General features: G+C 40.0%; 1 protein-coding gene across 6 annotated transcripts; it reads right to left on the reverse strand.

Moving 5' to 3' along the window:
* Positions 1 to 7,565: 7,565 nt before the first annotated feature.
* On the reverse strand, positions 7,566 to 52,035 carry LOC137008359 (galactose-specific lectin nattectin-like). Of its 6 annotated transcripts, none has more exons than XM_067370349.1 (7): positions 14,767 to 15,019; positions 12,115 to 12,196; positions 11,772 to 11,795; positions 9,815 to 9,894; positions 8,578 to 8,706; positions 8,005 to 8,113; positions 7,566 to 7,718 (listed from the first exon to the last, which is right to left on the reverse strand). In XM_067370349.1, exons 2-7 carry the CDS (start codon positions 12,170 to 12,172, stop codon positions 7,660 to 7,662), a joined length of 459 nt encoding a protein of 152 aa, XP_067226450.1. In that variant the 5' UTR covers positions 12,173 to 12,196; positions 14,767 to 15,019; the 3' UTR covers positions 7,566 to 7,659. The 6 variants fall into 6 exon arrangements, with proteins under 6 accessions (XP_067226450.1, XP_067226444.1, XP_067226451.1 ...); XM_067370343.1 differs by lacking the exon at positions 14,767 to 15,019 and adding an exon at positions 14,110 to 14,236; XM_067370350.1 differs by lacking the exon at positions 14,767 to 15,019 and adding an exon at positions 13,154 to 13,459.
* Positions 52,036 to 72,089: the final 20,054 nt, after the last annotated feature.

Genomic DNA, 72,089 nt, shown 5'->3' on the forward strand with positions numbered 1-72,089 from the left:
TATTCACCTGAACAAAACTTTGGCGCGTAACTCGTCTCGCAGTTTTTGACGTAGATCCACGAATGAGGTGTCAAATCGACCGGCTTATTGAGGAGAGGTGTGCTATGACTTTTCTAAGCAATCAGGTGTACGATGTTCGCACAGCGTACGAAAAAATGGCTGAAAAAACTCCCATAGACTTAACATGGGGGCCAAATCTGTGAGATCATATCTTTGGTTTATAAGGTCATAGAGACCTGGTGCTGGGCTCTTTTGACTCGGCCTATCAAGCCGCCAATAAGTAGTGACTTCATGGCCACGCCCTATCAACCAATTACAGCACCCTAGCAACCGAGTGCCGAATTTTGCCACTGCAAGCACCATTCACATTTTCTTCAGGAAATGTACATTCTAGTATTGTAATTACTATTCACCTAGACAAAACTTTGGCGTGTAACTCGTCCCGTGCCATTTGTCGTAGACCCACGAATGAGGTGTCAAATCGACCGGCTTAGTGAGGAGAGGTGTGCTATGACTTTTCTAAGCGATCGCTTGTACGATGTTCGCACAGCGTACGAAAAAACGGCTGAAAAAACTCCCATAGACTTAACATGGGGGCCAAATCTGTGAGATCATATCTTTGGATCAAAAGGTCATAGAGACTTGGGGCTGGGCTCTTTTGATTCGGCCAGCCAATAAGTAGTGACACAGCAACTTCATAGCCACGCCCTAGCAACCAATTACAGCACCCTAGCAACCTAGTCCGGTGTTTTGCCACTGCAAGCACCATTCACATTTTCTTTAGGAAATGTACATTCTAGTATTGTAATTACTATTCACCTGAACAAAACTTTGGCGCGTAACTCGTCCCGCACCGTTTGTCGTAGACCCACGAATGAGGTGTCAAATCGACCGGCTTATTGAGGAGAGGTGTGCTATGACTTTTCTAAGCGATCGGGTGTACGATGTTCGCACAGCGTACGAAAAATCGGCTGAAAAAACTCCCATAGACTTAACATGGGGGCCAAATCTGTGAGATCATATCTTTGGTTTAGATGGTCATAGAGACTTGGGGCTGGGCTCTTTTGATTCGGCCAGCCAATAAGTAGTGACACAGCAACTTCATAGCCACGCCCTAGCAACCAATTACAGCACCCTAGCAACCGGGTTCCGAATTTTGCCACTGCAAGCACCATTCACATTTTCTTCAGGAAATGTACATTCTAGTATTGTAATTACTATTCACCTGAACAAAACTTTGGCGCGTAACTCGTCCGGCACCGTTTGTAGTAGACCCACGAATGAGGTGTCAAATCGACCGGCTTATTGAGGAGAGGTGTGCTATGACTTTTCTAAGCGATCGGGTGTACGATGTTCGCACAGCGTACAAAAAAAACGGCTGAAAAAACTCCCATAGACTTAACATGGGGTCCAAATCTGTGAGATCATATCTTTGGATCAGAAGTTCGTAGAGACTTGGGGCTGGGCTCTTTTGATTCGGCCAGCCAATAAGTAGTGACACAGCAGCTTCATAGCCACGCCCTAGCAATCAATTACAGCACCCTAGCAACCGAGTCCGGTGTTTTGCCACTGCAAGCACCATTCACATTTTCTTCAGGAAATGTACATTCTAGTTATTATTCTTCTTCTTCCACTTTTTTTTCTGCGCGCTACTCCTCCCGCAGTTTTTGTCCTAGACCCATGAATGAGGTGTCAAATCGACCGGCTCATTGAGGAGAGGTGTGCTATGACTTTTATAAGCGATCGGGTGTACGATGTTCGTCCGGCGGGCGAAAAAGTAGCGAAAAAAATCCCATAGACTTAACATTGGAACGAACTTTGACAAGTCATAACTCTGGATCACAATGTCATAGAGACAAGGGGGTGGTCTCATTTTACTCAGGCAACCAATCAGTCTCTCAGGATAACTTTGAAGATATCAAGCCACGCCCTAGCAACCATATAGAGCACCTTAGTAACAAGCTTCATAGACTTCCATTGAAAAAGATCAAATGAATATCTTTGGATAGAAGTGTCGTACAAACAAGAGGGTGGGCTCATTTGACTCGAGGCAGCAAACCGCCAATCACAAATCACCTTAAAGACATCATAACCACGCCTTAGCAACCATTTAGAGCACCCTAGCAACCCAAAGCATAGGCAGATATCTTCAAATCTGAATATCATAGAGGCATGGGGGTTGGTTTATATCATTCATACTGGCAAGCAGCCTTTGGTTTATCATTACTGGCAGCTGCCAAGCCACTCCCTAGCAACCAAACAGAGTACCCTAGCAACCATTTTGCAAGATCTATATCTCTGCATCAGAACATCATAAAGACATGGGGGTTGGTTTATATTGTCAAGCAGCCTTTGGAGTATCATCATTGGTAGCTGCCAAGCCACTCCTTAGCAACCAAACAGAGTACCCTAGCAACCGTTTAGCAAGATCTATATCTCTGCATCAGAGCATCATAGAGACATGGCGGTTGGCTATTTTGACTCATGCTAGCAAACTGGACTTCCAACATGTTACACATGCTAGCAGTGAATAGCTACATGCTAATAGTGATTAGCTTAGGGTTTAAACATGACACAAACTAGTAAAAATGTGTTAGCATCATGCTGGTAACATGCTAATTGTGTTAACATCATGCTAGTAGCATGCTAATCATGTTAGCATCATGCTAGCAAACATGCTAATTATGTTAGCATCTTGTTAAAAACATGCTAGCAACATGGTAATCATGCTAGCATCATGCTAGCATAATGCTAGCATCATGCTAGCATAATGCTAATCATGTTAGCATGTTGCTAGCATTATGCTAACATGATTAGCATCTTTCTAAAAACATGCTAGCAGCATGCTAAGGGTGTTAGCATCATGCTAGCAACATGCTAATCATGTTAGCATGTTGCTAGCATTATGCTAACATGATTAGCATCTTTCTAAAAACATGCTAGCAGCATGCTAAGGGTGTTAGCATAATGCTAACAACATGCTAATCATGTTAGCATCTTGATAAAAACATCCTAGCAGGACGGTAATTATGTTAGCATCATGCTAATCAAGAGTGCCGAGTTTTGCCACTGCAAGCACCATTCACATTTTCTTCAGGAAATGTACATTCTAGTATTGTAATTACTATTCACCTGAACAAAACTTTGGCGCGTAACTCGTCCTGCACCGTTTGTCATAGACCCACAAATGAGGTGTCAAATCGACCGGCTTATTGAGGAGAGGTGTGCTATGACTTTTCTAAGCGATCGGGTGTACGATGTTCGAACAGCGTACAAAAAAATCAGCTGAAAAAACTCCCATAGACTTAACATGGGGGCCAAATCTGTGAGATCATATCTTTGGATCAGAAGGTCATAGAGACTTGGGGCTGGGTTCTTTTGACTCGGCCTATCAAGCTGCCAATAAGTAGTGACTTCATGGCCACACCCTAGCAAACAATTACAGCACCCTAGCAACCGGGTGCCGAATTTTGCCACTGCAAGCACCATTCACATTTTCTTCAGGAAATGTACATTCTAGTTATTATTATTCTTCTGAGACTAAAATTTCTGACTGCTACTCCTCCTAGAGCTTTAACTCCACAAACTCCAAACTCGGGTCAGACTTTCAGATTGTTCTGACTCGAGTTGCTATATCTTTTCAGACTGATCCGACTTACGGTTTTCCTAAAAATGACGATTGAAACTCGGAAAAATCCCATTGACTTTCATTGACGGAATGTTCAAATGAGCCAAGACTTTCAAACTCCAACTGCCAAAATTCAAATTTAAACTACGGAAGCCCATTAGACTCAAAAACTCAATTAGACTCAACTGCCATTCTATGTACTATTTCTAATACATTCAAACTCATTCAAACTCATCTATCTATCTATCTATCTATCTATCTAATAACTATCTAAAATCTATCTATCTATCTATCTATCTATCTATCTATCTATCTATCAAACTAAATCTATCTATCTATCTATCTATCTATCTATCTATCTATCTATCTATCTGTCAAACTAAATCTATCTATCTATCTATCTATCTATCTATCTAATAACTATCTAACTAAAATCTATCTATCTGTCAAACTAAATCTATCTATCTAATAACTATCTAACTAAAATCTATCTATCTGTCAAACTAAATCTATCTATCTATCTATCTATCTATCTATCTATCTATCTATCTATCTATCTAATAACTATCTAACTAAAATCTATCTATCTGTCAAACTAAATCTATCTATCTATCTATCTAATAACTATCTAACTGAAATCTATCTATCTGTCAAACTAAATCTATCTATCTATCTAATAACTATCTAACTAAAATCTATCTATCTATCTATCTATCTATCTATCTATCTATCTATCTATCTATCTATCTATCTATCTATCTATCTATCCACTCCCTAGCAACCGTTTTGCAAAATCTATATCTCGGCATCAGAACATCGTACAGACATGGGGGTTGGTTTATATTGTCAAGCAGCCTTTGGAGTATCATCAATGGTAGCTACTAAGCCACTCCCTAGCAACCAAACAAGTACCCTAGCAACCGTTTTGCAAAATCTATATCTCGGCATCAGAACATCGTAAAGACATGGGGGTTGGTTTATATTGTCAAGGAGCCTTTGGAGTATCATCATTGGTAGCTGCCAAGTCACTCCCTAGCAACCAAACAGTACCCTAGCAACCGTTTTGCAAGATCTATATCTCTGCATCAGAAAATCGTACAGACATGGGGGTTGGTTTATATTGTCAAACAGCCTTTGGAGTATCATCACTGGTAGCTGACAAGCCACTCCCTAACAACCAAACAGATTACCCTAGCAAGATCTATATCTCTGCATCAGAACATCGTAGAGACATGGCGGTTGGCTCTTTTGACTCATGTTAGCAATCTGGACTTCCAACATGCTAGCAGTGAATAGCTACATGCTAATAGTGATTAGCTAAGTGATAAAGTGGGCTAAGAACATGCTAATAACTCTATAAAAACTCCATAGTATCCATCTGTGACAACTAAACTATCTATCTATCTACTAAACTGAAACTTTCAAACTGGAAACTTTCAAACTGAAAACTTTTAAAACTACTTCAAACTCTCTGGACCGGCTTTTTCAAGCCAACTTAAAGTTTGTCTCGACGAACTTTCGCATCTAGTTATTATTATTATTATTCTTAGACTAAATTTCTAAATGCATCTCCTCCTAGACTGTTCAAGCTACAACCACCAAACTCGGACTAGGCCTTCAGACTATTCTGTCTTAGTGTGCTATATCTTTTCAGACTGATCAGACTTACGGTTTTCCTAAAAAAGCTGATTAAAACTTGGAAAAATCCCATTGACTTTCATTGACGGAATGTTCAAATGAGCCAAGACTATTCAAACTCCAACTGTCAAAATTCTAATTTTGACAGTTGGAGAGGCTCATCAGACTCCATTAGCTGCATTAGCTGCCATTCTATGTACTATTTCTAAACCATTGAGACTCATTCAAACTTCCATTCTATCTAATATTTCCTATCCATCTATCTATCTATCTATCTATCTATCTATCTATCTATCTATCTATCTATCTATCTATCTATCAAACTAAATCTATCTATTTCTCTTTCTAATCTATCAAACTAAATCTAGCTATTTCTCTTTCTAATCTATTTCTCTTTCTAATCTATCTATCAAACTAAATCTATCTATCTATTTCTCTTTCTAATCCATCTATCAAACTAAATCTATCTATTTCTTTTTGTAATCTATCATCTATCTATCTATCTATCTATCTATCTATCTATCTATCAAACTAAATCTATCTATCTATCTATCTATCTATCTATCTATCTATCTATCTATCTATCTATCTATCTATCTATCCATCCATCAAACTGAATCTATCTATCTATCTATCTATCTATCTATCTATCTATCTATCTATCTATCTATCTATCTAATATAGAATATCCTAGCAACCTCATAGCAATACCCTAGCAACCCGAAGCATAGAGGGTTATCTTCAAATCTGAATCTCATACAGACATGGGGGTTGGTTTATATTGTCAAGCAGCCTTTGAAGATTCATCACTAGTAGCTGCCAGGCCACTCCCAAGCAACCAAACAGAGTACCCTAGCAACCGTTTTGCAAAATCTATATCTCTGCATCAGAACATTGTACCGACATGGGGGTTGGTTTATATTGTCAAGCAACCTTTGGAGTATCATCACTGGTAGCTGCCAAGCCACTCCCTAGCAACCAAACAGAGTACCCTAGCAACCGTTTTGCAAAATCTATATCTCTGCATCAGAACATTGTAGAGAGATGGTGGTTGGTTCTTTTGACTCATGCTAGCAGTCTGGACTTCCAACATGCTACACATGCTAGCAGTGAATAGCTACATGCTAATAGTGATTAGCTAAGTGCTAAACAGGGCTAAGAACATGCTAACAACTCTATAAAAACTTGATAGTAACCATCTGTGACAACTACTAACCACTTAGCAACATCATAGCAACCAACCAGGTTACCATAGCAACCGCCTAGCAACCACCCAGAACACCCTAGCAACCGCCTAGCAACCACCCCGAGTAGCCTAGCAACCGCATAGCAACATCTTTGCAACATCTTAGCAAACACCCCGAGTACCCTAGCAACTGCATAGCAACACCCTAGCAACCACCCCATGTACCCTAGCAACCGCATAGCAACACCATAGCAACCACCCCGAGTAGCCTAGCAACCGCATAGCAACATCTTAGCAACCACCCAGAGTACCCTAGCAACCGCATAGCAACACCCTAGCAACCACCCCAAGTACCCTAGCAACCGCATAGCAACACCTTAGCAACCACCCTGAATACCCTAGCAACTGCATAGCAACACCCTAGCAACCATGCAGATTACCCTAGCAACCACATAGCAACACCCTAGCAACCACTCAGAACACCCTAGCAACTGCATAGCAACCACTCTGAGAACCCTAGCAACCACATAGCAACACCCTAGCAACCACCCTGAGTACCCTAGCAACCGCATAGCAACACCATAACAACCACCCTGAGTACCCTAGCAACCACATAGCAACACCCTAGCAACCACCCCCAAATACCCTAGCAACCCCATAGCAACACCTTAGCAACCACCTGAGTACCTTAGCAACCGCATAGCAACACCTTAGCAACCACCCCGAGTACCCTAGCAACCCCATAGCAACACCTTAGCAACCACCCGAGTACCTTAGCAACCGCATAGCAACACCCTTGCAACCACCCTGAGTACCCTTGCAACCACTTAACACCCTAGCAACCGCCTTAAGTACCCTGACTCTATCTATCTATCAAACTAAATATATCAAACTAAGTCTATCTATTGAACTAAATCTATCTAATAAAACTTAAACTTTCAAACTTCAAACTTTTAAAACTACTTCAAACTTTCTGGACCGGCTTTTTCAAGCCAACTTAAAGTTTGCCTTCAAACTTTTTTATCTAGTTATAAAATGATGTTTCACAGGTGTAACTGAGTAATTAACTTATTTGCAAACAAATAAAAATCAAACAAACAAAATGAACCCTTTTAACATATTTATTAGCCTCCATTGAACATTTCTAATGGAAAGTAAATGGATCAAAGTAGCTTGTTTCTTCTACATTGATTCTTCACATGCTGGTTCATTTCACACACACATAGGGCAGAACTTCTCTACAGTTCACATCATTCCAGTTGCCATCTGTTGAAAGACAGTTTGTGCAATTGTTCATTTGTGCATTATGAAAAAAAACTAAATAATGTTTTAGTATGGTAGACACAGAAATAATAGTATTTGATGTCTAGAAAACAATGTTTCTGTGATGAATGTTCACAAAACATTTCTAACTGTGATGAAAAAGTTATTTTCTAGTTTCTGGATATACAGTATGACATGAAGCAATATCTGCTAATCTTCTGATGGTCTAACACAATTCAGATTGATCATTTATCATGTTATTTCATGAGCATTAACAGAAGTTACTTACCGTCAGAGTTCATCTCAACGCAGAGCTCATATGTACCGTTACTGGGTTGAACAGGAGACCATATTTCATAGTCCATTTTGGTTCCATCACTCCAGAACCAACGATAATACTGTGAACAGAAGAGAAAAAACAGCATTGTGTTTATGTCCACAGCTTTACATGGCTTTATTTTATCTTTATTTATCTAAAAGATGATTTCTCATGAACCCTAACCCCACTTTAAACATGTCAGAAATCTAAACAGAAATGAACAGAAATTGTTTCACAGAAAGGGTATCAGTAAAGAATATGTAAAACTATGTAAGAAAGTGTTAAATCACTCAGTTATCTTCATCAGCCTCACTATTTCACATCGAGTTTCACGATACAAACACTGGAGTATAACATCATCATGGTGAGCGGTGCCTCTCATGGCTGCCAATGCACTAAACTAACTGTTCTGAGGACCAGAAATACATGATAAAAACACATCTATGTTCATGTGTTTTGAAAAATGTATTAAATGAGTTTTAATGTAAATGTAATGGTAAATGCCCAGTTCGCACAAAGTATGATTGAAAAATGATTGCATACACCCTTATGTCCTCCGATCCAGGTACGTGTTGATTGCTGAGTTGTTTGTGTAATCAGGTTCTGTATGAACACGTACTCATCATGGTTGTGTACAGAAGCAAGGTTCCCTTTATTGGACAAACACCCAAACTGTAAAGATGGAGACATGAGCAAACACAAATAAATTAATATTCCAAAATCTGTGACATCCCTTCATTTATCATCAAAATAATGTTTACTCACTGTGCTGTTTATTTTTTGTTTATTATTTTACCCGTGAAATATAAAATATGCCATTTTAGGAGGAACTACTTTTCTAGAAAAGGTTCTGGTTAAACTGTATATAGATTAGATATAACTTCACATAGATAAAGTTTTTAAGTGATCCTCTCATGATAACATGAAATGTGTTGTGTCTGTATTTTCAGATCATTATAATGTATAATGTTTCAGTATTATCACAGTGATGTTTGTTCACATCCTGGAGCTCCACTGTCATTTCGGTAACACTTTAGAATACTGATCCTTCATTAATGAATAACTACACGGGAACAAATGAATAATGCATTATTAACACTGTAGTAACTACTATTAACTAACAATAAACTCTGATGAATGAATTAGTAAGTAATAGTGCTCAGTTGAAGGGGGTAGTTCACTATTAACTAACCAGTAACTACTGTGTTTTTCATTCCTCCCAGAGAACTACTAAGAACTACTATAGACATGTTCATAATTAATGTGAATAATGCATAATGTATAATTAATTCTAAAGTAAAGGCCTTGGTAACCCACTAGTAATGACTGAAGTATTACTAAATCCTTAAGAAGGAATTACTAATTATTTGGATCAGTATTATAAAGTGAGAAACATGATAACTCTCTAGTAACTACTGAAGTCTTGTAAACTTTTGAGGTTTTTGTAAAGTATTGGATAGTAATAACTCAAGAGTTACTATATAACTCTAAAGTAACTACTTCTTTTTTGGATCAGTATTCTAAAGTGAAGATCATAGTAACCCACTAGCAATTAATCAAGTGTTATCAAATATATCAGAAGGAATTACTGTACAAAAACATGAAGTTTACAAAGACTTCAGTAGTTACTAGAGAGTTATCATGTTTCTCACTTTAGATTACTGATCCAAATAATTAGTGATTTTCCTATGATAACTGACAGGTGTCACAGATGTTTCCAGAGTTAATCCGAAAATATTCTTATGATTTTATGTTATATCAGAATCTGAATGTATCATACCTCGGCTCCATCCCACGAGGAATTGATATTGAAAAACTTGAAGCATCTGCATTCAAAGTAAGCCCATCCTTCCTCACAGGCTGTTAAATGGAAGTTTTGTTTGTTATTATGTTGTTACCTTTAATGACCTTTCATGTAATGAATTGAATAACTTTCATTTAAAGGTACACTATGTAACTTTTGGACCTTTATCGGTTAAAAAACAAAATGGCATGTAGCATTGTTTCAGTTGTGCTTTGGCTTCGCATGACTGTGGAGATGGAGACGCTTCACAAAAGATGCTGTACAGTGAACTCTGTTAGAGAGCTACATATGACAGTCTATCTGGTCCTGAAATACCTCAAAAATTCCTTAATCACCGCATCGCTTTTACAACATTTAAAATCCCTCAGTTTTCGTCATCTCCTAAAGCCGAGTTAATGTTGATTCTTGTTTTATTACGAGCTCTGTGGCTTTCTCTTTTCTCTAACAGACTCTCCTCTGTTCAGTGTTTGTTTAAAATGGGCGACTCTCCTGAGGTTGGAGATTCAGCTGCTCCATCTCTTCCTTTCTTGCTCTTGTGACAGCAAACCTGTGCCGCTCCCACACCAGACACACACTCAAAAAAATAACTTGTTGGTCTAACTTAATTCAATTATGACACCTATTTCCACACAGTTGAACTGATTTATTTGAACTTAAGCTAGGTTAATTGTACTAATGAGTGAAATTCATCCTAATTGAATGAGATCACACCAGTTTCATTTGACGTATTCTGTGTATGTTTCCTGAACATAATTCATTCTTGTTGATCCAACCAGTGCTTTTTTTTTTTTTTTTTGTTACCATCATGGTGAAGATGTGCGCTTGTGCTTAGGTTTTGAGTAGCTGTTGTACACAGACATACATGTTTCATTACCATTGAGAGGGGAAAAGCTGATGACCTTATGTAGACTGTGTAAAATTTGTGCTGGCCCTCCAAGTAATTTATTTATATTTCTATAAAAACTAAACTAAAATAACACTTATTCATATGCTAAGTAACATTTATAGCATGCAAGTAATGATCAGATAAAGAACTTCTCATTACTGGCTTGAGCACAGTTAATGCTCGTTGAAAACAATATAAATTTATTTTACATAGCCACCTAGAGCCTAACCACAAGGTCTACACTTCAGCATAATGGTAACCTCAAAAAATCGACATAACATAAACTCTTTTAAATGTCAAATATAACTGAACTTCAAACTTTAAAAGGTATTTCCCTTTACTAAAAAACACATTAAACAGCACTTAAGTTCAACATTTACTGTCCCAATCTTTCCCTATGCAAAGCATGCTGGGAACTAGAAATCCACTGCCCAGGTTCAATCAATGCAACATAAATGATTCATGTAGTCCCAACACAAATGGTTTAGGTTGACCTAACATTTTGCAAATTTAATTTCATTTAACATAATACAATTGAGTGCGAATGCCAATTAAGTAAAAAACTAAAGATTTGTGTTGGTTCAGCTTATTTTATTTAAATAAACTGAACAAGCAGCTAGAATCATTTTTTTGAGTGCACGTCAAAGCAGCCGGAGCAACTTTTCTCTATTTACGGATGTGACGAGACACGCATGGGCGAGTGATGTATGTCGGAAAACTGTTCTGACAGGTCTAAAATATAAACACTTCTAATAGACTTACCATAGTGAATCAGTGAATCATGTTTTCTTAAGAGGGACTGATGATGTATTGACTCATTATTTACATTTTATTTTGAACAAAAAAAGCTACATAGTGCACCTTAAATAAACAAAGGATTTAAAATAGTTTCCAATATGCTCTTTACATCATTTTTAAAGAATGATAGAGAACATGATCATCAGGTGTTACACACACTTGTTAAGGTGGAGAAATGCACAGGTTTTGAACGTTTGTACTGTACTAGACATACACACTGACAAGAGAAGAAGACAAGAGAAGACTTACAAGGTACAACAGGACGCGTTTCCACTTAAAAAGAAAGAAATACACATTTTTAAAACAGAACTGCTAGCAGTAGTGCTACTACAACTACTGATAAATATATACTGCAAATTAACAGGCATATTTTATTGTCAAAATTAATTATATAAAAAACATAAAAATCAACAACTTTAGCTAAAATAATGATATAATTATTGTTGTGTTATTTTCTTAATATTATCATAATAATTCAGAGACAAACTCAGGTGCACATACTGTATTAGATCAGTCATTACAGAGTCCCAGATGTGCTTCAATTCATGTTAAAATAACAGTTCTGATGTGAGACGTGAAATAATAGTTTTACCTGAAGCATTCAAAGCGACCAGAAGACCGAGAGACAGATAGACAGTCCACAACGCCATCGTTTCTCAGAGAACACTGGAACTCTGCATAGATTTAAAACACAATTATACATTAATGATTATTAAAAAGATTTGTATTTTTGTGACATGAAGTAGATCAATGTGTACAAACAATGTTTTTACATAGTTTGTATTTGGAGGATCACAGAGCCAGTGCAAGACGAGTATTTGTGGTTAAAGAGCAGATTTGTTTTATTTTTTTAGGAAATGACCAATCGTTTCTCTAGATAAGACCCTTATTCCTCATCTGGGATCATGTAGAGCTCTTTGAAACTGCATTTAAACTGCTGTTTGGACCTTTAAGTCCACTATATGGAGAAAAATCCTGGAATGTTTTCCTCAAAAACTATAATTTCTTTTCAACTGAAGAAAGAAGGACATGAACATCTTGGATGACATGGGGTGAGTAAATTATCAGGACATTTTAATTCTGAAGTGAACTAATCCTTTTCACACACTTTGTAAGAAATAAAAAAAAAAGATTTTAGGTTGTACATACTTTCATAATGCAATAATCTGAGAAGCTTTTGAACAAGTGCACTACCTCCAGGTGATTTTGTTCATGTAAAAATATACCTGCAACCTTTCAGGGAACTAAATCCAGCACTGACTGACAAGATCTGTGAGAAACACAATGAACTCAACAAACCAGCAAAGACATGAGGGAAGGAAGCACGATATAAAGGGAGCAGAGCACATGAGGAACAGCTGAACACAATCAGGCCAACGAGAACTCGAACCTTGCGGTAATTTTGAGTGGCTCAATAGCGTGATATGCTGTATTATCTGCATTTATTATTTATTACTATATAATAAGTGTTACGATGTGGTCAGCGGGCATGAAAACAAAACTAAACAGAGCATTGAAACAGGAAATGAAGTAAACAGAAAAGAGTGTCAAAATAAGGTTCCACATAACAGAACATAAACCTGACAATAAGCTCATTAGGCTATTGTTATGAATAACAGTTAGTTCCTAACCTTAAATCTCACTTGACGAGAGGCTTTCTGCTGATATTTCTCCAGTATCAGCAATGCTTGCCTTTGTGTGTTCAAGAGAGACTGTCACTCAGTGCAGTTACATTGGGACTGTCTTTGAGCAAATCCTCAAACCGTTCATTCAGTTAACGCCAATTCATTCAAAGATAGATGTAATGAAACAAGGTGTTGATTATTTTAACTTTCATCTCCACTTTACAAGGATCAGCTGAGCTGTATTATTACCAGTTTCAATGACATTGATTCACTGCACTGACCAACACTGATGACATTCATGCAATAACATTGAATACATTCACACAGGCAATAACGTATGGAGCCCCACACATGATCATTTGCTAAATCGTGTGCATGATGTTCCCTCGTCTGAATGATTAACAGATTTAAAACACGCATACTGTAGAACATTGTAATGTTTCATAACAAATTGAAAAAATTAAATTATGCATTGAAGAAAAGTAGATTTATGTTATGCTGTCAATAATAGTTCTTAGAGAGAAAATCAGAATTGGCAAAAATCAGCACTGGCAGGTCACAAATACGACTCAACACACACTTCTACGTGCAACAGCTTCAACACCCGTCAAAAATAAAAGTTTTCCAAAAATAATCACTTTTCAAAATGACTTAATCATGTTCTGCTTCATCGATGAGGTGTATCCTCCAACATTAGCTACTGTTGAATGCATTAAACACGTTAAGCGCTTCTGCATTAAGCATTTTAGCATCATTAATTCACTGAACAACATAAAATATAGGCTGCGTTCTGAATAACCAAATAAAAATAAATAAAAACTAAAAACTATAAAAACAATAAAAAATGTTCTGGGAATGTTCCAACAAAACTAATATTCCCAGAATGCCCCATGAATCAAAAATGACTAAATGGGTTTTAGTCGGCTAAAAGTGAAATAAATGTAAATGTAGAAAAGTCAAACCTCAGGAAATGTGCTCTGAACAGGAAACTGAGTGTTTCTGCTGGATAGTTAGAGTAGATGTGTCTTGTTTTCTTGATCTCTTGATCTCTTTTGATGTATATTTTTTGATGTAGAGTACTCATGTTACGTAAGATGCGTGTCAGTTAATCAGAAAGTATCTGCATGTTACTGAGCTGTCTGATCTCTCTAAATCACATGACTCTCAGAAAAAAACACCACAGAAGTAATTACCACAATTGTTCGAAGTCTTGCATTCCATCTTTCAGTTTTCTACTTTAATCATTTTCTAATGATTTCCAAAAGTATCATTGTATAATGATTTTACTTGTTGAGGCATATGACTATTAACTAATTGTTAAGTCATAAGTAATATTAGTAGGGTTGTCAACCATAATCATAACCACAATGATAAATTATTTAATAATGAGCTGGAAGCTGAAATACATGTATTTGACCCATTAACACATTAATGTCCACTATTAGTACATGTTGTTAAGGAATTCATACCTGATGACACTTTTAATAATTAGAAATTCACATTATACTTAATTCTTTAATCAGCAGATATACTAAACAGGGTAAATTAGCATGAGAATGCAATTCTAAAAAAATGAAATTTTTGCGCTGGTGAAAGCTGTTAGTAAACGTGTTACAGACCACGGATCATACTCCCACCCACGCCGGTCCCGTTTGGGATGTTGATTCTCAGTTGATATCAGCAGAAAACAAGTTAGAAAGCTGATTCTGATCATGCAAGTGTGAATCTTTTACTCCAGATTCATGCATTAAACACAAAGACATCATTCAGTTATTTCTCATTTTGAGTCACACTAAACAAGCCATTGATCAGGACATGGACAGTCTCTTTAACAAGTCTGAATCTCCAACCGTCTTCTTCTAGCACTCTTGCTCTTCTTCACTGTAGTCTTCGTCTATCTCATCTGCGCTGGTGATTTCAACACGTTTTCTTCACCCCGTGTATCCTCTCGATAAGCTCTGTTGTTGGTTACAAAACATTAAATTCAGGAACCTAACTTTCACAACTTTTGCTCATCTCATGCTGAGTCAAGTCATCTACTGGTCATAATGATTTCAGGAGAGTCCAGAATATTTATGTATTTTCGAAATGTAACATTTATTTGTCAGGTTAAAATGTATCAAGGCAATTACACAAATAAACAATTAGAAGCCAATTCAGAAATCATACATAACATCAGTTGCTCAAAGATGGCTCTAAGAGTAAGAAGTGCATATAGACTCAGTGCTGGATTAGTGTTTTTAAGACATTCACCCATCACTGCATGGGGGTTTCTGGCTACAGAAGATCCCACAAGACCCACTTTCCCTTAAATACCCAGACCAGAACAAAAAGAAAAAAAAAAAACTATAGATACACAAGATACATAAAATATTTGGAGAACTTTCAGTGACTTAATTCAGGGGGAAAGGAAGGTGTGTGTGTGTGTGTGTGTGTGTGTGTGTGTGTGTGTGTGTGTGTGTGTGTGTGTGCGTGTGAGTGTGTGTGTTGGGTTGGGTTGCATACTGTAGATGTGTGAGGAGAGTTTTAGGCAAGGTGTTGTCCTGACATTTCTTTGAGATCTTCTCTCCAGATGAGTTTTGCTTTATTTCAGGGCACTTGATCTCAGCTTTTGTCTTAGCAGGAAAATCAAGTCTTACAACATATGAATTTAAATATAGTTTGATTTTCTAATGACTTCATTTGCTGTGATAAAGTAATTTTATCATTAAAGGTGCCCTAGAATTAAAAATTGAGTTTACCTTGGCACAGTTGAATAACAAGAGTTCAGTACATGGAAATGACATACAGTGAGTCTCAAACACAAGCTTCCTCCTCCTTATGTAAATCTCATTTGTTTAAAAGATCTCTGAAGAACAGGTGAATCTCAACATAACACAGACTGTTACGTAACAGTCGGGATCATTAATATGTACGCTAGGGTGACCATATTTTGATTACCGAAAACCAGGACACTCGGCCCGGCAATGAGATACTCAAATGATACTCGAAGTTTACTCAAAGATGCCTTATAATTCCAATACATTTAAAGTATGCCTCCTCTGTATGGATATAAAATTGTTATATTACAAAATACTATCTATAACCAAAGACACAAATTCAGATAGGCTTCTCAAAGGTTACTCAACATGTTTCATTATGACAAGTTTCAAAAATAACGAATTAAATAATAATAGAAATAATGTTTCTTCTGTAGTAGAATAAATAATACCTAATATTTAATTTTTTTAATAAATACCTAATATACCTCTGCTCTATTAGCAATCCAACTTTAACAAAAATAGCTCTCACAAACTAACAAATAAAAAAACAAACATATATATCTTTAGTTTTCTTCTTCATCCTTGCTTCATCCTGTTTTTCTTCCTCATTGTTTGCCCATTAATAGTTTTTTGTTGCTTAACAAATAAGCACGAAAGTTATAAAGAAATGTATATAGGCCTATCAGCTGTTACATCGCAAGGTACAAAGGAAGAGCACAACGAGCTAAAATCATTGTAGATGATAGCTGAAGGTTGCTCTGCTGTTACACAAATCTGTTATTCAATTACAGACAACTGCACAAATCGTGCATACTAATGTGTAGGGTCTGCACAGTCTCAAGGATGAGCAGGTCCCACCATAATCTGTGTTTAAGCCTCAATTCACGGAACTTTGGTTTGTAAATCTTACATCGATTCCGGCCCGGCAGACACTAATGGATCACGAGACTCTTTTTTATGACTATTTCGATAAGTCCCAAAACTCTCCTCTGTGACTTCAAAGGAGATGCGAACCCCACGGATCAGGTTTCTAGGAGACAGGACCGAATTCCAAACGGTCATAAAAAGGAAAATACACGCACGCACCCACAGACACACACACACACACATACAAAGCCCTACATAAAGACTGTATACACAAATATTATACCTGCGAATATGAATGTATCTGCCACTATGGTGCTTGTTGCATGTATGTGTTACTAATGTAGAATCGTAGAATTGACTGTAGTAGATTAGTTTTCATGTTAAACGATAGTATTAGAGTAGAAAGTGTATCTTCTTTATGGGATGAGAGACACCTGTCAAGTTTGATCTCTCCGTAAAGCTGTGAGTCCGAGCTATTCACTCATGTACGTTACATTTCTGTCAAATGCATCGTTCAATGTTTAATAATACTATGAAGAAAATGCACTGATTCAACATACCATAAATTAACTCATTGGACAGGACAAAGAGATGTGGAAAACTGCCAAATTGCAACGCTATCGTTGGAGGACGTTATCAAGAAGGCGTCCTGGCCTGTTGTCCTTAAAATACCAGGACACATGTCTGTTCGATGCACAAGTTTTCTGCCCAAGTTTTCTGCACGAGTTCCTGCCGTCAAGACGGACTCTCTTCTTTATTTTCCGGTCATATTACAACAGTTAAACCTTCGTTTGAAACATCGCCGAAACAACCTCCGGAAGAAGAAACAACTATCAAATCGAGCGCCGAAACTCTAAGCACCCCAATGAACCTATGCAAGTATAACGTTTTACAATCTTAAATGCTGAGTTTCCTTGCTGGCTCTTAAAGGTGACTGTTGCAATTTGCCATGCTTTGATCATCTCTTTCGTTTCTGCCTTTACTTTCACCCATATGTACTTGTATCTACTTGTGTCCATTTATCCGTATAACCTTTGTATTACCCGTTCCGTGTATTAAATTCATCATATCCCCGCTTATGTTGTTCACTTGCTCATTCAGCCACCACCCAGTCACTTTAACGTTCTGATTCTAATATCCTGGCTTTACATTTGGATGCTACCATAGAAATTTATCTTCGCGGCCAGAGGGTAATATTTCTGTCGTAAGAGTCTGTGGAACTTACCGGTTTGCTGGACGGACCGATAGTTCTCTACATAATTATTAAAACAGAGCTAATCATATATGTGATTGATTATAATTCGTTGTAGTTAATTCACCATATATGGTTAATTTCCCCCTTGGGTCGGTATGTGCATGATAATTCATAAAACCTTATGAATTATCATATTCATATTCCAGCCATAAATTGATTAATAACTGTGCAAATCGTCACATATATTTGGTGGAGAATGCGGGCACGTTTTAAACTTGGTTTTGGTGTATGAGCGATTTAGAATAAATAATTGTGCGATTTGATGTGTAACGCGCGCTATATCAGTGAGTTGACACACGTCCCTCACTTTGAAGATACGTTAACAAACTGCTTTGTGTCTAAAAACACGGTAGTAAATTGTTGAACGTGAAATACACTGCAGTCCATTAATTTCAAGCTCTTATCTGTGAAGGACGACAATCTTTGCAGTAAGTTAACAGTTTTGAATATTAATTTCCGCTTGAATAAACGAATTGAGTCGTATTCAGCGCTTTGAAAGATTTGTGGGACGAGTTCTCCCATCTGTGAAAAAGGCCTTGTTATATTTGCCACTATTTATCTGAATTATTTGTGTCGTCCAAAAATTCATAGTATAGCTGGCGCTCCTGGGTTACGCCGTTTGGCCTAGCTACCCAAACCACGTGATCCCCCTTACAAATCTAATCGGAGAGCAGTTCACCTGGTTTATCAATTGATGTGTAAGATTTGGAGCTATATCAACATTCTGATCCAATGTTGATTTGTAACCCGCGGCGAAGGAATCCCGCAAGCGTTACATGTTCGTGTGCACTAGTCTGCACAAAACTTTGGGACTGAATGCCAAAGTTGTGTACTCGCGATTTGCATGTGTAGTGTCCAGTGAATTGGCACCAAAGAATCCGCCGAGATTCTAAAAAGTTTGTATTTGTGATATGTGCAGTTAGATCAGCTGAAACGCTAATTTAAAAATATCACGGAGGTGGATGCAGTAACGCTGACCAGATGCCAGAGGGCAGTCTGTCCAGGTGGGGCACCCCTCCCTACTTCATTGTTGTGTGGACTCAGTAACGCCACCGTGTGGACGTTCTGAGTTAAAGCTGCTCTCCGTACTTTGAACCGAATTGTCTCCAAATTCCCCCGTGACTACTTCAACATTGCTGTTTGTTGATGGTTATGCTTTTCAATCGTTTTTGGAAGGTGGTCTACTTATTTAAATTTGGTTTAAACACGTTTTAAGTCTTTAATTTAGATTAAGTTGCCCTTCCAACCAGAGAATTCACTTCCTGGAAGTGCTCCCCCTTGTGGACGGATCCGGAAGTCAATTCCCTGCCATCTGTGTGTCCTTTCCTCTCCTCGGTTCCTTTGGTCACAGATTTATTCTATTCTATTCTATTCTATTCTATTCTATTCTATTCTATTTTTTATTTTATGTTACTCCATTGTACTCCTTTGGTTTAACTCAGTTTTGTTTGTTCTTCTCCCTCTCTTTCTCTTCAGTTATTATTTTATTTTATTTTATTAGTAATTGTTTTTTTTTGTTTTGTTTTGTTTTGTTTTGTTATTTGGCTTTATTTACTTCGGAAATTCTTTCCCTTGTATTACTTAATGCTGTATTCCATTCACTCTTAGTCCTGTGTCCTGTATGTTATTGGCTGGCAATAACATACACATACACACACACACACACACACACACACACACACACCCAAGCCTCCCTTATTTCATACACTTATTTTTAAATTTAATTGAACAACATTCAATTGTAATTTACGATTAAGGAGTGTCAATCAGTTGGCATTCTGCTTACCAAGAAGCACTCCCCTTTAGGGAATTCACAAATAGGGAAGGCTTTCTGCTCTCTTTGCCCCATGCTGTTCTTCTGTGCATTTATTTCAATTTAATTGAACAAGAGTTCAATTCAAGTTTGAATCAAGTGCCTCTGAATTGTGTTTTTCTTTTCTCTCTCCTCTCCCATTCTATTTCTATGCACTGGTTTAAATGTAATTGAACAGGCTTTAATTCAAATTTGAATCAAGTGTATCTGAATTGTTTTGTTTTATTTCGCCTTTTGTCCGGCTTCCAGCTCATTTAAGACCCCTATTCTGTTATCCTACACACTTGATTATTTAAATTTAGTTTAAACAAGATTTAAATTGAGATTTGAATGAACAATTAAGTTGTGTTTACTTGACTGTTTGTGTACTTGCAGACAAGGCCCTCTAGCACCCTGTGGTGAGTTGACGGTTGTTCCAGTGGGTTCCAGTGAAGTGGAGTTGCCTGGCCTGGCGAATCTGACACGTGCCTGTGCGTGAATCGCAGGACGTTCCTGGCCTCACACCACGGGCAGCACGCAGAGACATTAGCAGGTTGGGTGTGTCAGGTGCAGGGAGGCGACGAGTCCAGTTGGAACCCAAGGCAATTTTGTTTAATTTCCCTGTTTCTGCTCGACAGAACCGCCCTTTGAGTAACTGCCTGCGGGGTCAGACTCAGGGGTTGGGAAAAATTCAATTTTGACCTGCCAACCTGGCCGTCGGCGTTAATACCTCGTCTGAAAACGCAATTGTGCTGAAGGTCACTGTTTGAGAGGCTGCGTCGTGGTGCAAGGAGGGCAGGACGTCCACGGACACCGCAGTCGGGTGTGGGAACGTCTAGGAGAGGCTGCCCCGTCACTGAGTTCTCATCTGGGCACTTGCAATTCACCCCAGTAACAACGTACAGTCCCTTCCCTTAGTGAAAACTACAAAATATTACATATCTTTCATTCCTTTAGGCTCTGGCCAATGCGTTTACTCTTAAGCCATACCCTCCCTCTCAGTTTTATGACGCAACAGCGCCCTCGCCTGGCCCCGTCATAATCCCAGAGGCGATATGAAGTTTAAGCTGGATTTCTCCCCTTTAGCCCTTCACGTTTTTATTTTATTGCTATTCTACGGCTATTCCTTTCTATTTGTTGTCTGCTTTATTTTCTCATTTAATTGCATCTATCCCATTCTGTTCTGTTTGCCTTTCTGCTGTGTTTGTTTTTTTCAGTTCACGTAGAAGCAGATCCTGTGAGAGCCACCAGGGAAGCTGAATACTAGATAAGACGGCCGAGCAGCCAGAGTCATTAGAAGACTTGCAAAGCCCCGCCTGTCAAAATTTATATTTCAATCCGGCACTCACTCACACGAATTGACCTACGGGGTCATCCTTGGTTCGACAATTAAGTGTCTAACCTACCTTCCATTAACTATCTGCACCAGTTAACTGGAACCACATGAAATAATTATCTAATTACGTATTACGTAACCGTTAGCCCCTGCGCAAGCTTGCATTGGTTCTTGTCTTTGTTGTGCTGTCTTTCTCTCGTCAACAGTAGAAGCCACTATGTCACGAGCATCCAGCCCTGACACCCACTGGGACCATCTCGAGACCTGGCTGGGCGTCATGACCAACCCGTTCCTGCCCAATGCCGCCGGCGACCTCCAGCACCTGAGCCGCGAGCAGCTGGACGGGGATTTGAATCGACTGATGGCCCACGATCCGATGCAGAGCCACAGTCACAAGGAATGGGCAAGACTCATCGGAGGCCTCGCCCACAACCTCATCACCCAGGCAAGGCTCAACGAAAGGAGCAACGCACTTCTGGAGCAGGAAGTCGCAGCGCTCAAGCTCCAGGCTGAGGAAGCCCGGAGGAACCAGGCTCAGACCCAACATTGTCTTGATCAGCTACTCCTCGAGACCCCGGGGCAGCGTGGGATGACGATGGAGTCTGATCCTGAACAACAAGAGGAAGTCGAGAGACTCCAAAAGGCCCTCGAAGAGCTCCATTTGGAGACGGGTCGCAGAGAGCAGATGGAGAAGCAATCCAGAGAGGAACTAACTGGAAAGCTCCAGCATGGCGAAGCTCTCTTAGCAAGAGCCGAGATTGAACTGAAAGAAAGAGACACTAAAGCTCGGGCCTGTGAAAATCACCTTAGACAGGCCCGAAGCGAGATTACTTCCCTGAGGCAGCAAAGAGACCATTTAAAAGATGAATTGGACATTGTGCACCGAGAACTAAAACACTCCTATAAACTGCAAAGTGACTTGGGAGGGGACGCGCATGCCATGCAGTTCCCTCTGGCCCCTGGGCCTAAGTGCCCCAGTCAAGAGTCCCTAGTTCGTGAGGGGGGTGAAAGCCCGCTGCCCAAAACGTTCAGCCCCCACGAACCATGGTCAGGAGCAAAGGGATGGGAGCCGCCCCAGAAAAGCCGCGCCGCGAGCTATGGCATGGCTCCCAAAGAGCTGGACAAGCTAGCAAAGAATATCCCCACTTTCACTCCAAACCCTGCAGGGGGTGTCGACGTGCACGCGTATTTGCAAGACATTGACTTCCTGTTGCAAAATGTGGCCAACGTGAGTGCATGGGACAAGTTGTATCTACTCCACATCACGTCCAGCCGTGACGTGCGCAGCTTCCTGGATCGACAGCCAGAAGCTGTCAAATCAGACTACCAGCTGCTGCGACAGGCTCTGATCAAAGAGTTTTCTGACCCTGAGTCGGACCAAGGGCTCCTCGCGGCTATGGATCTTATACAAGGCCGAATGGAAACTCCACAAGCCTACTACAACCGCATACGAAAGGCCTACTTCGGAGCACGTAATGAGCCAGGAATGGAGGAAGATTTCAACTTTAAGACTTTGTTTCTTAGAAACCTGCACTCTGCAGTAAGTCAGCATCTGGGAGTCCTGGCCTGCCCACGGAGTATGTCTATTCAACAGCTGCGAGATTTAGCCCACAAAGCTTATTCCAAGCAAAGGGCCATATCTGAAAAGACTGTTAAAAATCCAACCATCTACCCGGTCTCTGATCACTGCCCAGAACTGGCCCTAGAGGGCGCACACACACAACACAGTGACAGACCGTTCAACCGAGAGGCAAGACAGTTCCCAGCCAGCAGAGGGCAGCCTCACCACGAGGGCGCCCATCCCAAGCACCAGGGCGGACGCTCTGAAAGATTCTGGGACAAGCCACATCCATCCAGCAATCAAAGGGGCGGCGCCACATGGGAGACCAGCCGGCGACCCAGAAATGGCAGGCCTTCATCGGCTAGAGCCTCAAGCCCCAATCGCCAAAGACAGAATGCCTCTCGACATGCATCAAACAAGTCCAAGTCCGAGCCCTCACAGGAGCCGAGCAACGCAGTTATGTCCGAGTCTGCAGAGATTCTGAGAGTTCTGAAAGAGCTGATCCAGAAAAAGCCCAAAAAGGAAGACAAGAAGGACAAGTCGGACTCCTTATGACTAGAAGCAAGGTCTGCCCCTAGCGTCTGCCCTGACAGCCCTTTGACACAACCTCACACCCAACTCACAGTCGACCAGAGACTTACTCCACAGTCAGTTAGTGCATCACCGAGTGACCTCATCACACAGTCACCTCAGCCAACAACCACACACTCCGAGCAAACCAGCTCACATCAACCCACCGACAACCAGGACGCCACGGTACCAGAAAGTGTTGTTTTGGTTGTCTGCCTCCAAAACGAATCACATGACACCAGCCCCACTTGCTTACCGGTCAGCACCCAAGCCCCGGTGCCAAGACTCCTAGGAAACCTTATCGAAAAGGGGGTGGCCCGAAAGCTGTACATAGCCATCACTGTGGAAAACGATGTGAGGATTGAGGCCCTTGTAGACACGGGAGCAGACCTAACTTTGATGTCAAATAACCTTTTTGAAAGACTCAGACATGAAGCAAAGAAACAAAATCGAACTCTCAAATCACAAAAATGTGAGCTAAATGTGCAGTCATACAGCCAAACTGAGATCCAACTTGAACAAATAGCTCCCATTCATCTAACCATCGGTCCAGTGAGCTTGGTACACCCAGTATACATCTCACCGATGGACACGTTTCCCCTGCTCATTGGCAAGGACTTGCTAGATCGCTTTGAGCCCCTATTGGACTTCAGACAGTTGAAAATTTGGGCTCAAGTGCGAGAACCGCTGCCTTTCCAGTCACCCTGGTCACCTGAGCCAGACTGTCAGGTCACAGAGGTCACGGGAAACCCCACAGCTAGCCGCGGGAACTCCGTCTCAGCACCAGGGCAAAGTTCAAGTTCGTTGCTCTGCACCCTTCAGCTCACCACAGACTCTGACTCCTTCTGCCCCAAGGTCACACCAGACCTGCAGCTGAATGGCTTAACAACCACAGACACTGTTCTCGCACTGTGGGCAGACAACTCAGCCATCAACCATAACGTGTTCAATGCCCTCAAGGAAAACACACCGGACCTCCCATTCGTCAACAAGCGCACACGTTTCTCTTTAGACTCTCGCCTGTCAACCATGACAACGGCCAAAGGCGTCTGCGCTCTGAACTTGAAATGGAACGGCCGGTTTCTAACCCATTACTTTCTGGTCCTCCCAGAACTAACGCATGATGTTTACATTGGGGCAGACCTCCTGATTCGCCTCAAAGCTCACGTGGACATGGTTAATGAGGTAGTGTGGGCACCAATGACTGTACAGCCCCCTGTTGTTCCGGTCAACCTTGAGAACCTCGTGTCCGGCCAGACCATTCCAGAAGTCTGCTTCCTGGTCAACGAACAGGAAACTGTAGTACCCGCTTACACCAAAGGGGTCGCTATTCGCCTCAACATGAGGCAGGGCCAAAACCTGAACAACACACTGGGTTTCTTCCAACTCTCACCTGAAAGCGTGGAACTTGGACTCACCTTGGAAGCCACACCCCTCACTGAAGTGTCATCCCGTGCAATCTACATTTTGCTCAACAACTGCATGGCTACCCCCATCAGAATTCCCAAGGCCTACCGGCTGGGATGGCTAGTAAGCCACGACTTCCATGACTTTGAACTCACGTTACCAGACATCGGGTCAATACCAGCTGCTATGATACCAGAAGGGAGCCCAGACAACACGGTCTTAACCGCACCCTTCAAGACCATCTCTATCACTTCCATCATGCCGGTACCCACAGAACAGGTGTGCAGAACAGAACTGATGGAGGACCAACACCTTGCAGTATACACAGTCTCTAGCCAGCCGACCTGTGAAACCCAGGAAAACACGGCACCACTGACAGCCAGCCTGACAGCTTCACAGGGTTTGAGTCTCAAGTCCAACAAATCTTGAAGGATGCAGATGCCCTAAAGAACGAGGCAGACCGCCAGAAACTCAGGCAGGTCCTGTACAAATTTAAAGCAGCATTTGCCAAAGACTCTTTAGACTGTGGCCTCACTAACCTCCACACGGTGCGCATTCCAACGCGCCCAAACGCTCCTCCCACCTTTGTCAGGCAGTACAAAATTCCCATCGCCTCACACGAACCAGTGCAAGAGATTATTCGCGCCATGGAGGAAAAAGGTGTCATCTGGCCATGCAACAGCACCTATTCAGCCACCATCTGGCCCGTTCTCAAGCCGAACGGCAAGTGGAGACCCACCATTGACTACAGGAAGTTAAACCAGCAAGTGCCGCTGTCACGGTGGCCCATGACACAGCTGGAACAGGAACTACCCCAAATCAAAGGGGCCACTATCTTCTCTACGCTGGATGTGGCATCGGGATTCTGGACAATACCTGTACATCCAGCAGATCAACACAAGCTGGCTTTCACCTTTGGTAACCGACAGTAAACTTTCACGCAATGCCCATTTGGCTATGCTAATTCACCGGCCGAATTCAACATCTTCCTGGACAAACCATGTCCAGATGCAAGGATGAGAGGGAATCGATGTGCTCATGAAAAGTATGACTGTGGCAGACCACCTGATAGAAATAGACCATGTTCTGACCCAACTGACCACTGCCGGCGCCAAAATTGCTCTCCACAAAGGACAATGGTGCCGAACAAAAGTCAACTACGTGGGTCTACTTGTCAGTTCACAGGGCATTGAACCGCAGTCCAGCCGCATTCAAGCTATTCAAACCATTAAACCTCCCACTAACGTGTCGGAGCTGCGCAGTTTTCTAGGTGTGTGCAACTACTCACGGCAGTCAACGTACTGCTCCCGTACTTGCTCCCACATCGCAGCCGCTATCGCTAGCTCCACAAATTTCCAACAATGACATTGCCGACCTTCAAACCTCGGACTCTGCCATCCACACGGTAAAAAACCTCCTCTCAAACCCCTCCTGCCCCCCGATCATGAAGTCTGACTTCGACGACAACCCTAGCCTCAAACGGCTACACGATGTCAAGCACATGCTGCGTGTCCAAGAAGACATTGGAGGGAGGGAACAATGCAAGCTAAACCCAGTGCAATCCTCGGAAAACTGTCCTCACCAACCACGGACATTCCCCGCTGACCTACCATGGTTCTCTCTCCCTCTCTCTCTCTCCCTCTCTCTCCTCCCCTCTTCTCTGTGACAGGATGCTGCTGTGGTTCACCCTCGTGTGCCTCCTGCCAACCAGAGGACAGCCGCAATCAGACATTACCTCACCAGGCCCCGCATCCGGTATCGTCCTGAGGGAACAACCGGGACTCCTCATCACCAACTGCCGGACATACACTCAGAAAGTGTACGTGCGGTTGGAACCCCGCACTGTCTACAAAGCACACTATCCCAGCCACGTCGCCCAATACAGCTGGGCAGGGGCCCGATGGACGGAGAACGCCCTCACTCACGCGGAGGCCAACGTCCAGCACATGCTCGCCCAATGGACAGCCTGGCCATGGGAAGGATTCCCCCATATCTTGTACCCCTGAGCCTCGTACAAACTATGCTGGCCTCTGCTGCCGGCAGACCCACGGACCCTATCCAAACCCACCTTGCCTACTCCCTGGGTAGTGCCATCCTACTGCATGTCGACCCTGAACAAAGGGAGTTGGCCTTCCTCCTAAACCTACCTATCATCGACCCAGATAACATCTACCGATTGAAAGACATTGTCAATGTCGGGTTTTGGAAGGGTAACACCCACATCAAGATACACACCCCAGCTGTGGTAGCATACCACGACAGCAACCCCCAACTGTACCTGGCTCCCAATTTACGCATGTGTGTGCTGACCAAAGACATTCATTACCTCTGCCCTAGCAAACCTTTCCTCAGAGACAATACTGAAGGAATCTGCGGGTTACAGCCCATGATCAGCGACACACGCTGCCCTGCCGAGGCCAAGCCTCGCACCCAAATCGTCGGAACACAAGCTGAGATTGTGGGCAATCGATGGCTTGTTAACACTCCCACTCGCACCGCCACCCTGACTTACGATCAGCACGACACTGCCACTCGTGTCAGCCTGCCCAGTCAAAGTATGTGGATCCAGGTACCCCTGGGTGCTATCCTCCACCTCGATGACCTGGCCTTGTACCACATCTCAAGTGAAGAGTACCAGTCAGAACTGGAGATCCCATCCTTTTTCAGGAACCACAACCTCACTTTGGCCCCAGAGCTGGAACTGAGGATTGAGAAAGGGGGGTCCCAGCTAATTGACATTACTCCTGTCGACACTGCCCTCCAAGCACTCTCCCGACTGCCCATCCTGACCAGCTCACCTATAGTCCAAGCTTGGACTGCCGCCGACACAGCTCTTTGCCTCTCCATGGCAATCGGGTACCTACTGACCCTGGGCCTAGCCTTCATCCTTTTCAAGAGGATGAAGGGAATGCAAGAGTCCATGGACAAGTGCCTGCCTGCCCTTCCCCGGGGTTTCAAGAGGAAACCAAGGAGAGGAGGCACCAACACAGAGAACATACCGAATCTCATCGAAATGGACTCTCCCTTCGACAACCCAAAGGCCGAGGACAAGTAGGGACCACCTGCTGTCTGACATCTGTGCCATCCGACCTCGCTACCGTCCAACGAGATCCGCACGGGGACCTCACTGGCCGAAAGGGGGAAACTGTAGGGTCTGCACAGTCTCAAGGATGAGCAGGTCCCACCATAAACTGTGTTTAAGCCTCAATTCACGGAACTTTGGTTTGTAAATCTTACATAGATTCCGGCCCGGCAGACACTAATGGATCACGAGACTCTTTTTTATGACTATTTCGATAAGTCCCAAAACTCTCCTCTGTGACTTCAAAGGAGATGCGAACCCCACGGATCAGGTTTCGAGGAGACAGGACCGAATTCCAAACGGTCATAAAAAGGAAAATACACGCACGCACCCACAGACACACACACACATACAAAGCCCTACATAAAGACTGTATACACAAATATTATACCTGCGAATATGAATGTATCTGCCACTATGGTGCTTGTTGCATGTATGTGTTACTAATGTAGAATCGTAGAATTGACTGTAGTAGATTAGTTTTCATGTTAAACGATAGTATTAGAGTAGAAAGTGTATCTTCTTTATGGGATGAGAGACACCTGTCAAGTTTGATCTCTCCGTAAAGCTGTGAGTCCGAGCTATTCACTCATGTACGTTACATTTCTGTCAAATGCATCGTTCAATGTTTAATAATACTATGAAGAAAATGCACTGATTCAACATACCATAAATTAACTTATTGGACAGGACAAAGAGATGTGGAAAACTGCCAAATTGCAACGCTATCGTTGGAGGACGTTATCAAGAAGGCGTCCTGGCCTGTTGTCCTTAAAATACCAGGACACATGTCTGTTCGATGCACAAGTTTTCTGCCCAAGTTTTCTGCACGAGTTCCTGCCGTCAAGACGGACTCTCTTCTTTATTTTCCGGTCATATTACAACAGTTAAACCTTCGTTTGAAACATCGCCGAAACAACCTCCGGAAGAAGAAACAACTATCAAATCGAGCGCCGAAACTCTAAGCACCCCAATGAACCTATGCAAGTATAACGTTTTACAATCTTAAATGCTGAGTTTCCTTGCTGGCTCTTAAAGGTGACTGTTGCAATTTGCCATGCTTTGATCATCTCTTTCGTTTCTGCCTTTACTTTCACCTATATGTACTTGTATCTACTTGTGTCCATCTATCCGTATAACCTTTGTATTACCCGTTCCGTGTATTAAATTCATCATATCCCTGCTTATGTTGTTCACTTGCTCATTCAGCCACCACCCAGTCACTTTAACGTTCTGATTCTAATATCCTGGCTTTACATTTGGATGCTACCATAGAAATTTATCTTCGTGGCCAGAGGGTAATATTTCTGTCGTAAGAGTCTGTGGAACTTACCGGTTTGCTGGACGGACCGATAGTTCTCTACATAATTATTAAAACAGAGCTAATCATATATGTGATTGATTATAATTCGTTGTAGTTAATTCACCATATATTGTTAATTTCCCCCTTGGGTCGGTATGTGCATGATAATTCATAAAACCTTATGAATTATCATATTCATATTCCACCCATAAATTGATTAATAACTGTGCAAATCGTCACAAATGAAAACATTATAAACTGTTACCTAGAAGTAAACAACTGTAGTGTAGGCATGAGTCAGCCGCGACGCTTAGAATATAGTTACCTTTATGGAATAATCCACTAATTTTTTGAGATACAATGTGAACTAATATTCTCAGTTGCACGTGCAATCGCGCATGTCTGTGAAACTAATTTAAATTAATGTATGCGCCGCCTTCGGAAACCGAAAATCTCAGAAAACAAAAATCTCGTATCACCGGTCAATTTAATGGCCCAATGAAAAACAATGAAATCCAGGACATTTTCATCACTTTATAAAAAACAACCAGGATGGCCAGGACAGGACGTGAAAACAGGACATGTCCTGGGAAAACAGGACGTTTGGTCACCCTATGTACGCCCCCAATATTTGCATATGCGAGCTCATGTTCAAGGTATTAGACAAGCCAGTATTAACGTCTGGATCTGTGCACAGCTGAATCATCAGACTAGGTAAGCAAGCAAGGACACCAGCGAAAAATGGCAGATGGAGCAATAATAACTGACATGATCCATGATTACATGATATTTTTAGTGATATTTGTATATTGTCTTTCTAAATGTTTCGTTAGCATGTTGCTAATATACTGTTAAATGTGGTTTAAGTTACCATCATTTCTTACTGTATTCATGGAGACAAGACTGTCATTATTTTCATTTTATAAACACTTGCAGTCTGTATAATTCATAAACACAACTTCATTCTTTATAAATCTCTCCAACAGTGTGTAATGTTAGCTTTAGCCACAGAGCACTATCAAATTCATTCAGAATCAAATGTAAACATCCAAATAAATACTATACTTACGCAATTAGATATGCTGCATGATGAACACTTTATAAAGATCCATTTTGAGGGTTATATTAGCTGTGTGAACTTTGTTTATGCTGTTTAAGGCAAGCACAAGCTCCAGGGGCAGGGAGCATGAGAATTAAAGGGGCCGCAGCCTAAATCGGCACATATTTAATGATGCCCCAAAATAGGCAGTTAAAAAAATGAATAAAAAAAAAAGTCTATGGGGTATTTTGAGCTGAAACTTCACAGACACATTCAGGGGACATCTTAGACTTATATTACATATTTTGAAAACACGTTCTATGGCACCTTTAACATGTTACAGTTTTTTATGATTATAAAACTTTCAAAAATTACAGGCACTAAAGCTTTCATGTTTCCATTGTGATTGATTCCAATCAATTCCCCCACAGATTTCAAACTTTGCCTTTTGACATCACAATAATCAATAACAGTTTTCACTCCAATCATTGAAACAATCATACAAACACACAAAAGCACACAAAATCGCTCGGGTCTGAATTAATTACAATAGGATCTGGCTGCAAACTGTTGACTCTCAGACATTAAGTCTCATCTTCAAGCATGTAGTAGCTATAGGGTCTGCACAGGATCAAAAATGAGCAGGCCCACCATAAACTGTGTTTAATCCTCACTTCAGTGAACTTTTGTTTGTAAATCTCACATTGGCTCCGGCCTGGCGGACACTAATGGATCACGAGAACTGTTTTATGGCTATTTCGATAGATTCCTGAACCTTTCCCTTGCGACTTCAAAGGGGCCGTGGCCACTTCAGATCGATTTACTGCAAGCCAGGCATGCACATACCAAACAGCAATAAAAGTGAAAATACACGCACACACCCACAGGCACCCACACACACAGACACGCATGAAGATGGTATGCACAAATATGATTGTACCCGCAAATATGAATGTATCCGGTGTTGTATTTCAATTGAATATGTGTATCCCTTGTGTAGAAACTTAGCTGTAGTTGCGGTAGTGTAGTATAAACTATAACTTCCTTTCTATGTCTTTCCCACCTGTCAAGTTTAGTCTCTTTGTGAAGCTGTATGTCACATTACTGTGGAATTAATTGTTTTATTTTAATGGTACTGTGAAGGAAATACACTTGATCTGATACCTCATAAATTATGCAAATCGAGCCGCAAGACAAGACAAAGGAAGGTTTTGTCCACCAAAAATTACACCCGTATTATTGGCGGACCATCCCAAGGAGGCATCCTCAAAACACTACGACACGCGTCTCCTCCTTGCACAACTTTTCTGTCGTCAGACCTTTGACATTTTCCATCACCTAGGAGACGGACTCTCTTCTTTATTTTCCGGTTATATTACTCTTCAGTTTAAACCTCGTTTGAAAAACCCGCCGAAGAACATCCTACTGAAGATGGACCAATTGCCAAACTGAGCGCTCTGAAACTCTATCACAGCACCTGAACCTACAGTATATGCAAGTATTAACTTCTTTAAGATTTGTGTACTAAGTTTCCTTGCTGGCTCTCGAAGGTTTAACTGTTTGTAATTTGCAACTGTTTTGATCACCTCTGTTTTCTTGACTTTACTTTTGTTTTCTATATATATAAATATATATGTGTAGTACTTGTGTCTATTTAGCCGTATAACCTTTGTATTATCAATTTCATATATTAAATACATTATATTCATGCTTGATTGTTCTGCTGTTCACTCAGAAAGACAGAGTCAATTTTACATTCGATCCGGCACCATTGCTTTACGCTTTGATACTATAATAGGAATTTATTTTCGTGGCCAGAGAATAACATTCCTTTTATAATAGTCTGTAAAGAAATTAACAGTTTGGTGGACAAACTTGGATAGTTTCTCTAAATAACTATTAAACTAGAACTGATCATATATGTGATTAATTATAATTTGTTGCAGTTAATTTACAATATATGTGCATAATTCCCTCCTGGGTCAATATATGTATCATAATTAATCATAAAGCTTTATGATTTATTATATTCATATAATTCACCCATAAATTGATTAAATACCTGTACGATTTGTTACATAGCCTACAGACATGCAGTCACACATTTATGCATGTGCAACTCCAGATGACATCAGTCGTTAACATAGTTATCTATCACGTCATTGCTAATTGCTTAACTAGACTTCATGCAATAGATTAGTGAGTAACTTATATAACATTTTTAGTTTTTCATATTCACTGTTAAACTGCTGTAAAAAAAAATAAATAAAAAAAATAAAAAACTGCCAATTTCTGACCGTAACATACAATTTTCCATTAAAACAGTAATATACCATAGAAAAGAATACATCCTGGGTAATATTTATCATTTTCGAGAAAGTAGCCACTAGGAATATACTGTGATTTAACAGAGCTCAAAGTTGACCCTCAGAGGCTGTGTCCCAAATCACACCCTATACCCTCATTCACTATTCCCTACATTAGTTTACTAATATAGTCCACTTGATAGAATGAATGACAAGAAGCAAGTTAATCCAGACACTGATGAACAACTGCTCTTAACAAGCAGAATCACTGAAAGACAGAGAAACAAGAACAGAAAAGAGAGAAACATAAGGACTGCAACCGATTTAAAGCCACAGCCGTTTGACCCTTTCACACTGATGTTTCTTTCATACCTGTACAGAAGTTCTTGTTGGGAATTAACAGGTTTTGATGTTTTATTAAATATAAAAATGTTTGTATTTACCATTATGGTGATCACTGTTTGCTTTAGTTGACAACTATACCCTTGACCCTAACATTAGTTTTTTCGATTGATGTAATTATGTGTTAATTATGTATGCAAGCCAAAAAAAAAAAACTTTGGGAGAAAGACAGTCTAGTCTCTTTAGTCTTTGTTTAGTCTTTCTTTGTTTGACTTGTACCTGAACACTTGGCTCTGTCTCTGTTCGTGTTGGCCATCTGCCTCCTTGTTTCTCATTACCACACCACCTGGTTTAGTCCTCGTTAGTGTGATTGTGTTCACCTTATCCTTGTGCTGTTCCCTTTATATATTGCCTCTTTCCCTCATGTCATTGCTGGTTTGTTGCGTTCATTCTTAGTCTTGTTAGTTATCTTTTGTAAGCTTGTAAGCTCAAATCATGGGTGAAATAAATTAGGTGAGAATAAATTCCTATTATAACATCAAAGCGTAAAGCAATGTTGCAGAATTAACATAGAAGTGACTTGGTTTTCTGAATGAGCAGCAGAAACAATCAATCATGAATATAATGTATTTAATATATGAAACTACAAATACATAGGCTAAATTTACACTAAGAATACACATATATGGTAAACGAAAGTAAAGTCAAGAAAACAGAGGTGATCAAAGGAGTGGCAAATTACAAACAGTTAACCTTTGAGAGCCAGCAAGGAAACTTAGTACACAAATCTTAAAAGGTTGTTTCTTGCAAAACTCACTTTATAAAAGACCCACATTTCTAAATTTCATTCATGGGGATAACATGGATAATTTGACATTGTTTAGTGTAAGTTCCCTTTCATGGGAACTGTCGACGCTGCGTGGTAACGCATTGGGAACCTTCTGCGTGATGTCGTCACTGAAGCACTTATGTATCTAACCAATCGCGTAGCGAGACGTCAGAGACGGGTGACGTCACGGACCAGGAAACTATAAAGGGGGTTGAGCATGCCCAGGCAGCTCTCGAGGGAGCTGTCTGCATGCATTGCGAGAGACTAACCCTCAGAGTGTTGAGATCTCGCCGAGCACTCTTCGAGGAGGGTGCCTCGGCGAGTGTTCCCCGCGGGTCGGGTCCTGCTGCTGCTGAGGCGCAGCGCCGGCTGCTGTCGTGGGGTTCGCAGATGGAGCTAGCGGAGGGGGTTGAGACGGGCCCAGCCTTATCTCGCCCTTTACCCGCCAGCCCCAGTGTCTCTTCTCAGGCGGCGGAAGCACGCGTTGCGGTTTCTTCCCCCCGGAGAGAGGCATCGGCGCTTCACCTCTCTTCCTCCGAGGAGATTGATGTGGTGAGCGTCGAGACTGGGGAAGAGGACCCGCCATCCTCTTCCCCAGCATACGAGGAGCTCCTGGAGGTAGTGACCAGGGCTGTGGCCAAGTTAAAGATTGATTGGCCAGCAGAGCGGGCAGAACCGAAACCAAAAAGTAAGCTAGATGAGCGCTTTCTGCCCGCTCGGTCGCTACCCCAGCGTCGGGGTCTGCCGTTTTTCACGGACCTCCACACCGAGGTGTCGAGGTCGTGGAAAAGGCCCATGCAGCACCGCGTATTCAGCCCCCAAACGTCTGTATATAGCAATATAGTGGGGTTGAAACGGCACGGTTATGCGGCGATGCCCCGGGTTGAAGAGACGCTTGCGGGCTATCTCTCGCCCGAGTCGGCATCGTCACTAAAAGCCCCGACGTTGCCCACCAAGCCCTTAAGAACAACATCAAGCTTGGTGGGCAAAGCATACACGGCAGCAGGTCAGGCGGCATGTCTACACACCATGTCGCTGCTTCAAGCATATCAAGCAGACCTGCTGGGGGAGATTGATGAGAGCGGGAAGGCCACTTATGATTGTATTCAAGAGATCAGGATGGCAACTGATCTCGCTCTCCGTGCCACCAAAGAGACGGCCAAAGAAATTGGCCGGTCTATGGCAGCCTTGGTGGCTACGGAGAGACATTTGTGGCTGAACCTCTCGGACATAAGGGAGCGAGACAAAGCTGCCCTTATGGACGCGCCGCTGTCCCCTGCGGGCCTCTTCGGCGACGCTGTAAATACAGTCGTCGAGAGGTTCCAGGAGGCGAAAAAACAATCAGCGGCGTTCCAGAGGTTCATCCCCCGCCGCTCTATTCCCCCCGAGGCTGCTGAGCGGGAGCAGCCTCGGCCGTCCACGAGCTCCTCAGCGCACCACAGAGCGCAACAGAAAGTGAGCGTGGCCACTCGAGCTCCACCACAAACAGCTTGGGGACCGGGTCGGTCCGCTCACAAGAAGCTTTCTAAGGGCAAAACGGACCTGCGGGCCGTTATCATCGCCAGGAAGGCTTCAAAGCGTTCCTGACATCTGTGGGTCAGGACCCAATGAGGGTGGTCCCCTCCGGAGGAAGCCGGGAAAAAATACATCTAATCCCCGCTCCCCTTCGGCACCCTCAGGGGGACAGTCCGTCAACCCTGCCACCCAGTGTGCGTCAGGGCACGGCGGTCCCCGCCGGTCCTTCGAGGAGGGCCGGCCACTTGATTCGGTTGTCTGCCTGCGCGCCGTGTCAGATCACCGAGCCAAGTGCTCAAAAAACACCAGAGACCAGTCTCGACAGACTGGTTCCCTTAGTAGATTTTTTGGCAGAGTGGAAACTACTTCCAAATATATCAAATTGGGTGCTGCTCATGATAGAAAAGGGTTACAGAATACAGTTCGGGTCTCGCCCGCCCATATTCAACGGGGTCCTTCCCACAGTGGTGACCCCCGAGCAGTCTCTGGTGATGGAACAAGAGGTTATGACACTCTTGCAAAAAGGAGCTATAGAAAGGGTCCCTCCTCCCAGCAAGCTGTCAGGCTTCTACAGCCGTTACTTCATTGTTCCAATGAAGGATGGAGGACTACATCCTATCATAGATTTACGCGTGTTAAATCGCTCAATCCAGAAGCTCAAGTTCAAGATGCTTACACTCTAACAGATTATCCCACAGATCGTGTCCGAGGACTGGTTTGTGGCGATAGACCTGAAAGATGCATACTTTCATGTGTCCATCCATCCTTCTCACAGGAAGTTCCTCAGGTTTGCTTTCGGGGGCGAAGCTTACCAGTACAAGGTTCTTCCGTGTGGCCTAGCGTTATCACCCCGCACATTCACAAAGTGCGTGGATGCGGCTCTGGCCCCGCTGAGGCTTCAGGGCATCCGCGTGCTGAATTACATCGACGATTGGTTGATTCTAGCTCAGTCAGAGCAACTGGCAGTCCAGCATCGAGATGTTGTTCTGCGTCACATGGAGAGGCTTGGGCTGAGGCTCAACGCAAAAAAGAGTGTGCTAGTTCCGGTTCAAACTATCACTTATCTGGGGGTAGTTTGGGACTCCACCACGATGCGGGCACATCTGTCTCCCGCTCGGGTGAGTGCCATTCTTATGGCTATGAAAGGGGTGAAGTTAGGCCAGTCACTCACTGTAAAACAGTTCCAGAGGCTGTTGGGTCTGATGGCAGCTGCGTCCAACGTGATACCTTTTGGCCTCCTGTACATGAGACCCTTACAGTGGTGGCTCAGGACCAGGGGATTCTCCCCGAGGGGAAATCCTTTTCGCATGATCAAAGTCTCACGACGATGCCTTCGTGCTCTGGTCATGTGGAAAGATCCCTGGTTCCTGTCCCAGGGACCCGTGCTGGGGACTTCTGGTCGTCGCGTAATGCTTACGACAGATGCTTCCCTCACGGGCTGGGGGGCGATCATGAGTGGCCGTCCAGCTCAGGGCTCATGGGAGGTCCATCAGCTCTCCTGGCACATAAATCGGCTGGAGATGATGGCGGTGTTTCTGGCATTAAAACACTTTCTCCCAGACCTGAGAGGCCATCATGTGTTGGTCCGCACGGACAACACTGCTGTGGTCGCCTATATAAATCATCAGGGGGGTTTGCGGTCTCGCCAACTTTATTACTTGGCCCGTCAGATCCTCCTGTGGGCCCAAGGGAAGCTGCTCTCCCTGAGAGCAGCTTACATCCCAGGGCGCCAAAATATGGGAGCAGACGCCCTGTCGAGGCAGGGGCCGAGGCCCGGGGAGTGGAGACTTCACCCAGAAGTGGTGGATCTCCTATGGAAAAATTTCGGTCGAGCGGAAGTCGACCTATTTGCTTCGGGAGAGTCAACCCAGTGTCCATTCTGGTACTCCCTCACCCATCCAGCACCTCTGGGGCTAGATGCCATGGTACAGACGTGGCCGAGGCGGCGTCTGTATGCATTTCCCCCGATCGCCTTGCTCCCGGGAGTTCTGGAGAAAGTACGCCGGGAGGGGGTCAGCCTAATATTGGTGGCTCCCTTTTGGCCAACCAGAATATGGTTCTCGGACCTAGTGTCCCTACTAGACGGCTCCCCAATGGAGCTTCCCCTCAGACAGGACCTCCTGTCACAAGCGGGCGGCCGGATAATACACCCCCGCCCAGAATTATGGAAACTATGGGCCTGGCCTCTGAGGGGGCCAGGTTCGTAGATGCTGGTCTCCCAACCGAGGTTGTGGAGACCATATTAAACTCCAGAGCTCCCGCCACGAGGAAGCTTTATTTATACACGTGGTATCTGTTCTCTGCCTGGTGCAGACGTATTAATGTGGACCCTGTCCACGCCTCTATTAGCCACGTGCTTACATTTCTCCAAGAAAAGTTCTCGGAGGGCCTATCCCCTTCAACATTAAAGGTTTACGTTGCGGCTATATCTGCCTTTCATATTCCCCTTGTAGGTGGCCTTTCGGTGGGTCAAGACCCCCTGGTCACTCGCTTCCTCCGTGGCACACTGAGGTTGAGGCCTCCAGTGCGCACATTGTGCTCCAGGCTTTCTGCCCTCCTCCTTTTAAATCTTCGGATCAGGAAAAACTAAATCTGCATCTAAGCAGAGGATGAGCAAGTGGGTGGTCGAGGCCATCACACTTGCATATGATGCGGCCGGACAGCCTTCTCCTCTGAATGTCCGTGCCCATTCTACGCGGGGTATGGCGGCATCAAAAGCCTTGATGTCAGGTGTCTCCATCGGTGACATTTGTGACGCGGCTGGCTGGTCATGTCAGCACACGTTTGTAAGGTTTTATAACCTTGATGTCGGCTCCACTCCGGGGTCATCAGTTCTGCCAAGATAACCTGGCAAGTATTTGCCGCTACGGCACAGTTGGGATAGCGTTCCCAATGCGTTACCACGCAGCGTCGACAGTTCCCACGAAAGGGAACGTCTCAGGTTACAGATGTAACCCTGGTTCCCTGAGTAGGGAACGAGACGCTGCGTCTCTTGCCGTACCCCCTTCATACTTGCGAGCATTTGTCTCAGACTTATCCAGAAGCTAGCGTGCTCTGCATCTGGGTATGCTTTATAGTTTCCTGGTCCGTGACGTCACCCGTCTCTGACGTCTCGCTACGTGATTAGTTAGATACATGAGTGCTTCAGTGACGACATCACGCAGAAAGTTCCCAATGCGTTACCACGCAGCGTCTCGTTCCCTACTCAGGGAACCAGGGTTACATCTGTAACCTGAGATGTTTTTTGCCCATCTTTTGGAAAATGCAGTTTTAAAAGTAAAAAAAAAAACTATAATTTTTACCAGTAGATGGCTGCTATCCAAAGGCTACTTTTTGTCAAAGTTTAGTATTTTTTGTAATAAAAAAAAAAAAATCAGTTTTTCAATATTGTTACATTATGATGAAACTCCACTTAGAAATTGGACAAAATTCATCCTCAAAATCAACATTTTTGAAAACCTTTTTTTTTTTCAGTACAAAAAATGCTAAACTTTGACAAAAAGTATTTTTTATTGTTATAATTGTGATTTCATAACATTTAGATATGAATCCCAAAAAAAAAAAAAAAAAACTTTAGAAAAGGTCTTTCAGTCAGTCATATAACACATAGCAAATAGTGAGGCTCTGCAGCCATTTACTGGTAAAAATGATCAAATTTGTTTTATATGAACAAGTAGGCAGCATAATTTTTACATCATTCTGAAGCAAAAACTCTAGTCTACAACCTCCAATACCCAGAAGTCTTGTGAACACAGATTTAATATATTTCTTTGGCTTTATTTCAGTGACTTTAGTTTTTTGTTTTTTCAATAACCATGCATAAACGTTATTCCTTCAAAAACACAAACATGTACATACATGTTCCTCACATATTAGTGTAGCCTAGATGTGCTGAATACAGTGTAATGACACTTTTGTCATTTATATGTTTATGAACAACTGAAAAAAGCACAAATGTCAGGGCATGTCAAAATTCTCCAGGGCCCCAAAATCCTCAGACCCCTGTGGGTTAATATCCATGTAGATAATGAAAAACATTCACTGGGATTGGCATTTTCAGACATTCTAAACTCTATTGGAGTTAGACAACACGTGTCAGGACCCACTCATTGTCATAATCATACTTTAGATCTAATATTGTCACATGGAATCGATATTGATGCCAAATTCTGCAGCAGATCGATGACATCTCAGATCATTATCTAGTCTTGTGTATACTACATTTAGTCAAGGCTGCAAATCCGAGTCCCTCTTACTATATCAGCAAATTCTTTGATAAAGTCTGTATGGTGTCCTGATGGCCTGTATACAGTAGCAAGCACAAATGTCAAATGGGACTTATCACTTACACTAGATAGTGTTACATAAAGCAGTGGTTCCCAACCACGTTCCTGGAGGCCCCTCATCAGTGCACATTTTGCAAGTCTTCTTTGTCTGACACACCCATTTCAGGTCTTGAAGTCGCTATAATGAGCTGATGACCTGAATCAGGTGTGTTTAATTGAGGAAACATGCAAAATGTGCAGTACTGGGGGCATCTGGGAATGTGGTTAGGAACCACTGACATAAAGCACCATCACTTTCAGACGAGGCCTGTGATCTTGGGGTTTAGACTCATTTAAAGTAATGTAATCATCTGGTTTTAGCCAGGTTTCTGTCAAACACAGCACATCCAGGTTACAATCTATAGTCATATCATTTACAAAGAGTGCTTTTGAAGAAAGGGATCGTATATTCAGCAACCCAACTTTATCATTTGTTCATCTGTATTACAGTGCATGCACAATAATTATGCAAGTTGATATTTTTATGAGCACATTTTACCAATTCCAAACCACATTAATCTTAATAACTACTATTAATGTTGTATTTAATCATTTATAAGTGATGTATAATTGCTAAGGAAATCTGTAATCTGTAAGGTTTAATTTTATAGATAAAATGGGCCAAAAAAGAGATTCAACTCACACTGAGAAGTCAAAAATAAATAAATGCTCATGAGAAGGACGCAATACTAATGCAATACTAGAAATTGCTAAATTAAGGTGTGACCAATGGACAGCAACAGTGAAACCGTTACAGATCGCTTATCTTTATTCCGCCTGCTCTCTTTCTGCTGGTTGTGTAAAGCTGTGGTGAAATGAGTAATCATTTCAGTTTATTTAGTAAAGAATGTGTGTTGTTCAAAGTTCAATATCATTGTTCTGACTTCATGAAGATCATCTATCTGAATGAACATCAAACTGACTAGGACAAACTCTTTGAAATGTATATATGATACTGGATATCAAGGGTGAAACTGTGAATAATGTTGACAGACAGTAATCTCATTCATTTGTCAGTCATGTGTGGGGTGAACTATTATTTATTAAAAAAATGTTAGTCAGTCAGTAAAACAAAATGTCATTTTTTAAATTCTGCGAGTTTGTGGCTTTCTGCTTAAGACAAGAGAAAGTGAGGACACATGCAGCACAGTTCATGAAGATAGAAACAAACCCAAGAATTTATAATCTCTGTGAGTTTCACATTAACATTATAATGTGCTTTTGTATGTAATTGCTACATTTTATTAAATGCTGCATAAACTAAACTAATTTCAGAGCTCTGTATAGGTCATTATGCAAAAACATCTGCAATGTTTTCATTGAAAGGTTATGAATGCAAAAACCTAAAAATAACCATAAGGAAACATCCTGTATGAGCTATGTTTATGTTATTTAAACATTCTGTATAAAATATGTTTGTTATTTAAAAACAACCTTCCTTCAACATTCTGGGAACATTATTTCATTTAATATAGAACATTCCTAGAACATTATTATTTAGCCGCCGGCCAAAAAAAAAAATACTTCGCTTTCATCACTGATAATTATGAAAATATTCCTGATGCAAGAAGAATCAGCAGAAAATAAAATTGGACAATAACAATCAGCTGTTGATAAAATGAGTAATGAGTTTAAATCAATTATTAATCAAGTTTAATCAATCATTTCTTAAAGCAAAATTCATTCAGATTCATGTCTCTGATAAAGTGCTATACCATATAGAAAAAATAGGATTTTTGAGGTAATGCAGTCTGTAAAACCTGTTTTTGCAAACGACAATCCAAAGGACACTTGTATATGCTAATATATAATTTTGCCTCCCTTCAGTTACATTTCAATAACTTTTGTTTAAAAGATGATAGATTCAAAATATTTTTTTCTGGTACAAACTGTCACCCAGTGGAATCAAAGACAACAATCAGCAGGTTCCTAGAACAAACAAATCGCCTATTTTTTAAGTGCTTATTACAGTATTTTAAATGCATACAATGTTATTTCTGAAGAATTACAGTCTGATTTTGTTATTTTGAGGGGTTTTTTTGTACAATTACATCAATATTTTACATTTCTCTCACTGTATGTGTGAAGGATGAGCATTTAAACTTTGGTATGTCAAATTCAGGCGGAAATCTAAAATATGCCTCAGATTGGAAGAGGATAAAGTCCTTGAAAGTCCTGGAATTTTACATTATCTGCAGGATTGGGCAAAAATACATCAAAATGTATTTTAAAATAAAATACCAAAAACCTTCATTTTAAGTGTATCAAAATATACTACAAAATACAGCAGCCACACCATGTATCAAAATAAACTACTGTATTTTTGTATTTTGAAAATACTAAAAAATACTTTTACAAGGGAGCATGAAATTTCTTCGCAAAAGAGTAGCATTATAACAACCTTCAACACAAATGTATCTAATATGATAAGACAGCGCTGCTTTACACCACATACGCTTGAGCAGAAGAAGTGGAAGCGGCGACTGCGACATAATAAAAGTTCAAAGCTGCTGTCGAGATGTGTGTTGCGCTCGTGTCTCATTATCAATCACTCTAGCGGCCTCGTTTAGCTCTCACAGCACTCGGCCCTGCTGCTCTTCATACTACAGTAATGTTAATAATCTCATCCATGAACATGATTTCTGAGCGACCTTTAGCTGTGAAAATGTACATATTGTGGCTTTAACAGATCGAATATTCACATATCCCTGTGATCTCCCAGATGAAGGATAGTTTTTAAGTTACCAACAGTTTAATGTTTGCGAATGACACATAATTGTATCCTAATTTATGTAACCAGGGAAAAAAGGCCTGTAGTCATTCCTACCCGCCGTTAGAGGGCACCCTTGCGTTTAGGTAGTGCAGTTCTACAATGAACGAAGGACTATGCGCTCAGGACAAAAACAAAATACAGAGACAATCGCGGAGCACGTGAGAGCTGAAGTGTGGTGGAAAATAACACCATTTTTATGGATGATAGGAGAAAATCCAAACTTTGGTGTTTGAGTCTGTTTACTGTGCATCTGTGGAAGGTGTTGATCACACGGATTACGTTATGCTCCCGAGTAACAGAGATTGAGCGTGAGTGTTCGTTCAGTGTAATCATTACATGTTGTTTGGGTGTTCTGTTGTAGTTTATGTTGTCATATCGAGGAAAAAGTAAATAGTAATTCTTTCTCTTTCGATAAATGGTATCAGAGGGGAGAATGAAGGGACGTGAGTGCACGTGAGTTGTCAGCTGTGTGAGATTTCTGTTCAGCGCGTCAAAGTGAGTGTTATTTATTTTATTCTTTATTGATAATGCTTATGTTCACACAAAGTAAATTGTTTAAGAGCTGTAAACTGTTTTTGATATTTATATTCATTCAACTTTATTAATAATTTGTATTTAGAGATGAATATAATGTTAATGCTAATGTGAAGAATGTTAAAGGGTAATGTGAAGAATTCAGTTTTGGTCCTATAAGTGTGTGTGGCTTATGAGAATGTATCTTTAATACTATTTCTATTTTGTTCTTTATCTAGGAAAACATCAAGCCACTACCGTTGTTTATTTGGGGGTATTATACAAATAGTGTGTGCTTAGAGTTTTGTGGACTTTCATTTATTTTTTATTTTCTGAGCGTTTTACAACTTTGTAAAGTTGTGAAGGGAATTTGTACAAACTGATTCGAATTAAGTACACACGGAGAGAGAGAGATATTTTAGTTTATTTCTTTGTAAATCTGTGATTCACACTGTACGTAGTGAACTCTGCTTGAACGAATTTTCTTTTGTTTATATTTTTGTTGCTCTCCGCTGTACAAATTTGTCTATAAACCTCTCCTCAAACGGAAACCTAAGACATTAATGCCGCATCTTTCTCATATGTGGTCAAAAATAAAGAATCCTTTTTAGATGTCCGGCTGTTTTTGAGTTTGTTTATAGTCGATACATTTTCACGGCCACATTTAGTTACTTGGTGTTTGGTAATGAAGGGCCTACTTTGCATCAGCAACACTGACTCAGTGACAAACAAAGTCATTCATAAGAAGACAACTGATGGCTCCTGTATTCATAGCAACTAGTTTCTAACTAATGAATCATTTGATTGTTAATCATAAATATAGGGGGCTGCTGCTCGGTATAATTGTTTTCAAGAACATTATGTAAATTAGTAAACTATTTAGCCTAGGCTACCAAAATGAACACCAAAACTTAACATGAACTGTTAAAAATTATAGCAATTTATGCAAAAGATTGATGGAAAGCTGGCAGCCTGCACGTTTCTTACTTTCACCACCTTCTTCCATATGGATCAGTTTTCTGTTCTGATCTCAACAAGTCTCTGCAAACTACAGAGTAGGAGCACCAATCAGAGGCCACAATTTTATGATGTCATCAGGTAGACTTCTTAAAGTATTTTACAGTATTTTAAAAATACAAAAATACAAAACACTAAAGTATTTTGATACAAAATACAAAGCCATTTTCATCAACCCTATCAAATACAAATTACACACATACTATTTTGTATTTGAAATGCATATTTGAAATACATGTATCATAAATACTGCCCATCCCTGATTATCTGTACTAACTCTGTATCTCATTGCCAAGACTATTCTCATAGGTGATGATGCCACTCAAATGAGGAATACTGTTCCTCGATTCGATGTGTACACAATGGGAACAAGGCTTTGGCCACAAGCCATACCGGGACATCTTGAGGTTAACAGGATGATCTGTTTCAGCAGTCACGTTCCCCTAATGCAACTACTTTCGGCAGTCACCTTCCCCTAATGCAACTACTTTCGGCAGTCACATGCCTTTGTCTTGCCAACTTTAGAGCATCTAGTCTCGGCAGTCATGTTCCCTTGACTTGTCAAAGCTGCTTGGACAAACTATGCATAGTTATTGTACCTCTTTAGAGTATGTAAGCATTGTTCCCTGACAGCAACATAGTGCTGGGCCAGATCCGACCCACATCTGGTCCGCATGTAAACCACATGTACCAGATGTGGGCCGGATCTGGGCCACACTATGTTGCTGTTGTCTGGGTTTGCATCTCATGTTCAACCAAACACTCAATGTTCTGCATTTCTGAAACTGTTTGTGTTCCCCAGAATTACACTGTGTGTATTTAAATTAAGTATTTCTCATAATCCTTTCTTGATTTTTATCAGGACTGTTGCACAAAAGCTCATGCCTGGGCCATGGGAAGAACAGTCAGGCCTGGATGTTGAGGTAATGATCATTTACAATGAAAATATACAAGAACAACATGTATAATATTGATAGTCATTGTAAATTCTTCATAATGGGTGTTCTTTCTTCAAACAGGGGCTACCCCTATAACATTTTGGGATTGACTGTGGAGTATTCATAGTTATGGTGAGTTGCCAAGCTCATTTTCAGGATGTTTATTGATGTCCACATGACATCTGTAACCAAGCAGATCTCGCCCACCATTGACTGCCATAGTATTTTTTTTTTTTTTTCGCACTATGGTAGTCAATCCGTAGGTTAATGGTGGTGGGCGAGGTGGGTGAGATCTGCTATATTGTTTATCTTAAATAATGTTTGGAGCAAGCTGTTTGTGCATGTGTAGTGCGCTCTCTCTCTCTCTTTCTCTGTCCCTCTTCCCCTCCTCACTCATTTGAGTGAATCGGGTGCAGCTGTTTTCATGGGTGAAGCATATGGTGGATATAGGCTTTCTCATTGAGTTCTCTGTCCTGTTTCCCCATGTTGTAGCATGTGTACATGCTTTATCGAAACTGTGGTGTGTGTGTGTCGTTGCTGGATTGCAGTATTACACTCGTATTCCCCTTAAAGGATTAATCCACTTTTAAATGGAATTTTCCTGATAATTTACTCACCCCCATGCCATTCAAGAATACGAAAGTGCGGTTTTAGCGGAGGCACTTAGAAGGCAAACATTTGTTTATATGTAACCCAGTAGATTAATATTCTACAGGTAATGAGATTACTGCTTTATATATTGCTATATAAAACAAGTGGATGTTTGCCTTTAAGAACATATGTCAAGTTAGATTGTTATGCACATGTGAAAAATGTGGTTTTAACCTACAAATTAGGTCTTTCTTTATTTTATTGGTTCATGAGAGTTAAGTCCCGCCCGCATCTATGTGTTATGTATTTTGAGTGGTGCTTTGCAAGCGGTGATTGACAAGGTGGGAATGCGCTGTATGCGGTAATAGAGTGTTGAATGATTTACAAGTTTATCAGTTTAAAATCTTGAACTGTAATGTAGATCGCCATGATTTGAGCATTTAGAAACAAAATTTATTAAACAATTGTTGTCAGATTTTATTGGTGATTTCAAATATTACATATAATCGAAAGCTTGGCAAACAGCTTTGGAGAATGATGTTTCCCCATTCAAAGAGATAGGAGCTGCACTTGGATGCCTGAGAGGCGTTTCAAAGATGGCCAACGAGCGAAATGACTTGTCTAAAAGGGACTGTAAGGCTTGATTTTCCTGCCAAACGAAACTGAGATCAAGCATCCTGCAATAAAGCAATAAAGTGTATCTGGAGAGAAGATCTTAAAAGAATAGCATGGGACAACGCCTTGCCCCCACACATCTACAGTATGACTGAACAATTGAAATATGGAATATCCAGAATCATCAAATATCTAAATTAATGCATAACTAATGATGAATTTCTAATTGGAAACACTGTAAGAATCATTTGAAATTGGAGTCAGATTAAGCGAGTGAAATTAAGTGAACTTAATAGAGACGCTGAAAAGGCATACACGCGTTAACCTTCGCCCAACACCGTCGGACTCCGTTTTTGGGCCGATGGGAGGGTCCTTACAGGACTTTGCTATAAGTTAGTGGAACATTTGAACAGCAAGAGATTAACGAGTGTCAGCGTTGTTGTTTTTTCTGCACGACGAGGGAGACATTGAGGACCAGATAGCGCCCCAAATACCCGTGATATTTGGGGTTCCTCTGACTACACAGGAGGTGCACAGGAAATTGAGGTACCATTGTTGATTTGAATGGTGTGTGGGCCCACAGTGTTTAAAGAATTAGTCCAATTTAAATAAACTTTTCCTGATAATTTACTCACCCCCATGTCATCCAAGATGTTCATGTCTTTCTTTCTTCAGATGAAAAGAAATTAAGGTTTTTGATGAAAACATTCCAGGATTTTTCTCCTTATAGTGGACTTCAATGAACTCCAGATGGTTGAAGGTCAAAATGATTTCAGTTCAGCTTCAAAGGGCTTTAAACGATGCCAGATGAGGAATAAGGGTCTTATGTAGCGAAACGATCGGTCATTTAAAAAAAAAAAAAAAATACAACCGTTTATGCTTTATAAACACAAAATATCACCTTGAACATACTTCCGGTTTCTGCATTCTGCCATTATTTACGTTTCCACCTAAGCACATAACAACGAATGGTAAGGGGCGTAGCATTTCCGGACGCTTCAGCAAATCACAATACACTGGGCCAGCTACCAACCTGCTAACCAATCTGACCACAATGAGTATTTCGGAGGGAGTGGCTTCATAATGACAGTGGAAACAGAGGTGTAGAATAAAGCTAAAATATATGAAAAATAGTGTTTTAAATTTAAAAGAAAAAAAATAAGACATATTAAACTGTGCCCCAAAAACACAATCAAGCCATTCAGAATATTTTTTTAAAGATACCTTACAACACATTTGTAAATTGTTAGCATAACATTTGTTAATCATTTCTGAACATATAGTGACTATTAACAAACAAACGTTATTATAAAGTGTTACCGGATTTTTTATTTTTATTTTATTTTTTTTTAAGTATTCAACACTTTTGTGCCATAAACTGTAAAAGCTTAATATATCGATACAATTATTTCAACTACTTCCTTATTATGTATGAAGATCCGCTCAGCCACGCCACTAGTGGAGGTGACGTATTTCTGCTCTTGAGTGGAGCTCCACTCGCCCCTACAACATATAATATGTGACATATTTGCTTTCTGTTATTATCTACCATTACAGCTAAAGGATTACCGCTAGCGACTAGCTTTGCTCTCTCTCAGCCGGAAGTAAGATGACAAAACGAACGCAATGGCGTCACCCTTGTGGTCGTGAAAATAAGGTGAATAAAAAATAATAATAATAATAATAATAATAACACGCGAGAGCTACAACCTGTCACTACAAATCCAAAGTAATTGAGCAAGCGCATTAATCAACGATTAACCAATGGTAAGCAAGACCAACCCACCTAATGTTAATAAAGCTCGGATTTGGATCTCCCACTCCGTTGTCACATCCCATATGTTACAGATGCAAACAGCCTTCATATTTTAAATAATTAAACTAATGTAAATGATAAAGTTTTATGAACCAGAAAGCCTATTTTCAGACGTTTACTGAAATCTACCTGATCAGAAAAATCATTTATTAGGAACATTTTACTGGGGCACGTGCGACGCCCCTGGTGTGAAAAGAGAGAGACCGTAGAGTGATTATAAAATGATGTTTCACAGGTGTAACTGAGTAATTAACTTATTATTTACAAACAAAATTAACCTTTTTAACACATTTATTAGTCTCCATTGAACATTTCTAATGGAAAGTAAATGGATCAAAGTAGCTTGTTTCTTCTACATTGATTCTTCACATGCTGGTTCATTTCACACACACAAAGGGCTTCTCTTCTTTACAGTTCGCATCATTCCAGTTGCCATCTGTTGAAAGACAGAACAAATATAGTTGTTTTTATCATTTGTGTATTATGAAAAAACAAAATAATGTTTATTTAGTATGGTCACAGAAATAATAGTATTTGATGTCTAGAAAACAATCAGCAACAATGTTTCTGTGATGAATGTTCACAAAACATTTTTAACTGATGAAAAAGTTATTTTCTAATTTCTGGATATACAGTATGACATGAAGCAGTATCTGCTAATCTTCTGATGGTCTAACACAATTCAGATTGATGGATCATTTATCATGTTATTTCATGAGCATTAACAGAAGTTACTTACCGTCAGAGTTCATCTCAACGCAGAGCTCATCTTTACCGTTACTGGGTTGATCAGGAGACCATATTTCATAGTCCATTTCGGTTCCATCACTCCAGAACCAACGATAATACTGTGAACAGAAGAGAAAAAACAGCACTGTGTTTATGTCCACAGCTTTACATGGCTTTATTTTATCTTTATGTATTTAAAAGATGATTTCTCATGAACCCTAACCCCACTTTAAACATGTCAGAAATCTAAACAGAAATGAACAGAAATTATTTCACAGAAAGGGTATCAGTAAAGAATATGTGAAAATATGTAAGACAGGGTTAAATCACTCAGTTATCTCTATCAGCCACACTATTTCACATCGAGTTTCACAATACAAACACTCAAATAAATGATAAAAACACATCTATGTTTCTGTGTTTTGAAAAAATTATTAAATGAGTATTAGTGTAATGGTAAATGCCCAGTAGCACAGAAAGTATGATTGAAAAATGATTGCATACACCCTTATAGCCTCCGATCCAGGTATGTGTTGATTGCTGAGTTTGTCTAATCAGGTTCTGTATGAACACGTACTCATCATGGTTGTGTACAGAAGCAAGGTTCCCACCATAGGCCAAACACCCAAACTGTAGAGATGGAGACATGAGCAAACACAAAAAAAAATAATTTTCCAAAATCTGTGGCATCCCTTCAGTTATCATCAAAATAACGTTTACTCACTGTGCTGTTTATTTTTTGTTTATTATTTTACCTGTGAAATATATATAGAATCTGCCATTTTAGGAGGAACTACTTTTCTAGAAAAGGTTCTGGTTATACTGTACATAGATTAGATATAACTTCACATAGATAAAGTTTTTAAGTGATCCTCTCATGATAACATGAAATGTGTTGTGTCTGTATTTTCAGATCATTATAATGTTTCAGTATTATCACAGTGATGTTTGTTCACATCCTGGAGCTCCACTGTCATTTCGGTAACACTTTAGAATACTGATCCTTCATTAATGAATAACTACACAGGAACAAATGAGTAATGCATTATTAACACTCTAGTAACTACTATTAACTAACAATAAACTCTGATGAATGAATTAGTAAGTAATAGTGCTCAGTAGTTCACTATTAACTAACCAGTAACTACTGTGTTTTTCATTCCTCCCAGAGAACTACTAAAAACTACTATAGACATGTTCATAATTAATGTGAATAATGCATAATGTATAATTAATACTGAAGTAAAGGCCTTGGTAACCCACTAGTAATGACTGAAGTATTACTAAATCCTTAAGAAGGAATTACTAATTATTTGGATCAGTATTATAAAGTGAGAAACATGATAACTCTCGTAACTACTGAAGTCTTGTAAACTTTTGAGGTTTTTGTAAAGTATTGGATAGTAATAACTCAAGAGTTACTATATAACTCTAAAGTAACTACTTCTTTTTTGGATCAGTATTCTAAAGTGAAGATCATAGTAACCCACTAGCAATTAATCAAGTGTTACCAAATATATCAGAAGGAATTACTGTACAAAAACATGAAGTTTACAAGACTTCAGTAGTTACTAGAGAGTTATCATGTTTCTCACTTTAGAATACTGATCCAAATAATTAGTAATTCCTTCTTAAGGATTTAGTAATACTTCAGTCATTACTAGTGAGTTACCATGACCTTTACTCTAGAATTAATTATACATTATTCACATTTAAACATGTCTATAGTAGTTTTTAGTAGTTCTCTGGGAGGAATGAAAAACAATAGTTACTGGTTAGTTAATAGTGAACTACCACCTTCAACTGAGCACTATTACTTCTTTTATTACTAAGTAATTCATTCATCAGAGTTTATTGTTAGTTAATAGTAGTTACTAGAGTGTTAATAATGCATTACTCGTTTGTTCCTGTTTAGTTATTCATTAATGAAGGATCAGTATTCTAAAGTGTAATTTCTTATTCTGTTAACATATATTTTTGTTTTTAACCCGAGGAACAAGTTTAAATGACTTTCCTATGATAACTGACAGGTGTCACAGATGTTTCCAGAGTTAATCCAAAAATATTCTTATGATTTTATGTCATATCAATCTAAATGTATCATACCTCGGCTCCATCCCACAAGAACCTGGAAGTGAAAAACTTGAAGCATCTGAATTCAAAGTAAGTCCATCCTTTCCCACAGGCTGTTAAATGGAAGTTTTGTTTATTATTATGTTGTTACCTTTAATGACCTTTCATGTAATTAAATGAATAACTTCCATTTAAAGGTACACTATGTAACTTTTGGCCCTTTACCGGTTAAAAAACAAATTGGCATGCAGCATTGTTTCAGTTGTGCTTTGGCTTCGCATGACTGTGGAGATGAAGGAGACGCTTCACAAAAGATGCTGTATAGTGAACTCTGTTAGAGAGCTACATATGATAGTCTATCTGGTCCTGGAATTAAATACCTCAAAAATTCCTTAATCACCGCATCGCTTTTACAACATTTAAAATCCCTCAGTTTTCGTCATTTCCTAAAGCCGAGTTAATGTTGATTCTTGTTTTATTACGAGCTCTGTGGCGTTCTCTTTTCTCCAGCAGACTCTCCTCTGTTCAGTGTTTGTTTAAAACGGGCGATTCTCCTGAGGTTGGAGATTCAGCTGCTCCATCTCTTCCTTTCTTGCTCTTGTGACAGCAAACCTGTGCCGCTCCCACACCAGACACACGTCAAAGCAGCCGGAGCAACTTTTCTCTATTTACGGATGTGACGAGACACGCATGGGCGAGTGATGTATGTCAGAAAACTGTTCTGACAGGTCTAAAATATAAACACTTCTAATAGACTTACCATAGTGAACCAGTGAATCATGCTTTTTAAGAGGGATTGATGATGTATTGACTCATTATTTGAATTTTGTTTATTTTGAACAAAAAAGCTACATAGTGTACCTTAAATAAACAAAGGATTTAAAACAGTTTCCAATATACTCTTTAAATAATTTTTAAAGCATGCTGGAGAACATGATCATCAGGTGTTACACACACTTGTTAAGGTGGAGAAATGCACAGGTTTTGGACTTTTGTACTGTACTAGACATAAAAACTGACAAGAGAAGAAGACAAGAGAAGACTTACAAGGTACAACAGGACGCGTTTCCACTTAAAAAGAAAGAAATACACATTTTTAAAACAGAACTGCTAGCATTAGTGCTACTACAACTACTGATAAATATATACTGCAAATTAACAGGCATATTTTGTCAAAATTAATTATATAAAAAACAAAAATCAACAACTTTAGCTAAAATAATGATATAATTATTGTTGTGTTATTTTCTTAATATTATCATAATAATTCAGAGACAAACTCAGGTGCACATACTGTATTAGATCAGTCATTACAGAGTCCCAGATGTGCTTCAATTCATGTTAAAATAACAGTTCTGATGTGATACGTGGAATAATAGTTTTACCTGAAGCATTCAAAGCGACCAGAAGACCGAGAGACAGATAGACAGTCCACAATGCCATCGTTTCTCAGAGAACACTGGAGCTCTGCATAGATTTAAAACACAATTATACATTAATAATTATTACAAAAATTTTATTTTTGTGACATGAACCAGTAGATAAATGTGTACAAACAATGTTTTTCTATAGTTTGTATTTGGTGGATCACAGAGCCAGTGCAAGACGAGCATTTGTGGTTAAAGAGCAGATTTGTTTTATTTTTTTAGGAAATGAACAATCGTTTCTCTAGATAAGACCCTTATTCCTCATCTGGGATCATGTAGAGCTCTTTGAAACTGCATTTAAACTGCTGTTTGGACCTTCAAGTCCACTATATGGAGAAAAATCCTGGAATGTTTTCCTCAAAAACTATTATTTCTTTTCAACTGAAGAAAGAAGGCCATGAACATCTTGGATGACATGGGGTGAGTAAATTATCAGGACATTTTAATTCTGAAGTGAACTAATCCTTTTCACACACTTTGTAAGAAATTTAAAAAAAAATGATTTTACTTGAAAATAGAAAATGTTGTACTGTTTTTTTTTTTTTTTTTTTTTCTCAGTTTTTCATACTTTCATAATGCAATAATCTCAGAAGCTTTTGAACAAGTGCACTACCTCCAGGTGATTTTGTTCATGTAAAAATATACCTGCAACCTTTCAGGGAACTAAATCCAGCACTGACTGACAAGATCTGTGAGAAACACAATGAACTCAACAAACCAGCAAAGACATGAGGGAAGGAAGCACGATATAAAGGGAGCAGAGCACATGAGGAACAGCTGAACACAATCAGGCCAACGAGAACTGGAACCTTGCGGTAATTTTGAGTGGCTCAATAGCGTGATATGCTGTATTATCTGCATTTATTATTTATTACTATATAATAAGTGTTACGATGTCAATGTCAGCGGGCATGAAAACAAAACTAAACAGAGCATTGAAACAGGAAATGAAGTAAACAGAAACGAGTGTCAAAATAAGGGTCCACATAACAGAACATAAACCTGACAATAAGCTCATTAGGCTATTGTTATGAATAACAGTTAGTTCCTAACCTTAAATCTCACTTGACGAGAGGCTTTCTGCTGATATTTCTCCAGTATCAGCAATGCTTGCCTTTGTGTGTTCAAGAGAGACTGTCCCTCAGTGCAGTTACATTGGGACTGTCTTTGAGCAAATCCTCAAACCGTTCATTCAATGAACGCCGATTCATTCAAAGATAGATGTAATGAAACAAGGTGTTGATTATTTTAACTTTCATCTCCACTTTACAAGGGTCAGCTGAGCTGTATTATTAACAGTTTCAATGACATTGATTCACTGCACTGACCAACACTGATGACATTCATGCAATAACATTGAATACATTCACACAGGCAATAACGTATGGAGCCCCGCACATGATCATTCACTAAATCGTGTGCACGATGTTCCCTCGTTTGAATGATTAACAGATTTAAAACACGCATACTGTAGAACATTGTAATGTTTCATAACAAATTGAAAAAATTAAATTATGCATTGAAGAAAAGTAGATTTATGTTATGCTGTCAATAATAGTTCTTAGAGAGAAAATCAGAATTGGCAAAAATCAGCACTGGCAGGTCACAAATACGACTCAACACACACTTCTACGTGCAACAGCTTCAACACCCGTCAAAAATAAAAGTTTTCCAAAAATAATCACTTTTCAAAATGACTTAATCATGTTCTGCTTCATCGATGAGGTGTATCCTCCAACATTAGCTACTGTTGAATGCATTAAACACGTTAAGCGCTTCTGCATTAAGCATTTTAGCATCATTAATTCACTGAACAACATAAAATATAGGCTGCGTTCTGAATAACCAAATAAAAATAAATAAAAACTATAAAAACAATAAAAAATGTTCTGGGAATGTTCCAACAGAACTAATATTCCCAGAATGCCCCATGAATCAAAAATTACTAAATGGGTTTTAGTCGGCTAAAAGTGAAATTAAATATAAATGTAGAAAAGTCAAACTTCAGGAAATGTGCTCTGAACAGCAAACTGAGTGTTTCTGCTGGATAGTTAGAGGAGATGTGTCTTGTTTTCTTGATCTCTTTTGATGTATATTTTTTACCACTAAGTTGTGGACTTAAATAAGAGTACTCATGTTACGTAAGATGCGTGTCAGCCAATCAGAAAGGATCTGCATGTTACTGAGCTGTCTGATCTCTCTAAATCACATGACTCGGAAAAAAACACCACAGAAGTAATTACCACAATTGTTCGAAGTCATGCATTTCATCTTTCAGTTTTCTACTTTAATCATTTTCTAATGATTTCCAAAAGTATCATTGTATAATGATTTTACTTGTTGAGGCATATGACTTATTAACTAATTAAGTCATAAGTAATATTAGTAGGGTTGTCAACCATAATCATAACCACAATGATAAATTATTTAATAATGAGCTGGAAGCTGAAATACATGTATTTGACCCATTAACACATTAATGTCCACTATTAGTACATGTTGTTAAGGAATTCATACCTGATGACACTTTTAATAATTAGAAATTCACATTATACTTAATTCTTTAATCAGCAGATATACTAAACAGGGTAAATTAGCATGAGAATGCAATTCTAAAAAAATGGAAAGTTTTGCGCTGGTGAAAGCTGTTAGTAAATCTGTTACAGACCACGGATCATACTCCCACCCACGCCGGTCCCGTTTGGGATGTTGATTCTCAGTTGATATCAGCAGAAAACAAGTTAGAAAGCTGATTCTGATCATGCAAGTGTGAATCTTTTACTCCAGATTCATGCATTAAACACAAAGACATCATTCAGTTTGAGTCACACTAAACAAGCCATTGATCAGGACATGGACAGTCTTTTTAACAAATAAAGATCTGAAGGTAAATGTGGCTTTAACCAATTGCAAACATGATATGCAGTTTTTAACGCCTCCAGGAGATTTTGGAAATATGTAAAAATGAAATTGTAAATATGTACGCGCCTAGAGAAGGAATGCACATTTCATTCGGATTACATAATCAGAATAGCCTATTTCTTTTCGTTTTTAATTATTTCATTTTAAAGTAGATATTTCAAGCTTTCTATAGATATATTTCTCATGTCTCTAAGGCAGGCAGCCTATACACTGAGTTTCGGTTCATTTAGCCTGTAAGACGCGCTCCAGTTCACGTGCCAATGATCGCGCCAGCGTCTCCATGTCAGGATTATATTGTCTGCTATATTTGCTTCTTATAATATATAAGTAAATCCAGGCAATTGGTTAATAAAACATTGATTAAAATTAAGATTAAAATTAAAACGAAATTAACTTTTAAATTAATATAAATGTGATAAATCAACTAATGGCTTAAATGAACTAAAAAAACTACTAGTCGACTGGAAAAAAATAAATTTCACACATTTTCGATCCAGCATGTCACAAAAGATATTCTCCGATTGCATGCTCACAGACGCACAGAGCATCATACATTATTATCAGTTTAACATTATATTTGTGAATGACTAACCGCAACACACACCAGAGAAAAACTTTGCAGGTCGTATGACTGAGAGAGAGAGACTCGGATGAAAACCGCTTCAATGAGCTCAATAGTAACGCGGCATTTTGTTTTGTCAGTAACGGTAATGGTGCTGTCACGACAGAAAAAGTAATTTGTTTGATTACTTGTTACTGAAAAAGTAACGCCATTAGTAACGCTGTTATTTCCATCACTGGTCCTGACACATGTTGTTTAACTCCAATAGAGTTTATAATGTCTGAAAATGCCAATCCCAGTGCATGTTTTTCATTAACTACATGGATATTAAAAATCACCAACAATTACAACTTTATCTGCAGCCAGTACTAACTCTGATAGAAAATCAGCAAATTCTCTGATAAAGTCTGTATGGTGTCCTGATGGCCTTTATACAGTAGCAAGCACAAATGGCAAATGGGACTTATCACATACACCAGATAGTGTTACATAAAGCAGTGGTTCCCAACCACATTCCTGGAGGCCCCTCATCAGTGCACATTGTGCAAGTCTCCTTCATCTGACACACCCATTTCAGGTCTTAAAGTCACTATAATGAGCTGATGATCTGAATCAGGTGTGTTTAATTGAGGAAACATGCAAAATGTGCAGTACTGGGGGCATCTGGGAATGTGGTTAGGAACCACTGACATAAAGCACCATCACTTCAATAGAATTATATTTGAAACTAGACTTTTGAGTGATACTGAAGATATTACTATAAATTACAGCAACATCTCCCCCTTTGCCTTTCAGACGAGGCTCGTGATCTTGGGGTTTAGACTCATTTAAAGTAATGTAATTGTCTGGTTTTAGCCAGGTTTCTGTCAAACACAGCACATCTAGGTTACAATATATAATCATATAATTTACAATAAGTGCTTTTGAAGAAAGGGATCGTATATTCAGCAACCCAACTTTATCATTTGTTCATCTGTATTACAGTGCATGCACAATAATTATGCATTTTTATATTTTACAAGCACATTTTACCAATTCCAAACCACATTAATCTTAATAACTACTATTCATTTTGTATTTAATCATTTATAAGTAAAACAAAATAAAGGTGTGCATATAAGGTTTAATTTTACAGTTAAAATGGCCCATAAAAAGAGATTCAACTCACATTTAATAAAGTCAAAAATTATTAAATGCTCATGAGAAGGACACAATACTAATGCAATACTAGAAATTGCTAAATTAAGGTGTGACCAATGGACAGCAACAGTGAAACTGTTACACGTCGCTTATCTTTATTCCGCCTGCTCTCTTTCTGCTGGTTGTGTAAAGCTGTGGTGAAATGAATAGTCATTGTTTTGACTTCATGAAGATCATCAAACTGAATGAACATCAAACTGACTAGAACAAACTCTTTGACATGTATATATGATACTGGATATCAAGGGTGAAACTGTTAATAATGTTGATAGACAATAATCTCATTCATTTGTCAGTCATGTGTGTGGTGAACTATTATTTATTAAACAAATATTATTCAGCCAGTAAAACAAAATGTCATTTTTTAAATTCTGCGAGTTTGTGGCTTTCTGCTTAAGACAAGAGAAAGTGAGGGCACATGCAGCACAGTTCATGAAGATAGAAACAAACCCAAGAATTTATAATCTCTGAGTTTCACATTAACATTATAATGTGCTTTTGTATCTAATTGCTACATTTTATTAAATGCTGCATAAACTAAACTAATTTCAGAGCTCTGTATAGGTCATTATGCAAAAACATCTGCAATGTTTTAATTGAAAGGTTAGTTTATAAATACAAAAACCTAAAAATAACCATAAAGAAACATTCTGTATGAGCTATGTTTATGTTATGTAAACGTTCTGTATAAAATCTGTTAATGTTATTTAAAAACAACCTTCCTTCAACATTCTGGGAACATTATTTTATGTAATATAGAACATTCCTAGAACATTATTATTTAGTTCCCCCAAAAAATTAACCAAACCAAACATAATACTTCGCTTTCATAACTGATAATTATGAAATTATTCCTGATGCAAGAAGAATCAGAAGAAAATAAAATTGGACAATAGCAATAAGCTGTTGATAAAATGAGTAATGAGTTTAATCAATTATTAATCAAGTTTAATCAATCATTTCTTAAAGCCAAAAAATGAAGTAAAAGTGATTCATGTTCAGGGATTCATTCAGATTCATGTCTCTGATAAAGTGCTATACCATGTAGTAAAAATAGGATTTTTGAGGTAATGCAGTCTATAAAACCTGTTTTTGCAAACGACAATCCAAAGGACACTTGTATACGCTAAAATATAATTTTGCCTCCCTTCAGTTATGTCACAGACACATCAGGTTCCACCATTCACCATCCTCAGTGCACCCAATCTCCAGAGCACCAATTACAATGCACTCAATCACCAGAGCACCAATACCAACGCACTCAATCCCCGGATTACTAATCACCGCCACCTGTTCGTCATCAGCACCATCATCAACCGCTCCATAAAGGACTCACAATCACACACACACACCTCGTCCGGTCTTGTTTGCACTTCACTCACCTGAATGCCTACTTCAAGGACTCCATTGATCTACTTACCCGTCTCCAACGTCTCCAGTGTTCCTCGTGTGCTACTCCGTCTGTGTGTGAGTGTTCCCCGTCTCCAGTCTCCAGTGTCAGCATCATCCTTCTCTCTTACGGACAATAAAAGGACAGTATTACCTCTCTGCTTCCCACTCTTCAGTATCCACCAGTATTATTCACCTGCATTTGACTCTGTTGAACATCAATACATACCTCTGTGTGTTTTACTCCTGCCGTGTCCCTGTACTGTAACAAGTTACATTTCAATAACTTTTGTTTAAAAGATGATAGATACAAAATATTTTTTTTCTGGTACAAACTGTCACCCAGTGAAATCAAAGACAACAATCAGCAGGTTCCTAGAGCAAACAGAACATCTCAGGTTACATATGTAACCAGGGATGGGCAATATTTATGATACATGTATTTCAAATACATATTTCAAATACAAAATAGTTTCTTGTAATTTGTATTTGATAGGGTTGATGAAAATGGCTTTGTATTTTGTATCAACATACTTTAGTGTTTTGTATTTTTGTATTTTTAAAATACTGTAAAATACGTGGTACGAAGTCTACATGATGACATCGTAAAATTGTGGCCTCTGATTGGTGCTCCTACTCTATAGTTTGCAGAGACTTGCAATCAGAACAGAAAATTGATCCATATGGAAGAAGGTGGTCAACAAACGTGCGGGCTGCCAGCTTTCCATCAATTTTTAGCATGAATTGCTATAATTTTTAACAGTTCATGTTAAGTTTTGGTGTTCATTTTGGTAGCCTAGGCTAAAAAGTATACCAATTTACATAATGTTCTTGAAAACAATTATACCGAGCAGCAACCCCCTATATTTATGATTAACAATCAATTGATTAATTGGTTAAAAACTAGTTGCTATGAATACAGGAGCCATCAGTTGTCATCTTATGAATGAGTTGTTGTCATTGAGTCAGTGTCAGAGTCAAACATTAAACGGTGGGTTACTTTAAAACTAACCTTCATCTGGGAGATCACATATATGAATATATGATCTGTATATGATATATGAATATTTGTTCTGTTAAAGCCACAATAATTATTTTTTGCCTCTAAAGATCGCTAATTCAAAACAAAGGCGAAGCTCGTTGACACCTTGATTTCACGGAATCACGGGATGTGTTGTCTTCACGTGTACAGCCAGTGGAAAAGAATCGGGACAGAAAATCATGTTCATGGAGAGATTATCAACGTTACTGTAGTATGAAGCAGAGCAGGACCGAATGCTGTGAGAGCAGTAACGAGCCCACTGGAGCAATTACTAATGTGAGACGAGTGCGACACACAGCTCGACAGCAGCGGATCTTTTATTATGCCACAGTCACCACTTCTGCTTCTTTCTGTCATGTTCACATAGGGTAAAGCAGCGCTGTTTATCATATTAGATACATTTGTGTGTTGAAAGTTGTTATAGTGCTACTCTGTGCGTTCGCTCAGTGGCTACTATGAGACACTTGTTGCACACTGCAATAAGCTAGATCGATATTAGTCATGGTAAAACATGGTACTCGCGATAAATCAAGAAAACGAGATTCAAACAAAAAGATTCATGGCCAGATTTACTAACAGCTTGTGCCAGCGCAAACTGTGGCACACTAAGACGGGAGCATTGATGAGCCTGGAGCTGCATCCAGGTCGAGATAATATCTCACAAACGTGAGTGGCGAGAATCAGCCCGCCGCATCACAGATCTCCTTGAGGAAAACCCCCAACATCAAGGCCTTGGAGGCCGCCATACTCCTAGTAGAAGGAGCTCTGACAGACAGTGGATACTGCTGACCAGAGACCTCATACGCAAGTGAAATAGTCTCAAATATCCACTTGCTAACCATTTGTATGGACGCAGGGAGACCCCTAATTGCGCAGTCCAAACAAACAAACAGTCGATCTGACATTCTCCACAGGGCAGCAGAGTGGAAATTAGGTGTCCAGTGCTCACACTGGACACACAAGATTCAACTTTTCCTGGTCTGGAACAGAGGACAGAAAGCTTGCAGCAATATAGGCCGTGGCATATTGGTCAGAACCTTAGATATATAACCCAGTAGGGTAAAGGAACACCTTGACCATTCCCGGTGCACACTAAAGGCACGTAGGGGATACAGATAGGGCCTAAAGGTCTCCTACTCTTATAGGGAAGAATGGCAGGAGGAACACAGTAAAAACTTCAGAAATTTTCTGAGAGAGAGTCACGCGGCTCAAATAGAGCTGCAGATAGCCTTCCAACACAAAGGCCAACTCCCAAGCAGGAACCCTAGTGCATGTTGCAGGCCTCAGCCTAAAAGTGCCACAAAGGAAACGATACCTCAAAGGGTTATACCCCACAATTGTACCATTCCACAGGGACATGGTATGTAGAGGATGGTTTTCTTTGTGGCTGGAGTTCTGGAGTAAAGTATGGTCACCACAACCTGAGAGACTTGAGAGACCAGATACTATGAGTTGGGCCCCCTTAGGGGCCAAACCCACAGGTTCAATACTTCTGGACGGGGTGAAAAATCAAGACCGTCAAGTGAGATAGGTCTCTCCTGATCGGAATCTCCAAGGGAGAGCCGTCGAGGAGAGACACGGGGTCCATGAACCATATCCAACTTGGCCAGTAAGGCGCTACTAGCAGTAGACTTATCCCTTCCCGGCGAATTTTGTCCAGAACTCCTGGGAGCAGAACAATTGGGGGGAAAATGTACAGATGTAGCCTCGGCCATGTCTGTACCCTGGCACCCAGTCCAAGAGGAACTGGATGCGTAAGGGCTAACCACAGTGGACAGTGCGTCGTATCCTGAGACGCGAAAGATCCACCTCTACATGGCTATAAATCTCCCATATGAGCTTCACCACTTTGGGGTGAAGTCTCCATTCCCCTAGCCTCAGCCCCTGTCTCGACAGGATGTCTGCTCCTATATTCTAGGTCCCTGAAATAAGATAAGATTGTTCTCGAGGAGAGCATCTTCCCCAGGGACCACAGGAGGATCTGGTGCGCCAGATAGTGGGCGCAAACGCAAACCCCCTGTTGATTTATATAAGAGACCATCGATGAATTGTCTGTCCAGACAGCTCGATGACCTCTCAGGTCTGGGAGGCAGAACTTCAACGCATTGAAGCCCTCCATCATCTCCAGGCAATTATGTGCCACGAAAGATGATGACTCCTCAACAGCCCTTGAGCTGAGCGGCCTTCCATTACCACTCCCCAGCCTGTGAGAGAAACATCTACCATGAGAGTGACTCAATGATATTAAGCTCCTAACACAGGGCCCTGGGACAGGAACCAACTTTCCTTCCGTATAACCAAGGCGCGGAGACACCACTGCGTGATCTTGATCATAGGAAGTGGATTCCCCCTCAGGGAAAACCCTTGGTCCTGAACCACCACTGCAAGGGTCTCATGAACAGCAGGCCAAAAGGTATCACCGTTGGACACAGCTGTCATCAGACCCATCAGTTTTAGAAAACTGTTTTACAGTGAGTGACTGGCCTAGTTATATCTCCTGTGTAACTGATAAGATTGCAGCAATACGAGTGGGCGACAGAACGGCCCGCAGTGTCACTGAATCCATACCATGCCCAGGAAGGTGGTTCTCTGTAATGGAGAAAGCACACTCTTCTTGGCGTTCAGCCACAACCCCAATTTTTTATGTGCAAGAACAACATCTCAATGTTGAACTGACCATCTGTTCCGACTGCGCTAATATTAGCCAGTCATCTTATCAGTTTAGAATGCGTATACCCTGCAGCCTGAGCAAGGCCAGAGCTGCATCTACGCATTCCATGAACGTGTGGGGTGATGGAGCTAGACCAAATGGAAGAACCTAATATAGGTATACTTTGCCCCTGAAAGCAAACCCGAGGAACTTCCTATGCTGTAGAAGGACGGAGACATGGAAGTATGCATCCTTTAGAACTATCATGACAAACCAGTCCTCGGATCTGGTTTAGAGTCAACATTTTGAACCGAAGTCTCCTGACTGACTGATTTAAAATGATTAAGATCTAATATGGGATGCAATCCTCCATCCTTCTTTGGAACAAAATAGTAGCGGCGCTAAAAACCCTAACTCTCTGCTGGGAGGAGGAACCCATTTTGTAGCTCCTTTCACAAAAGAGTTTACTTTCTGTTCCATTACCAGAGCCTGCCCATTGAGATACATCTTTGGCAGAAGCCTCAACTCTGCCAGAAAATCCACAAAAGGGAACCAGCCTCTCACGACTGGTCTCTGGTATACCTAGAGCAGCCACTTTGGTGACCTGAAATACACTGGCAGGAAATAACCAGTTTGACTGCTTTTCGACCCTCCTCAGAGGGTGCGAACCTGATGCAGCGTCAAGTGAGCGCTGAATCAAAGCTTGCTGGGAACCGGTGCACCCCAGAGCACTAAGAGTGATGGGGTTGGCAGATCGGTCCCCTGAGGGCAACGAAGTGGCATGGGCACCGTATACTGAGGTGTACACCGCTCCACCCTGCAGGGGGCTGCCCCAAGAAGCCTAACACCACAGGCGTCAGGATCTACATGAAAGGCTGAACTAATACATGAATCTAACTACTTAAAGTCAGATAAATATGTATTTTAATTTCTCAAAATTAAATTACAGCCAATTGTCCATTTAATTCCTCAAAATTAAATGCAGCAAATGAACTATCAGACACGTAATATGGTCTGAAAGAAATGCTAAATATAGTATGTATGTATATATAGGCATATAGGCCATACACACATCAAATTACATTTAATCTCTCAAAACTAAATGCAGTCACATATCAACCAGACAAGTAACAACGGTCTGGATGAAAGACTAAATAAAGAGTTATTAGTGCAGACATATAGCTTTTAAAAAACCAGGCAATATCCCATTTAATTCCTCAAATTAAATGAATCACTGAACCACCAGACAAGTGTACACGGTCTGAATGATTGGTACAATATTTAGAACTGCCGTCTGCACACCCTAATCTACGCGTTGCCTCGGCAAACACGCTAGATCAGAGCCACTAGAATCTTTATTGCAGTTTGCAGACCCGAAATCAACGCGTCGCCTCGGCAAACGCTTGATCCAAGGCCATAGATTCTTTATTGCTTAAGACTTTATTCCCTCGAGAAAAAAGCTAAGAGGAGCAGAGCTAAAAATCTCGATAGTGCATCACATCAGAAATTATGAATGAACACTGTCAGATCCCCTTTTTTTTAAGAACTGATGTGCATGCTCTGCTCTAAAACAAAAAACACATGAATCGCATGTTTCCCCACTCGTATAGTAGCGAGGGCAGGGAAGCACACACGACTCAAGTTGCTAATTGCTCGCCAATAAGCTCCTGTCTAGAATATATATAATGCTTGAGGACAAACAACAATAAATAGACAGAGACAGTTTAACACAGAGCGCTTTGCTGAGGCACAAAAGCTGAAGCCGGTCTTTCCGGATGTGTATTTATACTTTCCTGGTCGTGACGTTACCCGCCGGTGACGTTCACTCTCGCCATTGGTCTAGTTGACACACGTGCATCAGACACTTTCACGCTGAGGGCGTTCCCATAGCGCCCCTTCGGGACGCAGTGCGAGTTCCCTCGAAAGGGAACTACTGTCGGGATTTACTAAAGACACACAGTATAAAATTAGCTCTGAAAACGTGTGGACTGAGTTGTGTTTGCGGCTGAACTTATTGCACATGCATTTTTAGGAGTTTCCCTTTCAGATGCAAAATTAATGGGAGGGAGTATTTAAATGAATCACAGAATGCGATTTACTAATCGTACTAATTACGATTTACTCATCAATTTACTGGTATTTACACCATTATTTAACACCCTAAAAAGCATGTCTAAACCCATTTTGTGACATGGCTGCAGTTGTTGCTGTCAGGAAGAGACACCGCAGAGAACAGAGAGCGTGTGGAAGAAGGATTATTAATTTCTTTGAAATGCCAGAGTAAAACCTTATCCGAACATATCGCTTGCCTATATCTATATCTATAGGCCAACATAGCTTGGCAAACTATATTATACAGTATATGTGTATGTGTTTGTCAGATTACATGTTACGTTGCTTATTGCTTATTTCTCTGGATTGAGAATTTCTTGGAAACATTTGGGATAATGTAAGTACAGAAGTCAACAAAAAATATAACATTGTTTTAGTGGTTTTTGAATATTTTAATCAAAAAATCCTACATATTTGTGCCTTTAACTGTGTAACGAAGCTGGACTCAGGCAGGGATCCATATGCAAAGTTTTATTAAAGTGAGCGTGGTCATACAGGCAGGGTTAGACAGGAGCAAACAGGAACAGCAAGGGACAGGCAGAATCGTAGTCAGAATACAGGCAATGGTCAGGCTAGGCAGATATCACTCACAGATCAGTATACAAAACACCGGTCAGGGATAGGAAGCAGAGGATCGTAGGCGGTACACAACAGGTTTTGTAAACAGGCAGGCAGGATAATGCTCAGAAATGTATCACAGGGAAGACAAGACTTTGCAATCAGGTGGTGTGTGTGTGAGTCATTTATAGTCCAGGTAGTGTGCTACGCTGTATGTGGCAACAGGTGATTGGTGTGGAGTGAACATGTGACTGGCAGGGAGGATTGTGGGAAATGTAGTCCGGGAACTGTCAGGAACAGACGGTGATCATGACAAACTGGTTGCATATGTCAGATTATTGCATGACTCAGGCAGAGAAAATCTGTTGCTATCAAACATTGTTTACTTGATCAAGTCAGTGTAATGGTGAAGGGATCAATCAAATAGGCCAACTGATGGAAGGAAAATTTGCGAAGAAATTTCATGCACCCTTGTAAAAGTATTTTGTAGTATTTTCAAAATACAAAAATACAGTAGTTTATTTTGATACATGTTGAGACTGCTGTATTTTGTATTTTATTTTGATACATTTAAAATGAAGTTATTTGGTATTTTATTCTAAAATACATTTTGATGTATTTTTGCCCATCCCTGTATGTAACCATAGTTCCCTGAGAAGCAGGTAACTTCTACTCTGCATTGGTAGACGCAATGGGGAACGTCCACGTGACTCGGTGTCTCGAAAGCCAGCTACCAAAATCTTATTCCAATCCTATTGGCCGGCGACAGCCTATGATGTCATATGGCGTGACCCGGAAGTATAAAAGGAGCGCCTAGGGAAGCAGTCAGTATCCATCGTCTTTGAGGGACTGTTCCACAGGCACCGCTGAGCATTGCAAGGAAACGCAGAGTCTCGTTCACTGATCTTAGGGAACTATGGTTACATACGTAACCTGAGATGTTCCCTTTTGAAAGGGAACTTCTACTCTGCGTTGGAAGACGCAATGGGGAACAATATACCCACACCACCATGCTTAAGGGGGGTGCATGCCAAAACAATGGCTAAGACGAATAAGGAACAGTTTCATAGAAACAGTCAGCAACTCCCCCTCGGGTCACAACAGGCTGTCAGTGACAACATTCTCACTCAGTGACAACATTACACTCGACACAGAAGTATAAATCAGTCTTTAGCCTCCCATAATCCACTGGTCATAATGATTTCAGGAGAATCTAGAAAAAATTGAAATGTAACATTTATCTGTGAGGTAAAAATGTATCATGCCAATTACACAAATAACCAATTAGAAGCCAATTCAGAAATTATAAATACATAACATCAGCTGCTCAAAGATGACTCTAAGAGTAAGAATTGCATATACACACAGTGGTGGATTAGTGTTTTTAAGACATTCACCCATCACTGCATGGGGGTTTCTGGCTACAGAAGATCCCACATGACTGGTTTGCACTTTCCCTTAAATATCCAGACCAGAACAAAAGGATTGTAAATATGGACACGCCTAGAGAAAGAATGCACATTTCATTCAGATTACATAATTTATTATTTATTTTAGTTTTTAATTATTTCGTTTTAAAGAGATATTTCAAGCTTTCTATAGATATATTCCTCAAGCAGCCTATACGCTGAATTTCAGTTCATTTAGCCTATAAGATGCGTTCCAGTTCATGCACCATTTAACTTTTAAATTAATATAAATGTGATTAATCAACTAATGGCTTAAATGAACAACTACTAGTTGACTAGAAAAAAAAGAAAAAAAAATTGACATATTTTCCATCCAGCATGTCACAAAAGATATTCTCCGATCGCATTCTCACAGACGCACAGAGCATCATACATTATTATCAGTTTAACATTATATTTGTGAATGACTAACCGCAACACACACCAGAGAAAAACTTTGCAGGTCGTATGACTGAGAGAGAGAGACTCGGATGAAAACTGCTTCAATGAGCTCAATTATAGTAACGCGGCATTTTGTTTTGTCAGTAACGGTAATGGTGCTGTAACGACAGAAAAAGTAATTTGTTTGATTACTTGTTACTGAAAAAAGTAACGCCATTAGTTAGGCTGTTATTCCCATCACTGGTCCTGACACATGTTGTTTAACTCCAATAGAGTTTATAATGTCTGAAAATGCCAATCCCAGTGCATGTTTTTCATTAACTACATGGATATTAAAATCACCAATAATTACAACTTTATCTGCAGCCAGTACTGACTCCAAAAGAAATCAGCAAATTCTCTGATAAAGTCTGTATGGTGTCCTGATGGCCTGTATACAGTAGCAAGCACAAATGGCAAATGGGACGTATCACTTACACCAGATAGTGTTACATAAAGCAGTGGTTCCCAACCACGTTCCTGGAGTCCCTCAACAGTGCACATTTTGCAAGTCTCCTTCGTCTGACACACCCATTTCAGGTCTTGAAGTCGCTATAATGAGCTGATGATCTGAATCGGGTGTGTTTAATTGAGGAAACATGCAAAAAGTGCAATACTGGGGGCATCTGGGAATCTGGTTGGGACCCACTGACTTCACTTCAAAAGAATTATAGACTTATAGACTAGACTTTTGAGTGATACTGAAGATATTACTATAAATTACAGCAACACCTCCCCTTTGCCTTTCAGACGAGGCTCGTGATCTTGGGGTTTAGACTCATTTAAAGTAATGTAATCATCTGGTTTTAGCCAGGTTTCTGTCAAACACAGCACATCAAGATTACAATATATAATCATATCATTTACAATAAGTGCTTTTGAAGAAAGGGATCGTATATTCAGCAACCCAACTTTATCATTTGTTCATCTGTATTACAGTGCATGCACAATAATTATGCAAGTTGGTATTTTTATGAGCACATTTTACCAATTCCAAACCACATTAATCTTAATAACTACTATTCATTTTATATTTAATCATTTATAAGTAAAACAAAATAAAAACGCCTTATATTCAGGTGTGCATAATTATTAAGTAGGTTTAATTTTACGGGTAAAATGGGCCATAAAAAGAGATTCAATTCACACTTAAAAAGCCAAAAATGATCAAATGCTCACGAGAAGGACACAATACTAATGCAATACTAGAAATTGCTAAATTAAGGTGTGACCAATGGACAGCAACAGTGAAACTGTTACAGATCGCTTATCTTTATTCCGCCTGCTCTCGTTCTGCTGGTTGTGTAAAGCTGTGGTGAAATGAGTAATCATTTCAGTTTATTTAGTAAAGAATTTGTGTTGTTTAAAGTTCATAGTCATTGTTCTGACTTCATGAAGATCATCTATCTGAATGAACATCAAACTGACTAGAACAAACTCTTTGACATGTATATATGATACTGATATCAAGAGTGAAACTGTTAATAATGTAATAGCCAGCAGCCATATCATACTGTAGCCAAAGACTGGCTGCCCACTGAAGCTAAGCAGGGCTGAGCCTGGTTAGTACCTGGATGGGAGACCTCCTGGGAAAACCAGGTTCCTGCTGGAAGTGAGGCCAGCAGGGGGTGCAAACCCTCTGGTTTGTGTGGGTCCTAACACCCAAGTATAGTGATGGGGACACTATATTAAAAAAAGCACAGTTCTTCGGATGAGACGTTAAACCGAGGTCCTGACTCTCTGCGGTCATTAAAAATCCCAGGATGTCCTTCGAAAAGAGTAGAGGTGCCCATTGGCCTCTGCCCATCATGGCCTCCTAATCATCCCCAAACACTGATTGTCTTCAGCACTGTCTCCTCTCCACCAATCAGCTGGTGTGTAGTGGCGTTCTGGCGCAATATGGCTGCCGTCACATCATCCAAGTGGATGCTGCACATTGGTGGTGGTTGAGAAGATTCCCCCTTCAATGTGTAAAGCACTTTGAGTGTCCAGAAAAGCGCTATATAAATGTAAGGAATTATTATTAATTATAATTCATGTTAACAGACAGTAATTTAATTCATTTTTCAGTCATGTGTGGGGTGAAATATTATTTATTAAACAAAGGTTAGTCAGCCAGTAAAACAAAATGTTAATTTTTAAATTCTGTGAGTTTCTGTTTAAGACAAGGGAAAGAGAGGGCACATGAAGCACAGTTCATAAAGATAGAAACAAAGAATTTATAATTTTTCACATTAACATTATAATGTACTTTTTATCTAATTGCTATATTTTATTAAATGCTGCATAAACTAAACTAATTTCGGTGCTCTGTATAGGTCATTATGCAAAAACATCGCCAACATTTTAATTGAAAGATTAGTTTACATGGTTATAAAAACAGTAATCTAAAAATAACAATTAGGGAACATTCTGTATGAGCTATGTTTATGTTATTTAAAAATAACATTCCTCCAACATTCTGGGAACATTATTTTATGGTTGCAAAAATACAATTTAAAATGGACTATATGCACGGGTTACTTCCTGGTTGTCGTTAAGCCAGCTCCAGCACTTCCGGTGAACTGTTAGCTGTTCATTCTGTAGTCGTTGTACATCGACACAAAACCATCTATGGTTGACTTTTTAATGTTGTATTTATATTTTAATGTAGTTATCACATTTACCTAATTTGCCAATAAACCAGTTTTATTGATTGCAATAAAGACGAAGCTATTGGGACTGTTTAAAAATGCCGTGTCTGTAATTAGACACGCACACACATTTTTTCCCAGCACTTCAAATGTTATTTTTAATGTGATGACCACAAACATTATTTGTTCATCCTTCTGAGATTGTCCCCATTGTAAAACCGAACGTTTAAAAATATAGGAAATTTAACATTTGATAGAAAACACTTATCTAAAAATAAAAAAAGACAGTAATTAGCACTTTAACCAGCAGATGGCGGCAAAGTAGCATTTATTTGCGCACATATCAGCCATTTCTTCTAAACGTTTTTCACTTCGTTTTTGACTAAATATTAAACATTATAAAATAACTAGGTTTAAAATACATTTTGTCAATGTGAAGTATGAAATACTCACAAAATCTTATGAAAAACAATAACTTTTATAGTGAATTACACAGAAAGCGAGCACCGTGCTCTCCCTTTGTAATCACAGCAGCTGTCAGTCAGTGCAGTGCAAGATCAATGATTTCAGCACACTTGTGAAAACACACATTTATTCAATTAATCTAACTAAAGTGCACAATAAATATTTAATTTTTGAAGCTTTTTTTCCACATAAAAGTGTGAAAACTAATGGTCGAATTGAATTTAGCCGAGGAGGAACATTGAGGTACGTCTTTATTTATTTATTTTTTATGCGGTCTTGCGTTTGAATAACTAAATTAATGCTATGCCACACTATTTAAGTGACTATATTCTGATTATAAACTAAGTATTACACTACTGATGCTCAACACACCAGCAAATGACATCTCACCGGAAGTTTTCGAGCTGGCTTATATTAATGCGGAAGTTCTAAAGAACGCTCCGTGCATATAGTCCATTAACTACCAGGGAACGTTCTGTATAAAATATGTTTATGTTATTTAAAAAAAAACCTTCCTCCAACTGTTACGGTGTTGGTGTATAAGAGAAGAGGCAGTACATGGAAATCCACAAATAAAGGTCTTTGCTGAACGAATGAGAATACATACACTCAAAACACATGATATATAACATTAAGAACCGGTGTGATTAGAACGTTCAGTGCATCACATGATCAACTCCCAAATTCAAATGTGCGTGCGCGCTTTAACTGGCACTAAACCAGAGACGGACGCCCGCAGCACTTTTCATATATCACATATATGCAGTGTTTTCAACCAAATAATGTTCATTTCAGGTTTCAGACATTTAAATACACATGAGTACTAACAAAACAATATATTTAGAGTTTGTAAAATACACAGTTATGTCTATAGAAGTGGAAATAACAACCCTTTCCATTATAACTTGACAACATGTTTAATTCATATCAGATATACATTGTGAAAGTAACTTAAAAGCTTACTCTATTCTTCCCCAGTTCACCGGAACACTTACTTTCATGTATTTCGGGAGAAGTGGATAAATTCACGGGTTGTAAATCCAACAGATCCGATTCTCTGCACGGTGCAAACTAACATGGCGGCGCCCATCGCTCATATGGCTCAACTAACGCGACCGTTATAAAGGTGTTTAAACAACAAAACACATCCAATTGCACATATTTGGCAATCGGAATATTAGATATTTCATTCTACTTATGCTTTTAGTGCAAAGGGTTCATGAACTGTATCTGTTTTAGTTTGGGTATATCATTTTTTGGGATTGTCCAAAAGCGGGGGTGCTGGCTAACAGGTTAACAAATTTGTGAATATTATGAATAAAAAAGAAAAAATTAAATGAAAGCAGATCATCATTCATACAGTGCTGCGGTGTGTCACGTAACAAGCAATGACGCGTCACCATGGAAACCATAAAGTGATACGTTCTAAATAACGGTCGACTTAAAAAAACTCATGATGGGGGGTCAGCCAGAATATTTGAAACTTATGTGCGAAAGGATTAAATGCTTGCACTCCCTGCCCCCAAGCTCGCGACTCTATAATACAGTGCATAAGCAAAGTTCACACAGCTAATATAACCCTCAAAATTGATCTTTACAAAGTGTCCGTCATGCAGCATATCAGATCATGTGAGTATGGTATTCATTTGGATGTTTACATTTTGATTCTGAATGAGTTTGATAGTAGTCTATGCTGCGGCTAACGGGGCTAAAGCTAACATTACACACTGTTGTAGCGATTTATAAAGAATGAAGTTGTGTTTATGAATTATACAGACTTTTTTGAAAAGTTCAAAGTACAAAGTGAAGATTTATTGATGAGTATTGTATTACCGGCATCTTTGTCTACAGAAGTTTTATAATAGGAACATTGAATTGGAGAGAGTTTCATTGTGTTGACTGTCGTAACCGAAAGCGACACACAGTTTGAATACTGAATGGAGAATGACTGACAGCCGCAGCGGAGGGGGCATACGTGAACTTTAATTTAACAACTTAAATATTTAAGTATATATCTGTAGCTCAAATTCACTCGGAATGGATCGGGCTTGGCGAAGGCTGGTGCGGGCTCATGGAAGGCTGGAGAGGGATCTGGAGAACGGGATCCAGGACATACCCTCATACTCTATTAAAAGCACCATTGGTACTGGAGCGGGTTCGTGGAAGACTGGCCTCTTGGACCGTCTGGACCTCTTGGTGGCCCTTCTCTTGGGCGTGGTATCAGGCCCGTTCGCGTTTTCCCGTTCAGCGCCACGTCCTTAAATTAGTAAATGCATTTGCGCCAGTTAGTGCGCCCCTGGGCGTGCTGGTCTAAAAAAGAGGTGTTTTCAGGCGCATTGCTATTTTAAGGAGCTGAAAATAGACTGCACCATAGACCAACTCAAACCTGGTCTAAAGTCTAAAGTCAATGGCGCAATATTTTTTTGTTAGAGTGCGTTGGTAGAAACTGCGCCTCTGGGCGCGTCCACAGTGCGCGTTGACTTTGCTTATTACACACATTTGCGCATCACACAAACATGCCAAATATTAAAAACAAAAGGATTGCAGAGAAAAAGAATATTGTGTATGCTACAGTAGGTGGCCATCCAAAACGGTGTTTCTACCGCCGCGCCTGCCGCCGCCGCGTCGCAAAGTGCATTTGCAGCTTTTGACCGCTGAGTGGCGCTTTAACCACATGTTATCCAACAAATGCATCAAAGCACATTTATCTTTATGCAAAATGTAAGTTTTCTCACAT

Source organism: Chanodichthys erythropterus, chromosome 3 (assembly GCF_024489055.1).
Source record: "Chanodichthys erythropterus isolate Z2021 chromosome 3, ASM2448905v1, whole genome shotgun sequence".
NCBI lineage: Eukaryota > Metazoa > Chordata > Actinopteri > Cypriniformes > Xenocyprididae > Chanodichthys > Chanodichthys erythropterus.

Coding starts and splice junctions, on each gene's coding strand:
- LOC137008359 (XM_067370351.1), bottom strand. CDS start 51,946: ATGGCATTGTGGACTGTCTATCTGTCTCTCGGTCTTCTGGTCGCTTTG. Junction 9,895..11,771: donor AACGCGTCCTGTTGTACCTT/GTAAGTCTTCTC, acceptor TCCATTTAACAG/CCTGTGAGGAAGGATGGGCT. Junction 7,719..8,004: donor CGTTGAGATGAACTCTGACG/GTAAGTAACTTC, acceptor GTCTTTCAACAG/ATGGCAACTGGAATGATGTG.